We start from the raw sequence: 72,089 nt of genomic DNA, 5'->3' as shown, positions 1-72,089 counted from the left end.
CTAGGTAACTAGAAGCTTTGTCAACATTTTGAGCCTTTGTCTCTCAGTTTAATTTCCACTCATGATTATATAGCCTCAATAGGGGAAAAATTCAGCTAGCCTGAACACATATACTGTATGGACTATGTCCAAAAATGTGATCATTGATTCCTATGGAAGTTTTTTCCCATGTTAATTGAGATCAATCTTGGTACAGAGGATAGAAAAGGGGACCAATATATAGCAAATGTGGGTTCTAGTCATTTTCTGAGGGAAGTCCCTTAAACTCTTGATTTCATCATCAATAATAAAATGAACAAGTTGGACTAAATAATCTCCAAACTTCCTTCCATATCTTATCCCATTTGTGATTATTTCATCTTGTTGGGAAAATAGACTTCATTTTACTATATTTGGCTCCCAATTCCCACCCGCCCCCTTTTAATAGAAACAATCAAGACCTTCAGGTTCTACCAACTTTTTGCAGTTGTTGTTGTTGTTGTTTCAGTCATGTCTGACTCTTCGTGATCCCATTGGGGATTTCCTTTTTTTTTATTCTTGTGAGGCAATGGAGTTGAGTGACTTACCCAAGGTCACAACGTTAGGTAATTATTAAGGGACTAAGACTGCATTTGAACTTAGGTCCTTCTGACTCCAGGGTTGGGTCGCTACTCTATCCACTGAGTCACCTAACTGCCCTTCCATTATGATTTTCTTGACAAAAGACATTGTAGTGGTTTTCCATTTCCTTTTCCAAGGAAAAAAGTAACAGGTTAAGTGACTTGCCCAGAGAGTTTTTGAACTAGTTAGTGTCTGAGGCCAGATTCCAGGGTCCTAAATTCAGGGCTAGGGTCTCTACTATATGATCTAGCTTCCCTACATCCCAAACTAACATTATCTATACTATTGATATATAAAAATCACAAAAAAATGTTTAGATTGATCCATTTGGGAAGTGCTAGGATCCCTTTACCATAGAGTATTATGGGGTGAAAAGAGTAATGAAAGATTGAGTGTGTTAGGAATCGAGCTAGGTGGTATAGCAGATATAGTACTGGCCTTGGAGACAGGAGGGTAGGAGTTCGAATCCAACCTCAGACACTTACCACTTACCAGCTGTCTCCTGTCATCCTGATTCATGTCTGGCCACTGGATCCAGATGACTCCAGAGGAGAAAGTGAGGCTGGTTCACTTAGCACAACCCCCCTCAACTCAAATCCAATTTATATGCTTGTCACGACTTTGCCTCTCTGATGTCATGGTCTTCTTCAAAAATGATGGACAAATTAAAAAAGAAAGTTATATTAGCAAAGTATGATGCTCTTTTCCCTCTGCTTTGGAGTATAAGATCATAGATTTAAAGTTGGAGGGATCTCAGCATCTAGTACAAATCATTGCTTTTACATATGGAGAAACTGAGGACAAGGGAAGTTCAACAACTTACCCAAAGTTAAATTTATGCCCAAAGTTAGTGGCAGATAATAAGCCTCAAAACCAGAATGTGATTCCCAGTTCTCTACCTAGAACTGCTGAGTGCACTTTCCTCTGTACCATGATCCAGAAGAGCACTAGAATAGGCACCAGGGGCCTGTGCTTGAGATTCAGCTGTAACTTTCCAGATGTATCATTTTGAGTGAGTCACTTCATTTCAGTAGTCTCCATTTTCTTATCTAAGTTTGAATACAATGACCTCAAAAGTCCCTGTGCTAGTTCTGAAATGATTGAACTAAAATGTCTTCAAAGCATGACTTTGCCTTGACTTCCCAGTTTTCAAACAATTAGGGTCTCGTGCCACTTTCTGCAAGCCTGACCTTTCTCCCATTATCACACTAGTATGTATGTAACAGTAAACATTTAGTTATCCCTTCCACATAGCAACGTTTCAATATATCACACTTTGGTGTATGAAATTAAATGGGAATTTGAGGAGGAGTTTTGTGAATTCAGAAGTTGAGAAACTCAGAAACATAAAATACATGTTTTGTATTGAATAATCAACATATTTTATCTTTTACTAACATAACAATTTAGATTTCTTCCCTGCTACAAAGGGAGGACCAAAAATTTACATAGATTTTCCAGATTGTGGGGTCTTGGTCCCCTAACACCCACCCCCACCATAATGTGAAAAAGATAACTAGATGGAATCCTTTAAAGTTTACAAAGTGCTTTTCACATAAATGATTTCTTTTGATCCTCACTGATGAAGGTACTATTACTATCACATAGAATCACACACACACACACACACACACACACACACACACACACACACACACACATTTGCCAATAAGAAAACTAAACCTGAGAAAAATGAAGCTATTTTTTCCAGGTTCTCATAGCAGTATTTAAGGAAAGATTCAAATTCAGTCCAACATTATAGCACCAACATTATACCATCACAGAATGGAGTGCCCTCTCTGGGTGGTGCTTCACTCCTGATCAAGTCATTCTATCTTACTTCCATCAAAACTGATCCCTTGTACTTTCCAAACTAATACGTTCAAACCATTAGTTTAGAAGATGATAATCCTTCTAATCCTCAGAGGTTTTCTGCTAACACAGGGGACAGCCTCAGGGATTTTTCACTAATAATCAAAGTTTCAGAACTCACTTAGAACTATGAAAAAAAATATCTGGAAAAACTGAGCTCATAGAAGGAAGCTGGGTGTTATAGTGGATAGAGTGCCTGGAAGTCAAGAGTGGGGGTTAGGAAGGCTCATCTTCCTGAGTTCAAATCTGACCTCAGATATACATTAGCAGTGTGACTGGAGCTAGTCATTTAATCCTGTGTTCCTCTATTTCCTCATCTATAAAATGAGGAGGAGAAAGAATGACAAACCACTTCATTATCTTTGCCAAGAAAAACCCCAAAGTGGAACATAAGAATTTTGAATGAACAGAAACTAGCCTTGAAGTTGGAAAGAAAGAAGAAAAGATGCCAGATCATTCACTACTATATGTATGAGCTCAAAGTGACCATCATGCACCCACAATAAGTCTGTAGAGTGGTTGGTCTTAGTTTTCTCCTCTTTAAAATGAGAGTATCAGATGAAGTGCTCACTAAGGACCCTTTTCAGTTGGAGCATTTTATGACTTTTCATTTTAAAATGTGGTCAGAGAACTTCCATTTAAATTAAACCTACAAGCTGTGCCCACAGAATGAGAAGCATGCAGAGAAGAATCAAATCCTCCAGAATGATTCACAGGCTCTGACAGATAGCCTTTCTAAGTCATTCCAAAAAACTGACTTTAGCTTTTTTTTGGAAACACGGTTTCCAAAGATATTTCATCAATCACTCTTTCCTCTGGGTACATCTTTCCTTTCATACCTGGGAGCATGGTATTCTCTTCTAGGTAAAATGCCTCCCTGTTTCTTCAAGGAAACTACTGGACTTGGTGATTTCAATGGTATGAAGGAACTTTCAGGTGAAAAAATACCCTTTAAAACCAAAACAGGTTAGTGCCTTCTCTGAAATTTAGTTCTAGGGAGTTATCTGGGGACATTTAAAAGTTAAGTGATTTGATCAATGTCATATAGTATGTCTCAGAGGCAAAAAAAGTGGAAACTGAGAGGATGTTCATCAATTATTATCAGAATGCTGCTCCACCATTCTGGAGTCTATTGCTAGCATCAGATTAATAAGGGCTGTTTTCAATATTTACAGAAATATATTCAATTCCTTGAATAAAGGGATAAATGGGATGCTTATAAAATTTGCAAATGATACCTTTCCAATCTGATGTATACTTTAACAGCCTGAATGAGAACCACCAGATAGCAATGTTTTTTATAAAGACAGAATAATTTGTTATTCAGTAATATTTGTGTATTGTTATAAATGCGTTTTGTACCCTCAAATGGATTGTAAAATTCTCACAATCAATGTATTGGCAGCTAGATGGCTCAGTGGATAGAGCACTGGCCTTGGAATCAGGAGTTCCAGAGTTGGAATGCAGCTTGTGACTCCTACTAGCTGTGTGACCTTGGGTAAGTCACTGAACCCTGATTGCCTTGCATCCAGGGACATCTCCAGTCATCTTGATTCCTATCTGGGTACTGGACCCAAATGGTTCTGGAGGAGAAGGCGAGGCTGGTAATTTAGCACAGCCTCCTCCTTCTCACTGAAATCCAGTTCATGTGCTTGTCATGGCATCACCTCCCTGATGTTGTGGTCTTCTTTGAGAATGAAGGACAAAAGCCTTAGTATCTGATGGGTATATAAGTTTGTAACATATGTCTATATTTATTATATTTTGTGCCTAATATGTGTATATGTGCATATGTTTACATACATAAACAAAAAAGAAGTACATGCATTATGTGCATGTTTTTGGTATTCATTGTTGTTTGTCTTTCAGTTTTGAAAAGAATCAGTGAAGTCATGGGCTGATATCTTGACCCTTGTGAGGTAGTTACACAAGTTGCTAGCTTAACTCCCTCTTCTAGAGTCATTAAAGCCTAATGGCAAGACAAAAGAAAAGGTGAATGACAATGGCCCAGATTCAGAGAATTGATCCTAAGGTATTTGATGTCTGACCAGGCTTTCAGCACTCCACTCAACTGTTTTAGTTACCTTCTGTAACATTTGAGCGAATTGTTTTCATATGTCTGTTCTAAAGTCTGCCCAAGTTTGAATAGGCATCCCCAGTAACTCATCAATGAATTTGAAGTCTGCCAGTTACCCCCACTAGGTTAGCCTTTCTACTGAGAGGTTTATTAGAGGTTTATTATCTGCACCTGCTACCGCTTCTTAGCGACACAGGTGAGAGATGAGTGACTGGTGGACATGATGAGCATCCCAGGAAAGAGCTCAGCAAACCCTTGGCTGAACACCCAAATACTTTGAAAGGAGATCTTTAACAAAATATATGAAATGCTTCATTCTCTTCCTAAGTAGATAATACTGAATTTGTTCTACCTTTTTAATTAATTCTCATCTTCATAATAAAAATATCAATTATGTCAGGCTCTAAAAAGCAATTCTAAAAAGCTATCATCTAACATGAACTCCAAATTTGGGGAGAGCAGATTTCAAATGTTTTAGAGGAAGCATAAGTCTGATTCCACAGATTTATTTTGGGAGGAAAGAGAAAAATCTCATGAATGAAGTTCAAAATAAATAGAAAGAAATAATTCTGATGAAAAGGGAAATGGAAATTGTCAGAAGACACTGATTGAATGTGTAGAGAACTCATTAGATATTTTAGCTTTTAAAAGTATTCCTCCAAAATCAGGGTGAAATAACAGAGGATCAATATAAGAGAGTAGCCCAAGTCTCCAGGAAATATCAGAGATGTATCAGAGACTATCAAGGAAACCTATTAACAAGAATGATAATTTGATGGGGGACGGGTTATATGTTTATGCTCTTCTCTCTCTCTCTCTCTCTCTCTCTCTCTCTCTCTCTCTCTCTCTCTCTCTCCTTTTTCTTCCCTCTTCCTTTCTTCCTTCTTTCCCTCCTTCCTTCCTTGTTTCCTTCTTTTTTTTCTCCCTCCCTCCTTCTTCCTTCCTTCCTTCCTTCCTTCCTTCCTTCCTTCCTTCCTTGCTTCCTTCCTTCCTTTCTCCTTTCCTGTCTATCTTTCTTTCTTTTCTTTTTTTTTTGGTTAACTTGGAAAGTCACCAAGAGTTAGAGTTAGGGCTTTTGTTCAAAGTGGATGTGATGATGATGATAACTATTCAAAGACAGGAGGGAGAGCTATTTAGTTCTCATTTTGATTCTCTTTTATCTGTCAAGGAGAAAGATGTTCAAATGAGAAAGGTCAGGAAAAATAGTGAAAAGAGATTTGAACCCCAAGATAAGGAAGTACTGATAAACTAGCAGTGCCCTTGATGACTTTCGGTTTCTATCCTTGGTTCCTGAAAGAACTGGAGAATGGAATTATTGATCCACTGTCAATGAAATTTGAAAGATCATGGATATAGAAGAGGTATCCCAGCCAGGAGAAAGTCAATTGTTCTGATTTTCTTGTTCTTTTTTAAAAGGAGGGGGAGGAAACAGAAATAATTCTGCAAATGATGGGTTACTGACATTGGTTTTGATTAATAACAAAATACTCCAAAATATTATAGAGATCATTCAGGAGATCTAGTGACTCTCTCCCCTTTTTATCAGGTTTACCACATGTGTAGAACATGGAATTTTCATGAGGGTAGCTCACTTAGATTTTAGCAAAATATTTGCTAAAGAATCTCATACTATTCTTATAGGAAACAAAATGGAAGGCTATGAGCTGGATAAATGTACAAATAGGTGGATTTGGAATTGTTTGTTGTTAGTTTGGAAGGATGTCTCCAGTAGAGTGCCCCAGGGCTCTGTACTTGACTCTGACCAATTTTACAGTGTTGAGTAATGGTTTGAATCAAGGCAAAGATGACATATTTATCGTACTTGCAAATGACACAAAACTTGGAAGGGTAATTAGTGTACCAAATGAGAGTATTAGAATGCAAAAAGATCTAAAATGCAAAAAGAAATGAGTAGAGATGCCATAAAGATGGGAGCTCTTAGATGCAGAAAAACCCACAACTGGTCCCAGAGTTGGGAAAATTCAGAATGTTTATTTTACAAACCTGTAAAGTTTAGATTAAACTTTTTTTTTCCTGGAGAGACAATAATTTGCTTGAAGACTGGCTCAAAAAACAAAGGTCTAGGTGAGATTGTGTGAGGGGAAAGAGAGGAAAGGGAAAGAAGTGGCCTGGCTTAGACTCTAGTGAGTCTGGCCTCAAGGGGTGTATGGGTCAAACTTTTATAGTCTTTACCCTCTTCCTGTGCAGGGAGGAGTGTAGGAAAAACAAATAAAAGGGTCCCCACCTCTGTTACATGATTGGGATCAGGTACTCACTTTGGAAGACTAAGAGTTAAGAAGCTGAAAGGGGAGTAGAGGAATGTGCTAAGATTACTCTCATCTTGGCAAATTTACATTTAACTATGAAGTCACATAGAAAAATTAAAGGGAATTTACATCTGATTAGGATCCATGCTCCTGAGGGAGCCTCAGAAAACATCAGACAGGCACAAACAACATTTCCTTAATATTAAAAAACTAGACAGATATCTCTCCTTCAACACATAGCAAAGTGAATAGATAGTGTGGTAGACCTGGATTCAGGAAGATCTGATTTCAAATCTGATTTCAGACATCAGTTGTGACACCCTGGGCAAGTCATTTAACTCTATTTGTCTTATTTTCTTCAAATGCAAAATGATTTGGAGAAGGAAATAGCAACCATTCCAGCATCTTTTGTCAAGAAAATCCCATATGGGGTAATGAAAAGCCAAACAAGACCAAAACCAATGAATAATAATGACAAAAGTTATAATGTAAACATTTGGATTTCCAATAAGTTACATTGGATTTCAAAAGATTGATTTCATATTCACCAAAAGGAGGAGACATATTGAAAAGACAATGAGCCAAAAAAAAAAAAACCCAAAAACAAGAATCTAGGTTTCACCATTACTTTTTGAAGACCATTTGTAGAACCAAAAACCAAAAAAGACCTGAACTCATGCTCTACCTTGACCCAAACTGATTGGGTATCCCTGGGTGAATAATTTAATTTTTTAGATTTCTAGATAACTTTTCTGGGAGTATGAGCTGCAAACAAGAAGATGACCTTATTTTTTTATTATTAATTATTATTATTTTAAATTTCCTTATCTGGGACTTCCTTAATCCTTATACAGTTCTGCACTCTATTTCCATCCTCTATTATTTATGTTGTGTTCTACCCAAACTACTAGCTGCCCTTCAAACTCACCATTGTTATCAAACCACATGTTTGGAAAGCATACCCTTTTCATCCCCACTACTAAGATTCCTTTTTTTCTATTAGGGTTTTGCTCAAGAACCACCTATTTGAGGAGACTCCCTTTGTTTCCCCCTTCCTCCCAAACATTTCTGCTCCCTTCCTCAAATATAAATATTCATTGAGCCCTTTGTCTGATCCCTCCTTTTCCCCCAATCCTTCACTCCCTAAGTTTATTATTCACACTTTTAGATCTCACTTTATTATTCTCCCTTTTGCATCTCAGTTGAATGTAAGTTTCTTAAGAGCAAGGTCCATTTGTATGTCCCCTCCAGGGAGACATATCACAGCCCATATTTAACTGGTAAGTCCTGGACAGTTACCTGTGAAGGACTATAGTAAAGTGATTTGTCTATAGACTCAAAGCTTGGATGCATAATAGTTGAAATTTGAATCTAGGTTTTTCTTAACTTCAAATCTAAAAAAATCTTATCCAATATGCCATGATGTCTTAACAAGTCAACACAACAACAAAAAAGAAAAAAGAAAAGAAAGAAAAGAAGGAAAAAAGGAAAAAAAGAAAAAACAACAGCAACCACAAAAGCTTGGAAATGCATTGTTAGTTAAGAGTTAGAAGCCCTCTATTTATAGCACCATAGGACCTCACTTAGGGGTCCAAAACCCATATGAAAATTCAACAAAACCTACTTGGAAAAGTGTTGCCATCCTGATTTTACTACAATCATTTTTCCCCTGAAAACTTTTCAGCTAATTTTCAGTAGAATAGAAGTAGTTTCCTTGTTGAGCTATAATACCAAATGCCATAAAGGGAGAGCGTTAGCACCCTTGAGTGTTTTTGAATCTCTTATAAACAGAGAGGGATACAAGGTTGTATTTGACATATCTTCTTCCTCAGCAGTAATGATACCAATTAAAATGCAAAAATATTGCATTTCAAGCTCAGTGCTGATGTACCTTCCTATTTCTCTAGAGCAGAGATGCCAGTTAGGTCAGAGGTTGTTGCTTAATTGCACTGTACACAAGCAGAATGGAAGATTATGAGGAGACTTCAGTCAGAGTCAAGCAACACCATGGCTGCTCATCCTGAAATTGCGGAAATTGATGCATCCCTTTTCTTACATTCTTAGCTAAATCTGTAACATTCTCTATAATTAAGCATTGCTGACATTAAAGTCAAACCAAACAGAAATAAAATCCTTAAGTTTCTACAGTGGTTTATAATTTACTTACTTGTTTCTAGCAACATGTATGTGAGAAATAGAAAATGAGCTGGAAAATTAAGAAACATTTGCAGAGATTGATAAAAATGAATAAAAACAGCCTATCATATTGGAGTGGGGGGGAGTATGGTTTGTATCACTTTAAATGAATGCAAAATTATGAGCACTTTTCTCATATTGAAGGACTCTGATTTGCTGAGGGATCAATTATAGTTGTAGTTGGTTAGTTTCTTCCTAACTATCCTATAAATGAACCTAAAACAACTAATAACAAATAAAACTTGCAAAAAATTATGTATTTTTTCAACATAACATGCTCCTTCACTGAAAGAGCTAAAATATCAAACAAAAGTTTTGAGTTCATTTGGGACCATCAAAAAGAATGAGGCATGATTCAAAATCATGACCTCCCTGAAATATTGAACTATTAAAAGCAGCATTAATAATTCATTGTTTTCAAAATAATTGTATTAATCACCAATTAGGGAAAGAAGGGATTTTAAAATACTAGACATTCCATCTCCCTATGTCTTTTCATTGACTCTTCCTCATGTTTGGAAGATTTTTACCCTTTGACTCTGTTGTCTGACTTCCCTAGTTTCCTACAAGTCTCAGATAATATCTTATCTTCTGCAAGGGTCTTTCTAGGTCTCACTAGTGGTTAGCACTTTTCCTTGAGAGTGACACTAGGTCACCCCAAATACATTTTTTTTTAGGTTTTTCAAGGAAATGGGGTTGTGTTGCTTGCCCAAGGCCACACAGCTAGGTAATTATTAAGTGTCTGATGTCAAATTTGAACTCAGGTCCTCCTGACTCCAGGGCTGGTGTTCTATCCATTGCACCACCTAGCTGCCCCACCCCATATACACCTTTTTGTTTTTAAGATTTTGCAAGGCAGTGGGGTTAAGTAGCTTGCCCAAGGCCACAGGGCTAGGTAATTATTAAGTGTCTGAGGCCACATTTGAATTCAAGTACTCCTGACTCCAAGGCCAGTGCTCTATCCACTGCGCCACCTAGCCGCCCCTATACATCTTAATTATATAGAGTTGTTTTTGTCTTTCCTGATAGGTGATAAATTTTCTCTCTTTTTTTTTAAGTTTTTGCAAGGCAGTGGGGTTAAGTGACTTGCCCAAGGTCACACAGAGTGACTTACCCAAGGTAACATAGAATAAACTCTTACTAAATATCTGTTGACTTACTTATGAATTTGGGGGTGGGGAGTAGGAGGTAAGGATGAATGGAATACTTGTGATTTCTTCAGTGAAGGAAATATTGAGGGATGGAAATTCCTCCAATGATTCAGATTTCTCTTAAATTTGTTTTAGAGAATTACCTGGATCACCAAGGAGCTAAGTAATTTTCTTAAGGTTGTAAAGATAGTTATGTATACAGGCTCAAGTTTTGTTTGCAGGATCCTAATTCCAGAAAGGACCTGTCAGCAAAATATAGACTGGAATAAATCTCTGGACCTATGCTGAGTTGCTCAATTTACCATCCTTGGGGATTTATACTCCAGTCTTGAGGAGTCAGCAGTTAAACTGAGGAAGGTATCACAAAGCCCCAGCATTCATTAGGATTTGTTTGATGTTGTTGTTGTGGGTTTTTTTTGATAGTGGTAGGGGAATTGATGAGCACAACTAGTGGCTTCTGCTAGCAATTGCTTGTCAATTAGAGAGTTATATTCACTATAATATTTTATTTCCTTTCAATTTTTTATTCACTTTTTTACCCATTTATTCTCAAGAAAGAAAAAGAATATGATTTTTCATGAATTTATTTCCAAGTATACACTCTGCAAATTACAGATAAGAAATACCTCCTCTCTGTTTCTAAGGGCTCATGGCTGGGTAGCAGCATACTTATTTTGTTCTCAATGAAAAGAAAAGAGGATATCTAAACATAATTTTATATCATATTCTCTGTAGATATTTCAATAATTTTCAACAGTTTCTATAGAAGGTTATGATAAGGTTATAAATATAGTATGTTTTATATCATGAAAAGATTGGTTTTTTAAATTAACTTTTGAACCTTGGTGAGCAATTTATTATATAATGAAAGTTTGAAAATCACCTTGAATTATTTAGGTCAGATTGCTTGATCTTTTCCCCTCTGAAACATTAGAAGATAAGGAAATAACTTCATTACTAGGTTCCTGAAGTTATTTTAACTTCATTATTGAGAGTTTGATAAGGAGGAGAAGGAGGGGGAAGAGGAAACAGAGAAGGGAGGAAAAAAGAGAGGAAAGGAAGAGAAAGGAAAAGGAGGAAACAGAGGGGAAAAAAAGAGAAGAGAAAGAAGGATAAGGAAGGAAAGACAAGGGAGTAGGGAAGAAAATAATAAAGGGAAGGGAGGAGGAGGAGAAAGAACAAAGGTATAGGACAGGATGGAGATAAGGGGAAGAGTGCCCTTCTTTGAGATTAATAGAATTATATGCTTGAAGCTCAGTGTAATTTCAGAGATCATCTGGTCCAACCTTGATGAGTAAATGAAGTCCAGAGAGGTGAAATCACTCGTCCAAGGTCATATACGTATTAAATATCATATTTATTATAGTATTTATTAATAATTATAATAAATATGATATATTTAATATTTAACAATAAAATGAATAAAAATCAGTAAGAGAAAGATCTTAGGAATCAATTTTTCAGGTTTTTTTGCTGATTTGTTTGCTTTTTAGTTTTTTGCAAGGCAATGGGGTTAAGTGGCTTGCCCAAGGCCACACAGCTAGGTAATTATTAAGTGTCTGATGTCGGATTATGAACTCAGGTCCTCCTGACTCCAAGGCTGGTGCTCTATTCACTGCGCCACCTAGCTGTCCCAATTGTTCAGTTCTACAACTGTTCTTTTCTAAGTTGGGCTAAGCAAAGGACTGATACTTAAAGTCTATTAGATTAAATGATGCTCTCTTGAACCTTCCCTTCTTGCTAGAATCCTGCAGAAAAAAACAATTCCTTCCTTTCTCATCTAGATGAAGAGAACCTTGGGTGCCTCACTCTCCTAGCCCCTCTGTGGGATTCCCACCCCTCTCAAGAATGTTAACTCTATCCCCCTCAAACACCCCCCCAGTGGTGTGCTGGTAAATATTCAGCAACCTCCTCTTGGTTGGGGGGGGTGAAGAAAGGAGGAGGAGCAAGGGTAGAGAAACATACCTACAATACCTATTTAAGCACATTATGCATTAATAAATTTTCTCCAAGCTTTCTTAATTAAAGAAATTAATAAAACAACAATGTAAGTCTTGATTGATAGTTGCAGATTTCCAAAGTGTAAATGTTCCCACTGAAAATACCATACTCCAACTCTGCGAAACACACACTCAGCAATGGAGAAAAATTGTGATCCAAGCAGTTTCCCACATGACCTGACCGGATAAACAGACCCATGAAGACTGAGAGTACTGCATTCCTCTCTAGGATTGTAAAAAGGACAATTGTGGTACCACTGTATGCAAACAGAGAAGATTCCTCCTAGACTGTCCCATGTACCCAATTAACTTTGTCAAAAATAACTTCATTCTCAAAGGATTCCCTTATTCAGGGACTGCTGAATCTTCAAAATCAGATATTGTAAAAGTAATTTAGTACCTCTTCTGCATCTGCTATTGAATTCCAAGGAAATGTAGAAAGAATTCCATTGATTCAATAGGAATTTCATTAACTATAGAAGCATGTGAAACAATGGCCATGAAAGCGAAGCCCATTTCACTCTACTTCTAGCCATTTGTTTTTAGATTCTCTCCCCCATCGTGAGTCACAAGAGAACAAGTGGTAAGGGAATGGATCATGAAACCAAAGCAATTTCTCATTCAAATGAGACTTTTCTCTATTTACATGACTGTATGAGGTAGCTCTTTGGTCTACTGGATAGAGACTGGGGGCTGGAATTGGGAAGACCTGAGTTCAAATTTGACTTCAGTCAGTTCTTAGGTATGTGACTCTAGGTAAGTCCCTTAAATTATGTCTGTTTCCCCAATGTGCTGTTATGAGGATCAAATGAGATAATATTTGTAAACCATCTGGCATACAGTAGATTTTATAAAAGTGCTTAAGCTCTTCCCCTTCCCCTGTATGGGAGATATTTATATAGAATTATTTTCCCTGAACAAAAGCAAAACAAACTGAATAATGTGTATATACAAGGACTAAGCTTGACTCAAAAAAGAGATGAGGGTATGAACCATTTTCCTTCTGTGATGTGGAACATTATGGGTGTATAAATTGCCTGTATTGTCAAACTGTTTGAATGTGTTACTTACTTTTCCAAACCTGCTTATTTTAGTGTTTCTTATTTATTACTAGGAATGGTTCACTGGGTAGGAAAAAGTGAAGAAGAATAAATTTGGAAATAAAGACAAAAATTAAAATTAAAAAAATTAAAAAGAAGCAATTTGTCAACCTCTCTGGAAATATATACAAGAAAGTGCACCTGAAAAGGATTTTTGATTTGATAAAAAAAAAAGTCTTGCATTATGCATTTAAGGTAATATGAAGGAATTTTCTGTTTCACTAATGGACCACCATGCAAGAGGTAGAAATAATTTTTTCCCACTTGGGAGGGTATCTATTACCAAGTCCTAAGCATTTCCACATGGTGGACTTTTCCAAAATACCATGATCAAAATTTTGAATAGACTGAGAGAGTCCTAAAACAGGTTGCTATTGGAAACAAGAATGATATTAGCTAAAAATAGCATTTCTGAGATAGTTTAAAAGCTCTCTAACCTAAAGATGGAGAATGGACCTCTAATATGACCTTAGTCATTTTTATTCTCACTGGGTGTGTACTTGTCTATGTTTATATAGATAGTAGAGAGATAAATACAGGTACCAATGCATATATACACATTATTATATGCATATGTGAATATATGGTATACAAGCATACTACATGTGTATATATCTATGTCTATTATACATCTAGGCACAAGTATACATACATACTCATATATGCATACATAGAGACAAACACATGAGAGATCAATAGATTAGGACAACAGGATAGATCATTTATTCATTGACTGTCATCAATGAAAATACTTTTTGATTAGTATTGAACCTATATTGTATACAAGGTAATGTCCAGCAAAAAGGTGTCGTAACTCTGGCAGAATGTAAAATCATACAACTTTACAGATCATCTAATCCATTCTCCTCATTTTGTTTAATGTTAGGGACCTGCAACTCAATGACTTGCCCAAAGTCATGAGTTTTTGAAGAGTTATAATGTAGAAAAATGATGGTCATGGCTGTTTTGCTCAACCCCAAAGGGAAAATGTAGAAGAAATGGGTAGAAATTTCCATGATAACAATTTAGAATTTAAGAAAGGAAACAAACATATTAGATTTTCTTTCAAAGGAGAGAGATCTACCACATTTGATGATTTATTTTTAAAAAAGACTATAGATAGGCATAATTTTTTGTTATTTTTGTTTGTTTGTCATTCTCTAAGAATGACATCAGGGAGATTTTGCCTTGAAAAATAAGTGAATTGGATTTTTGGGGGGGCATGCTAAGTCATCAGCCTCACTTTTTCCTCTGGAGTAACCTGGGTCCTTTGGCCAGATGTGAATCAGAGTAACTGGAGTTGGCCCTGGATGTGAGATAAGCAGGTTTATGTGACTTGCTCAGGGTCCCACAGCAAATAAGTGCCAAATGTCTGAGGCGGAATTTGAACTCAGGTCCTCTGACTCCAGAGTTGATGCCCTATCCAGTAGGACATTAAGCTGCCTCAGACAGGTACAATAGTGCATGTCTATTATCTCTGCTACTGGGAAGGCTAAGATTGATGTATTATTTGAGTTCAGGAGATTCATAATAAAAATTAATATTTATATGGAACTTACTATGCCAGTCATGTTTTAAGCACATTATAAATATCTCACTTGATCCTCATAACACTGGGAACTAGATGGTATTATTATTCCCATTTTACAGATAAGGCAACTAAAGCAAATAGAGATTAAGTGATTTGTCCAGTGTCACATAGTTAGCAAGTCACCGAGGTTGGATTTGAACCCAGGTCTTATGGATTTCAGGTCTAGTTCTATCCACTATATTACCTGAGATCTGAGATAGAATAGGACTAAATCTGTCTTTTCCCAAACTAAGTATGACACCGGTATGATGAAACTCTCGGAGCAAGTGGCCACCAGCCTACCAAAGGAAACTGGAAGTTAGAAATGCGCAGGTTAAACCTTCCATGGCCATCTACAGCAGCCCTGTGAGTGCCCTCTGGCCAAGAAGGTAAGAAGAGGCTAAATCTCTTTAGGAAGAAAGGAGAAGAGGGGGACAACAGCGATATGACATTTGACCAGAATGCTAAGGAAGAGAATTTTTGCTGTCAATGGGTAATACTAAAGGACTTCTGTGATCCCTTCTGACTCTTAGATTCACTGTTTCAATGAATTTTCACAAGTGAAAGGGAGATTTACTTAGTTACCCAGAATATTGGGCACTAAAAACAAAACAAAACAAAAAAAAAAAAACTAAGTGCCATAAATTAACTACCCCAGTATTATAAAAATTGTTATGTTTTGATTCCTAAAATAATTTAGTTGTTAATATCTATATTTGCTTGTATCTATTTATAAGGATTCACGAGTATTTCTTTCCTTTTTTATTTACTGTATTATCTAGAGTTATTCATGGTTGATAGATGAAAACTTATTCTTCATTAAAAGAAAATCTTTTTTCCACATCAAGAGATATTCTGAAAAGAATAAATTGCTAGGGAGAAAATCATTAAAGTGGCAAAATTACTTTCATCTTAATAGGAAGATATTTTTAATGCCATCCCCCACTGCTTATTCTATGACATCTTTACAGATCCCTTACCCAAATCCAATTTTATAGTGGCGTTAAAGTATTAGTAAGATTTGGAACTGATTTCCACTATTTTCTAAAGGATTAGAACATAAAGACAAACTCATATATGCAAACAAATATACATAGACATAAAAATAATTCTACTTTTTTCTCTAAAAATGCCAGTCATTATGCCTTAACACCTGAAGTCAAACAGCATTTAGCGAGGAGATAGCTAGGTTCTAGACCATTTTCTTGGTTCATCCATGAAATTGGAAGACATGGTGTGATAAATGAAATCATTAGTTGAAAATGAGGGAGAAGCATATCAATTAGCAAAATATCAATTTTAATTACCATGTAAGGAAATTAAAAATTGTAGATAGAGTAGTTGTTGGAGCCCTAGACATGTGTGATCCCTTATATTTCACCATAGCACTGGGCAAGTTTCCATTAAAATGTTTAAATTTATGAGGAATGACTATTATATTATCAGCAAGATGAGCATGAACCAACATACTTTCATGTCTTGGCAAGAGTCAGCTTGGCTGGGAATTGAATTCTATTGACACTACTCCAGTTCCTAAAAGTATAATTTCCTATTCCAATGAGGTCTATCCAAAAAAGCACTCATCAGAAAAGACCAGCCTTTGGGTAAGGAAGAAAATTGAGACAATGCTAAGCAAGGTATTTCTAATTCAAACTTCAACCAATTAATAATCATTCATCAAACCCTTATGGGCACCAGACAATGTGACCTACTGAATGAAGAACCTGCCTTGGAGTCAGAAGACCTGAGTTCCAAGTATGCCTCTGATACACTGTGGTTATGTGACCCTGGACATTTAACCTTTCAATGCCTTTACTCAACTTTTTAACTCTCAGTTGCTCAGAAGGAATTGATCTATATGGATGGAGGGATTTTCTTCTCGTGGGAATTCCTTGTACAAAAAATTGTAGGTTCAGAACTTATTCAGTGATGGTTATCAAACATGAATAAAATTCTTGTCCTTAAAGTAAAAGGCTTTAGATTGGGTCCAAGGGAAAAATAACCATGAAATTATGAGGAAACAAGACTTAAAATCTAAAATTAAAATGATTAAATAGTTCAACCAACATTGTGAGGATGACCTTGTGGGCAGGACAAGATGCTTTATCATGATGGAACTATAGTCTGCAGCTTTCAAAGATAGTCACACTTAACCCTCAACTTTTGATTGCATCTCATCAGAAATGCTAGTACCAATTCTTACTCTACTTGGGACAATAAAAATAACACTGATTCATTGGCATCAACTAATTTATCTAATCAGAAAAGTTTACTTTATTTGAAATGGGTTTAATTGTTGAAATAGATTTTAAAACTGTTTTAAGACACTTTCTGTCAAAAAAATACAGGAATGGTCCTAGTTGATAACAATAAAAAGATATTTTAAAAAATTTTCCCCCAAAGAAATATATCTTCACTTGATAGAATTAGAGATTCATGGAATAAGAAAGTATCTTCATATCAGAGATTATCATTTTATCCTCCATTTTGGGGACAAATAACATTTAAGCTATCCTATATTAATAATATTTTTCAGACTTAGGAGAAAAGAATTCCATATTCTTCTTTGTGAACTGCTTGTACATATTATCCCTCATTGTCATCAAATCCTTTCTTTTATTGAAGCCAAAGCTCTGGGAATTTCAAGGTCATATTGTATACCATCAAAGCATCTAAATGAAAAATGAAATATTCAATTATCTAACTATTTTGATCACAGTTATTTAATCAATAACCATTTATTAAGTGCTTATTATTTATCAGGTCCTATGATATTGCCTTCTAGAAGCTTACATTCCAGTGGAGGTGTCTGAAGGTATCCACATTTTCATGTATTTGTAAACATCCAATGATTGAATTGTTGTAAGTTTCAACAAGCTAAGGCATTCTCTAGAGAAAATGTAATTCCATTTCTACTTGTCTTTAGTGGAAAAAGCAAAGGTATTAGAAGAACAATGAAATGAAATTGGAAAATAATTCATTCAGTCTAATATTCTCTTGCTAACAATAGTTCTCAAGTATGATAGAATTATGCTCTCTGAAATCTGTATTAATTGAGGATATTAATTTTATATATCAAAAAGCTATATTTCTAAAATTAAAAGAAATTAATTTGGGAAAATTGTAGTAAGTGTACTGATATCCATAATCACTAAGAAATTGATGCATATCTGTAAAACTCTACATATACAATGGGACAAAGGTCAAAGTATATAAATAGAAAAACACAATAGCTACAATTATATGAAAAATATGAAAATAATAAAGAAATAATTAATGAAGGGGCAGCTAGGTGGCTCAGTGAATAGAGCACTGACCCAGGAGTCAGGAGGACCTGAGTTCAAATCCAGCCTCAGACCCTTACTAAGTGCTGTGTATGACCTTGGACAAGTCACTTAACCCCATGGCCTTGCAAAAACCTAAAAAAAATAATTAATGAAAATGGGGCTGAAGTACAGAAAATTTGGGCAGGTCTGGAATAAAGATAGAAAACAGAATATCATATTTATTTGTATTTGATCCTATTTTGGGAATGGCAAATGGCTAAGTGCATTTTTTTTATTCCATGCTTTCCTTGATAAGTATTAAACTCAAATATAGATGTCATTTAAAATTAAGGATATATTTTATATAAATTGTGAGGTGGGAAGGGAAATGAAGTAAGCATTTATTAAGGCTGCTAGAATTCTTCAGAGACTCTGAGTGGAGACAAACCCTGTAGGTGGAATTTCCTACATCAGGGTTCAGGGCCAGGTTAGCACCTGAGCCCCAATCACCACAGGACATAGAATAATATCAATACCTAGTGCCAAGTTTTCTATGCCTAGACTTTGTGGGAGAAAGTGCCAAACCAATGTCCAAATAATTTGGCCTGTGGAATAATAGACTTGCACCTGACCAGCCTAGTGCCTAGGCATTGAAAGCCAAAACCATAACAGAATCACAAGGCTAAAGGGCTAGGGCAGCAGTTGGGAAGCATGGTGTGTCAGGTAATTATAGAAGGATTGATACCAGTACGGTCAATACCATTTGGTTAATTCTCAGCATCAAATCAAGGGCTGAAAGTAACTATGGGTTTTGGATTGTAGAAGGAAGAGACAGAGAAGGAGCAATGCCATTATTAATGCTTCAAAGAGATCAAAGTGGAAAAAGAAATATGTACCCAAATATTTATAGCAACTCACTTTATTATGCCAAAGTATTAAAAGATAGAGGGCATGCCCATTAACTGAGAATGACTAAAGAAATTATGGTATATGTATATAATAGATACTATTGCATTATAGGAAATGACAAAAGGAATCATTTCAGAGAAACCTGGGAAGACTTCTATGAACAAAATAAAAGAAAGGGAACCAGGAGATTTTATACAATAATAAAATTATAGACAACTTTGAAAGATTTAAGAACTATGACCAATGCAGTGATCCATAATGATTCCAGAGGACTAATTCAGAGGAGTTAAGCATGTTACCCTCTTCCTGAAAAATAAGTGAAAATTAGATATAGATGTTCAAGCATAATCAACGTGGCGATATATTTTGATTGACTAAGCATATTTGTTACAAAAGTTTTCTTTTTGCTTTTTTCATTCTTTCTTCTGAGTTTGAGGTAGAGAAATGGGGATGAAGGAGGTTGCCAAAAACAAAATAAAGAAAATAGATTCATTGCAATATTTTTGTTTTCATTTTTTGCATAAGAACAGCAGGAAGTCCAGAAGGAATCACAGTAAGAGAACAGTTTTAAAAATTGTATATTGAATTTAATGTATACTTAAGAGAAAGCTTTTTGTAAAAAAAAAAAAAAACCACAGTGTTTCTTTCACAATCTTCTATGTTCTATGGTATATACATACATATATATATACATATATATGATATACATATATATATATAAGGAGAGAGAGAGATATATATATACATAAGGAGAGAGAGAGAGAGAGAGAGAGAGAGAGAGATTTTAGTTAGGTTCACATTTTTAAAAGGAAGACACAAGGGTAGATTTTATTTTTTGAATGTTATTTTATTTTTCCAAATATAAGCAAAAATAGTTTTCAGCATTCATCTTTTTGTAAACTTTTGAGTTACACATTTTCTATCATTCTTTCTTCCCTCCTCCTTCCCCTTGACAATGAATAGTCTGATATAAGTTGTACATTATTCATTTCCATGTTACTCATGGAATATTCAGAATTAAAGGGGGGGAAAGACCGTGAGAAAGATCATAAAACAAGTTATAAAAAGTGAACATAATATGCTTTGTTCTGCATTTAGACTCCATAGTTTTTCTGTGGCTATGAATGACATTTTCTATAACAAGTCTTTTAGAATTGTCCTTGATCACTGAACTACTGAAAGAAGGTAAGCCTATCATTTGATCATCACTTAGAATTGCTATTTGTGTTTATAATGTTCTCCAGGTTCTGCTCATTTCACTCAGCATCGGTTCATGCAAGTTTTTCCAGGTTTTTCTTAAGTCTGCCCAGTCATGATTTCTTACAGAACAATAGTACTCCATTTGCTCAGTCATTCCTCAATTGATTGACACCCATCAATTTCCATGTTTTTGCCATTACAAAATGAGTTGCTATAAATGCTTTTGTATATGTGAGTCTTGTAGTTGTTCTTCTTAACATCAGAAAGAAAAGAATTGCGAACAAGTTGATAAACATTGAATGATACACTGGAGCCATCGCAGGAAAGTCAATTGTTAAATTTTCCGTATGAACATTTACAGCTCAGAAGTCAACAAATGCTACAAATTCAAACCTGCTTTATTTTATCTTATTATTTAGATAGAAGTGATTTAGAATTTGTTAATAATAAAGATCAAAATTGAAAGTCGGTTCTGTACACATTAATTTTCACCAGCATATATCTTAAATAGGCATTTTGAAATAATGTCTCTTAAGGAAGAAGATATGCCTTGGAAGCTAGATGGTACAATGAATAGAGCACCAGGCCTGGAGTCAGAAGGTCTCTTCCTGAGTTCAAATCTGATCTTAGATAATTACTGTCTTTGTAACTTATTCCTGTTTGTCTCAGTTCCTCATCTGTAAAATGAGCCAGAGAAAGTAATGGCAAATTACTTCAGTATCTTTGCCAAGAAAACCCCTAGTGGGGTCACGAATAGTTAGACATGACTGAACAACAACAAATGATATATATATTTGTGTAGATAGCTTGTGAAAACATAAAAAAGAAAAATAGGACAGAAATATCTTATTTTTGCTTCAATGGAAACAAGTCATATTGATTTTACATCTCTATTATTAGTGTAACACTAATTAGTCCTTCTATCAAAATTTGGAATGACTGTCTTTCAAAGTGGGACTTAGTCACTGAAGACCCTGGGAATTATATTTCTTCCAAGCTAGGGAAAAGCAGAAGCAAAGCAGTACTGGAGAACAGTTTTCCACCTTAGTAGAAGTTATTGGTGGGTTTTTTTTTTTGTTTTAGTTTATTTTGGAGAGGAGAGAGTCATATCGAAAAACAGAGATAGAGACAGAAGACTTAAAAGGGGCAACACTTTCTATCCCCCTTCACCTTGCTTGTCTTGTTGCATAGCAACAGGTCAGCAATCACAGATTCACTGTCTTTCCCCTCCTCAAATCCATCACTCCTCCCAGGATACTAGAGATGTAAAACTTAAAACTATCAGCTATGATACTAGCATGCTTTCTCTTAGTTACTTGCTCTTGTAACTTGTAGATGCCAAGGAATCGACTGCCTTTATAATCATTCCTTTTCTTAGTGAACATAGGTACAAATAGCCTCATATATATATATATATATATATATATATATATATATATATATATATATATGTATACATATATATTCATGTATATACATATATATGTATATATATGAATGCAGAGAGGGGGGGAGAGAGAGAGAGAGAGAGAGAGAGAGAGAGAGAGAGAGAGAGAGAGAGAGAGAGAGAGAGAGAGATTAGGGTATGCTAAACAGCTGGTAATCTTCATGCCCTTTTATCCATTTAGAGTCAGAGAGTTAAGGGTATTCCTTTGCTTTCAGTAGAGGACTCAGACCACTTAGAATTGCTATATGATCAAGATCTATGACTTTGTGGTAGAACTTATCAGAAAAAGTGGATCATCTTTTCAATTCCTTATTTTTATGAGCTTCATAATATATTATTGAAACTATTTACTATCTGTGTTTTTTGACCCAGATTGCCAAGAAATGATGGCTCATTTAAAAATTATGGAGAAATTGGCAAATAGGAGAATGAAGGTGTTTATCTGTCCATTGCTCATTGATTTATTTAATGGTATGAGAAAAAATATTCACCCATTCATTAATTCATTCAAAGATTCAACAAATATTTATTAAATTCTTAATGTTACAGGGTCTTAAGCATTATTAGAAATACAAAGCTTTTTTAGGAGACATTACGGTGGAATGGAAAGAGCTTTGTACGCAGAATCAAAGAACCTCAGTTCAAATCCTGTCTCTAGAATCTTATAAATAAGCCATAGTTCCTTCAATCAGGGAATTTTCTGTTGAGAAAAGGATATAGGTGATGCTTAAGAACTCCTTTGCATGATATGAATTTAGTTAGTAGTGAGATTCCAGATTGGACTACAAAGTGCCATTAGTTACTTTGTGGGTATTAAAGCTAATAATCACAAATATCAGAAGGGCAAAGAGGAAATCACTTTTTTTCAAATGTGCCAAAAGTAGTTTATGTCTTTTTCCAGGAGAGTTTGAAGGAAAATTGGTAAGCATTACATAATCTGTGGTTTGTACATTTTGTAGTGTTCTTAAAGGTCTAGGTTAGGAGTTCTCAACACATTTGATTGGATCATGAAAGGTTTAGGCAGTGGTCTATAAAATCCTTCTGGGATAATGTTTATAAACTCTGAGGTACTGCCTAACACCTATCACATCATCTGATATAACAGAAAAGAAAAATGAGAAATCTTGATAAACTGGACACTAATGCATTGTTAGTGGAGTTGTGAATTGATCCAACCATTCTGGAGGGTCACTAAAACACGTCTATGTCCTAAAGAGATAATTTAAAAGGGGGAAATACCCACATGTACAAAAATATTCAAAGTAGCTCTTTTTGTGGTGGCAAAATATTTCAAGTTGAATGGATACCCATTAATTTGGGAACGACTGAGTAAACTGGGTTATATGAATATATTGATATATTATTTTTCTATAAGAAATGATGAGCAGGAAGATTTCAGAAAAACCTGGAAAGACTTACACAAACTAATGCCAAGTGAAGTGAACAGAACCAGGAGAACAATATACACAATAACAGCAACACTGTAGAATAATCAACTATGATAGACTTAGCTTTTCTCTGTAATACAGTAATCAAAGACAATTCTAAATGACATGTACATCTGGGGGGGGGCTATACAATTCTGTATGCAGACCAAAATATACCACTTTTACTTTTTTTTTCTTTCTCATGGTTCTTTTGTTCTGATTCTTCTTTCACAGCATAAAAATTATGGAATACGTGTAACATAATTGTACATGTATAACCTATATGACATTGCTTACTATCTTAGGGTAGGGAGAGGGAAGTATGGAAGGGAGAAAACTTCACAAAAATGAATGTTGAAAATTATCCTTACATACAATTAGAAACAATAAAGAAAAATACAAAATAAAAAGGATAATGTTTTTAAATAAATGAAGAAAATACTAAATTTCAGTTAAATGTTAGAGAAAATAAAGCCCCCCAAGACCTTTGAACTAAGGTTAAACAAAACAAAACAAAAACAAAAACCTGTCCTAGATGGAAAAGAAAAAGAAAAAAGTGACTGAGGGAGAGGAGACTATAGAAGACATTACCAAAAATTTTCCCTTTCCAATAACCTCAAGAAGCCAATGTTGGAATCTCAGCATAAGTTCAATGTTTTAAAATTTTAATCATGTAAAAAAAATGTTTCACTTAAATGTCAAACTCCTGAAGTTAGTTTATCTCATTTTAGCTTGAAACAATGAGTAAATGAAAACATTATGAGGAGCCTGAATACACAAAATAAACAGGAATTGCTTCTGGATACTGATATGAGAGAGAGAGAGAGAGAGAGAGAGAGAGAGAGAGAGAGGCAAAGATAGATTGAGAAATAGAGAGATACAAAAAAAAAGAGAGGTGGAGAGAAAAACAGAGTCAGAGGCAAAAAAATATACAGATTTTTGTCACTAATCAATTCATTTCCTAGGCTATTGGGCACAGAGAAGGAACTTTAAAGGTGCTTTACCCCAGCTCCCTTATTTTACAAACTAAAGCCAAGGTCATTTAAGTGATTTGCTCAGTGTCACATAAATCCTAAATGGTATAACTTGGATTAAAATCCATGTCCTCTAACTTTATATCCAGAATTCTTTCTGTGGTATAACATTGCTCTACAGATATCTATATAAGAATACTATGTGGTTTTATTCATATACTCAGAAGTTTTTATGAGTGTCCATTAGTTATTAGTAAATGTAAATAAGATGTAACCACTTTGGAACTAATCGTGATTGCCAGTGGTATATAACTGTATCCAATCCCATCATGTAATGTCAACATTAACAGGATGATTATAAAAATCCTTTAAAATCTCAGTCACCTGGCCTTCTGAAGTTCACAAGTTTTCCTCCAGAAAAGATGAAGACAGAGAAGAGGAGAGAATTAGAAGATAAGGTCCATAGTTGGGACCTGATTAAGGTTTTTCTGTTTCTCCAAATGATTACTTCTCAGGAACTTGACTGAAGAAAATCACTCCATTATGCTGGCAATAGTTTGAACGTTTGAATTCCAAGACAATCAATTATTTTATTCAAACCCCAGAGTATATGGACAAGTCTCCTCAGTCAGTACTAGCATACTTCCTATGGGACATCGTTTCTCTTCACCCAGTGACTTCAGCTCTTTCCAAATTGATAGAAGACTTTTTCTCACTTGGTCTAAAATCTTTGACCGACTAATTGATTTAACAGCGGTATCTAGTCTATGTTTATAGTTAGTTCACACCACGGACTGATTCAAGTGGAAAGTTGAAATCAATAATTATTGAGTCATGGGGCATACTTCTTACATGATCAGGTGAAGTAAAGACCCAGATAAATGTCTGTGAGTATGACGATAGACATGATAAAGACATGATAGATGTCTGTGAGTATTTCAAAGGTTTTGATATGGAAGAGGTATTTGAAATATTCTACTCAGTTCCAAAAGAAAGAATTGGAAATATTTGTTAGATTTTACAGAGATACCAATTAAACTGATATAAGAAAATATTTCTTACTGTTTAAAACTGTCCCAAAGTGGGGGTTACTAAAAATGTTGCAGAAATACTTTATGAGAAAATCATTGACCTGATTCTTGGTCAAATATAAGTTAGACAGGGGGTCTTTTAGGTCCCTTCCAACTCTTTGAAGCTATGACGTCGTCATTGAGTTACTCTACTATGGAAAATTTATGAAGAGGTCTAGATAAAATTTAAGCAAGATAAGAGTTGAAGGAAGATGTGGGTTGATGATAGCATAAATCCATAGAAGAATCAAGGGATTTACAAATCACACATTATGACAATAATAGGCCACATCAAATAATACTTTAAGTATGCAAAGCATTTGTCTTGCAATATCACTATTGGGTGGATAGTAAAAATAATATTGCCAGTTCATAAATGAAGAAACTGGCTCACATAGTGAAGAAGACATGGAGTTAATAAATATCACAGATGGTATTTAAACCCTTTAACAACAACCCTTTTTGTGGTACTAAACAGTATCACTTGATCCAGAGTGAAATGAGAAAAGACTTATCAGTATTAGATCCAGAACAAGCAACACCTTAACAAAATGACATGAGACAAGGGATGGCAGCAAGAGTGTTCCAATTCAGTGAATAAGCTTTCCTGGATAGTTCTTAGAAGGGAATAACTGCTGAGATGGTATTTACTTCCTTGGGAAATCTTGCTTTCTTTTTGTAAAAAATTATTTTATTTTTAATTTATGGAAATACTTTTTAGAAAAAAAATGGAACTCTAAAGGCACTTCTATAAAAGAACTTCATTTGTTTAATTTAAGGTCATTTTCTCATTAGTGGCCCTCATCAAAGAAAAAGAGAATTCAAGAGGATGGAAAGAATTTCAATGGTCATTTAATCCAACACATAAATACAGCAGGGAAAACAAAAATAGGTTATTTTAGGAATCCCAGCCTTAACTGAAAGATCTCCAAGAATAGGGAAGTCATTTGTTTTGATGCATTCCTTTCTACTTTGGGACAATCTTACTTCTTATACTCTTATACAGATTTATACATCACACACACACACACACACACACACAAACACAAACACATAAAACACCCCTCCTAATTTGACTCTTTGGTACTTTTACCTGTTCCTCCATTCTTTTCTCTGGGATTTGATGGAACAAATTTAATCCCTTCTCTCTACCACAGTCCTTCAAAAAATGAAGAGAGCTAGCATGTCCCTACTGAGACTTGTAAACATCACCAGCTCTTTCAATTGATTCTCCTAGACCATGTATTCAAGGCCCTTCACCAGCCTGGCTGCCTCCTCTGGACATTCTGAGGCTTATCAATAGACAATGTATCAACGATACCCAAAAGCCAATACAATACTCCACACAAAGTAAAAGAAGGGCAGAACATAAGGGAGCTATACCCCTCTATTCCTAGAAGCCAAGCCCCTTATAACAACTAATTATCTCAAACTTTTTCATTGATTCCTTCCTACCATTACAGGCATATAATCTAATCTTTGTACCAATACCTGATTCTCTGTCTCAGAAGAAGTCAAATACATAAAAGAACAGTTGAAAAAAAAATTCTAAATATTCTAGGGAGAGAACTCTCAGTGGATGAAGGCCTTAAAGAGTATACAACCTACCTGCAGAATCTGACAGTACCCGATCCTAAATAATGTGCAGGGTCAGATGCCTCCCTGATAATGACTGAAATAAATGCTACTTACCTATTTGGGGACAACTCTGCTTCCAGACTGTCTGCTCCTTATTCCCCCAAGTCCTCTCATCTGAAATAACTGGCGCTTAAAACTTCTAACATAGTGAGCATAGAGCCATCTGAGTTTGTGAAAGATAATTTATATACTGTCCCATGTTTAGACTCTTAATTCTTTCACTTTTTCGGGTATAGTATGATCAATGGTCTAAACAATGACATGAGAAGTGAAAGAATGTATTATCCCCAGGTGTCACTCCTTCTATAAATGGGTATTATGGATATTCTCTTGGAAGTCTAAGCTTCTACTAAACAAACAATTCCCACAAGGATAAACACCTCTGTAAGTTGGATTGTTGCTATTAGTACGTTTCAGTGTATTGGGGATTCACAGCCTAAACTGAGACTGTGGCATTTCTATCATTTTCTTTGTTTTTGAGTCATAGAGTTTACCTTGTTGATATTAATTAATCAAAAATAAGTAGATCTTTTTGAGACAATTTTTAAAATATGTTCCTGAACCAACCTATTCCTGAAGAGAATAAATGGAAAACAAATGCTCTCAATTCAAAATTATATTAGCACAAGGTAATCCCCTTGAGAAAGTCCTGGAAAATAGAAGGACTGCCTAAATTAGCAGGCTATTTTTTTTCAGTTGCTTGTCTTCTAATGAAACTAAATCACCAATCACCAAGCTGATAGGTGTCCATTAAAAATATTTCTTACTATTTATTTTTAACAGCAAAGAAGCATGATCAAGGTAAATCTTGCTTTTCAGCAGACATCTTGTACTATCTCTTTCCTTCCTAGCACAAATGGAAGAAACAAGTTCATCCTAGTGAAAACTATGACTGTATTGCTTTTACTTTTGTGTAATATTGCCTTTGTATGAGGCAGATGTTCTAGATTCAGTTGTTTAAATAAAAAATAGTCAAAGGATAAAAATCTTGGGCTTAAAAAAAGTTGTATAGAATAGAATTCTTTTTTTTTTTGAGTTTTTGCAAGGAGTTAAGTGGCTTGCCCAAGACCATATAGCTAGGAAATTATTAAGTGTCTGAAGCTGGATTTGAACTCAGGTATTTCTAACTCCAGGGCTGGTGCTCTATTGCACCACCTAGCCACCCCTATATAGAGTATAATTCATGAGTCAGTCTGGAATTTTCTAATCCCTATATCTCTAACAAATATATGTGTATTCATGCATATTTAAATATACTCTATATGTATTTCTACATGTAATGATAATATTTATGTAGTATTTACTATTTCCAAGGTACTATGCAAAATGCTTAATTATATATTGATATTTGTATATGTATTTATATGTGTGTTTACACATGTCTATTTATATGTAAAATGTGTGCCTTGAGATGAATTATTACTAATTACCAATTATGAGAGATACAGGCTTTTTCCCTTAGTTATTTTTATGTTCAAGGTATAGCCTTTGAAGGACTTAAATATATCCCACCTAGATAATCTTATCTAAAGTGAATTACTGCCCTTTGTGTTCCATTCAAGCATGTTTGGGTGGAGGTAAATCCTTTATCTAGATTGCCCAAGGTTGGGGGGTGCCTCTTTGTCCACTCTCAGTTTCTCCTTTAGAGTGATCCCATTTCTCATTGTAATAATCATCATGGCATTACTTGCTAACCAATCAGAGTAGATTGCTACATCCATTCTTCCAAGGCATTTAAACTATGAGCCCACTGCCATGAGGGATCTTTGCCATTCAAGAATACCACTGACCTCTTTTATTAATAAAAATGCAAGTATTATTAATTAAATAAGTAATCACCCAGAAAAAGTTCTCTTGAACTTTGTGTGTGTTTGTGTGTGTGTGTGTGAATTAAAATCCTTTGCCTTTGCACTCTGAGTCTCTTGGTCATAACCTAATCTTAATTTTGAAAATGAGAACAGAAGTGGATTTTCCCTATAGGATTTCAATAATAGGATTTGCATTGCTCTAGCCACATTTGCTAACCTAGCTTCTTAGAGACCACTAGCAAATGTTTAAGAAGGAGCTAGCTGGAGTTAAAATGAGTTCAGGTAATGGAAATGGTTCCCACAGTTCTCATGAGTAGGGAGAGTAGAAAGTCACCATCATCAAGGGCCATTACAATAGAATGTTACCAGGTCAAGGGGAAAAGGGGGAAAAAATTCCCCCATTAATCTACCACTCTTTGTCATACATCTACTTCCATTTTTTCTTTAATAGACCCTGTGAATTCACTGGGATATGGAAATCACAATGAGGACATCATAGGCAGAATGTGTCAAGGTAGACCTTGAACACAGATTTTTATAACTCCAAGGCTGGCTCTGATACTGGCCTTTCTTGCCTTCCTATAAAAGCCAGTCAATCTCTATCAACTATAGTGGGAAGGGATCTCTGGGATCATGGAAATCAGTTGGTACAGACTCAAGGATCAACTCAACATTTCAACACTGGCCCCCAAAGGGGGTAGAGTTTCTGTGTGAAACCCCCCAGGAAGGAAGCTCCTAGCACTACCTCAACAGGCATCCAGTTTCCTTAGAGCTCCAGGGCTTGCAAAGTTCTTCCTTCTAGCAGATTCAGATCTGCCTTTTCTTGACTTCCATCCCCACCTTGCTGGCTCTGTTCTCTGAGCTCAGGGGAAGCATTTCCCATCCATATAAGCATTAAATCCTTCAATTGGAAGGACTGAAGTCATTCCTTGTATTTTTTCTTCTCCAAACTATACATTGAGCTCCAATTGTTCAATCCTCATTATGAGATGAGATAAGGTAAGCTATATGGCTGCAATGGATAGGGCTCTAGATCTGGGGTCAGGAAAGAGCTGAATTAAAATCCAATCTCAAATCACATTTACTAGCTTTGTGACTATCAGGAAGTCACCTTACCTCTATCAGTCTCCATTTCCTAATCTTCAAAATAAGGATAGGTTTTGAGAGGATCAAATGAGGAATATTTAGAAAGCTCTTTGCAAACCTTAAAACCCATATACATTATAATTGTTTTTGTTATTATTTTTAAGATCCTTCCACCTTCTGTGTCAGCTTTGCAGTAATATTCTCTCGACCAGCTTACCATTTCCAAATTCCCCTTTCACTTCTGTCCCTCATTTAAAATGAGTTTCTAGCTCTATCTGAAGTTCTAAGACATTTCATATTTCCATCCAAAATATAGTACCTGTTATTCCAGTTTTTGTTGCCTTCTGCTTAGGAGATATTCTATTTATTTCCAATTAAACCTCATTATGCAAAACCCAAGAAAACTCTAATTAAATGTAGATGTGATGGCTTAAATTGGGGCTTGCAAAAGAATTTGTATTCACAGTGCAACTCAAAGCCAAATGAGAAACATTTCACTAGGATGACTTATTGAAGTGACTGTTCCCTAAGCCTTGGAGGGCTTAGGTTCAAATCTCATCTGATATTCATTCACAAGTGTTTTCTCCTTTCTTGCCTCAATTCCTTTATCTATAAAAATGAATGTGTTGGACTGGAAAGTATCTGAAATGCTCTCAGCACTAGAAATATATTCCTATGTCCTAGAATTGTTACACAACTGAACCATAGCTTACATGTGTGACACTGGGCAAGTCAGTTCATTTGTTTTAGCCTCTGTTTCCTCATCTGTAAAAGAATGCATTTGGAATCAGAGGGCCTCTTGCAATTCTTAAGTCTTTATAATACTAACACAAGATAGCAACATATACTTCTTTTTTCTTTACTTCAAGTAAAGATCATATTTGGGGTGATCTTAAAGGGTCTTTGGTATATTCAATTTGAATTGTGAATGATGACTATCAAAGAAAATATACTGAAAACAACAAATTCTGAACATTATTTTCATCAAGATTTATTTTTAAAAGAAGTAAATAAAGACGGTGGATAATTGTGTGGGCACACTGCCACCTGGTGGAGGTTTTGATAATACTTAGAGCAATTTTCAGTGGTTCAGTTGTGAACATAATTCATAAAGTCTAAAGTGGCCTGAGGTTTTATGATAAATAAAGTTTCATCTCCCTCTGATATTAGCAAAAGTCATTTTTAATTAGTCCCTTATCCCTTCCACCCCAAGCTACATTACTGCTTTTTAAGTTCTTATCCTATCTAAGGCATAAGGTTGAGAGATCTAATTAAATTCTAAACTTAGCGGACAATTGCTTTCACATTTTTCAGGGTTTTTTTCCGATTAAGGTTTGAAAGAATTGGGCCTTCTAGGCTTGGACTTAAAGTTATAGTGAGTTTCATTTCATAATGAGTGTGAAGAAGGTGGGAGTTAAAAAGGGAAAAAAGTTAGTGGCAAATTTGAGAAAAAATTCTTAGATTAATTATGATATAGAAATAGAACTAATTTAAAGTGTTTATAAAATTATAAATAAATGTCATTTACAAAGAGGATAATTTATTAGTGATGTTTTCAAGGGAATATTTTTTCAGATATTCATTAGACTTGATAACTTTTTTTTTTAGATTTTTTTTTCAAGGCAATGGGGTTAAGTGCTTTGCCCAAGGCCACACGGCTAGGTAATTATTAAGTGTCTGAGGTCACATTTGAACCCAGGTACTCCTGGCTCCAAGGCAGGTGCTCTATTCACTGTGCCACCTAGCTGCCCCCTAGACTTGATAACTTTTGAGGTCCCTTCTAATTCTGATATTCTGGGATTCTATGGTCATTTTTGCAAGGTAGGGTGTGTTTGTGTGTGTGTGTGTGTGTGTGTGTGTGTGTGTGTGTGTGTGTTTGTATTTTTTATCTTTCTTCAAATATAATTTTTATAAATTGACAAGTGACAGAATTATTAGATTGAGGGGATTAGAGATCCCAAATGCAAACAAAACCTCAGAATCTCAGGAGAGATAGCATAGGCCACCTCATCTAGCCTGTACTATACCAAGAATTTCCTCAATAATATAATGTGTGGTATTAGAAATGTTAGCATCAGCAATTAGAGAAGAAAAAGAAACTAAAGGAATTAGAATTGGGAAGGAAGAGGCAAAACTCTCACTATTTGCAGATGACATGATGGTCTACCTAGAGAATCCCAAGAAATCATCTAAAAAACTACTGGAAACAATTAGCAATTTTAGCAAAGTTGCAGGTTATAAAATAAACCCCCATAAATCCTCAACTTTCCTATATATGACTAGCAAGAAACAGCAGGAAGAGCTAGAAAGAGAAATTCCATTCAAAGTAACCTCAGACAGTGTAAAATACTTGGGAGTCTATTTGCCAAGACAGACTCAGAATCTTTTTGAAAACAATTATAAAACACTTCTCACACAAATTAAATCAGATTTGAATAACTGGGCAAATATCAACTGCTCATGGATAGGTAGAGCTAATATAATAAAAATGACAATTCTACCAAAACTAAACTATCTGTTTAGTGCCCTACCAACCAAAATTCCAAAAAATTACTTTAATGAGCTAGAAAAAATTGTAAGTAAATTCATATGGAGAAATAAAAAGTCAAGAATTGCCAGGAGCTTAATGAAAAAAATGAGCAAACGAAGGTGGCTTAGCACTACCCTATCTAAAATTATATTATAAAGCATCAGTCATCAAAACTGTTTGGTATTGGCTAAGAAATAGAGTGGTGGACCAGTGGAATAGACTAGGTGTAAAAGCAGGAGAAGATTATAGTAATCTGCTGTTTGATAAACCCAAAGAGTCCCGCCACTGGGATTAAAAACTCCCTCTTTGATAAAAACTGCTGGGATAATTGGAAGTTAGTATGGAAGAAACTTAGATTAGACCAACACCTCACACCCTTTACCAAGATAAGATCCAAATGGTTACAGGGCATAGACATAAAAAACAATACTATAAGCAAATTAGAAGATCAAGGACTAGTCTACCTGTCAGATATATGGAAAGGGGAGCAGTTTATGACTAAGGAAGAGTTGGAGAACATCACTAAAAACCAATTAGATGACTTCGATTACATTAAATTAAAAAGTTTTTGCACAGATAAAACCAATGTAATCAAGATCAAAAGAAAAGTAGTAAATTGGGAAACAATCTTTACAACCAATGATTCTGACAAAGGACTCATTTCTAAAATATACAGAGAAGTGAGTCATATTTTTAAAACAAAAAAGCCATTCCCCAATTGACAAATGGTCAAAGGATATGCAAAGGCAATTTACAGATCAGGAGATCAAAGCAATCCATAGCCATATGAAAATTGCTCTAAATCATTAATTATTAGAGAAATGCAAATTAAAGCTTCGCTGAGGTACCACCTCACACCTCTCAGATTGGCCAGTATGACCAGGAAGGATAATGATCATTGTTGGAAGGGATGTGGGAAATCTGGGACACTATTACACTGTTGGTGGAGTTGTGACCTCATCCAACCCTTCTGGAGTGCTATTTGGAACTATGCCCAAAGGGCAACAAAAATGTGCATACCCTTTGACCCAGCAATACCACTACTGGGTCTATACCCTGAAGAGATGAGGAAAAAGGGTAAAAACATTACTTGTACAAAAATATTTATAGCAGCCCTGTTTGTGGTGGCAAAGAATTGGAAATCCAGTAAATGTCCTTCAATTGGGGAATGGTTTAGCAAACTGTGGTATATGTATGTCATGGAACACTATTGTTCTATTAGAAACCAGGAGGGATGGGATTTCAGGGAAACCTGGAGGGATTTGCATGAACTGATGCTGAGTGAGATGAGCAGAACCAGAAGAACACTGTACACCCTAACAGCAACATGAGAGTGATGTTCAACCTTGAAGGACTTGCTCATTCCATCAGCACAAGAATTGGGAACAATTTTTGGCTGTTTGTAAAGAGAGTGCCATCTGTATCCAGATAAGAAGCTGTGGAGTTTGAACAAAGTACAAGGACTACTCCCTTTAATTCGGAAAAAAAAAAAAAACCCAGATGTCTTATGGTTTGGTCTGGTTACCTCTGAGAATTCTGTTCTCTTTAAGGATATGATTTCTCTCTCATCACACCCAATTTGGATCGAGGTACAACATGGAAACAAAGTAAAGACTGACGGAGTGCTATCTGTGGGGTGGGGGTGGGGGGAGGGAAGCAAGATTGGGGGAAAACTGTAAAACTCAAATAATATCTTTAATAAAAATTTTTAAAAAAAAACAAAAAATAATATAATGTGTGATCATTAAATGTTTTCTTAAAGACCTGTAACAATGAATTCACAAATTCTACAAGGAATCCTATTCCACATTGGGGCAGTTCCAATTGTTTGGAAGTTTCCCTTTTTGTGAAATTTAAATCTCCCTCCCTGTGTCTTCCATCAATTGTTCCCTGTTTTCTGAGACCAAGCAGGAAAATTCTTTTTTAAAAAATTCACCTAAAATTCGTTTAGGTACTTGAAGTGGTGAATAATATTGAGTATTTGAATTGCATATTAAAATGTACTATCAAGTTTGTTCAAATTTTCTCTTCTCCTAACTCCTGTTCCTTCAACTGATCCATATATAGTATACATTTGAGGTCCACCATCACCCCCCTAAATGTTCTTCTCCACTGACTGTCAATATGGCACCTAAAACAGAGTGTGATATTATAAATGTGGTCTGACCAGGCTAGTGCAAAAGAAATCTCCACTCCATAATGCTGGAAATTATGCCTCACAATGAAGCCTGAGACTGCATTGGACTTTTTGGCTAATATATCATAATCTTGACTCAAAGTAAGTTCAAAATCCACTAAAATCACAATAAATATTTTAATCAAACTGTCATCTAGCTCGGGTGTCCCTATCTTCTTGTGGCTTTTTGAATCACTGAGTGATTTTATTTTCTTCCTAAATATGATGCTAATTTCTCTTAGTTTGTCTTCACAAATATTTGTTTATCTAATTTGTTTATCTAATTAGATAAACCTTAAAAGAGAACAAAGGGGCTGGCTAGGAGGTGCAGTGGATAGAGCACCAACCCTGGAGTCAGGAGTACCTGAGTTCAAATCCACTCTCAGACATGTAATAATTCCCTAGCTTGAGAAAGTCACTTAACCCCCCTTTCTTGAAAAAAAAATAGAGAGAACAAAGGGCTATATAATGATAATGAAGACTAGCATTTATATATTGTTCATTTGCCAAACTTTTTGCAAGTATCTCATTTGATCCTTATAGCAACTGTTTGAGGTAGGTGCTGTTATTTCCCCCAATTTACAGATGGGGAAACTGAGGCAAATAGCAGTTCATCTTTTTTTACATTCAGAAAGAAATAAATTTAATTCATCTTAGAACAGATGTAGAGAATTATGTGTTGTTGGACTTACTTCATAGATTGAAGGCAAAATTAGAATATGATCTTTCTATGTTTGAATTTCCAGAGGAACAGTTAAGGGGGAGAAAGAAGAGGGAGGATAGCCAATCTATGTTGTATTTGGCTCATCAAGAGATCATCTACTTAGTATGTGAAGGTCTTTGCAAGGTCTAGTCCAAGTCCTGCATCTAAGGAAAATGCAAACCAGAGAGATGGCATAATTTGATCACTATTATACATGAAGCAGATGACAGATTTAAGGCAAGATTCTTTGCCTCTAAATCTAGCATCCTTTCTAGAGGATATGTAATATCTTATAAAATAAATTACATTTAATATTAAATATATATTTAATATGATATTACATATTCATATATGTAAATTAATATAAAACATTTCTATAGAAATGAGTTGCCCAATTATTGACTTCTAGTTACCAAAATTTCTTTTTTCTTTATCTTCTCTACAAATTGTGCCACCCATCTCCTCTCAGCAGAAGGTCTGCTAGTGTAGAAATGTATGTGTTTGTTTGTGTGTGTGAATACACACAGATATAATTATAAGCTGAATTGATACCTTGTGGCATCCTAAAAAACATCAAATTAAGGCTGTCTCCGCAGATGTAACACCTCCATTGGACTCATTTAATTAAAAAAAAATTGCCACCATCTGCCCAAAATAAAGCAGAGACCTCCTTAAATCATTCTTTTCTGCATGCGAACAAACAGCAAGTTAAACTATGTCACACAATGAAAGCAATAAAGACTATTTTTGTTTATTCTTCATTGATTTCTGGAGAAAATTTATGTTGGTGTGCATTGGTTTTATTTGTAAGAAAATTATTTACATTCTCTGGAAAGATTTAAATTGGCTGCCCCAAGATCCTTGAACCTATGTGGTACATAGTCAAATACATAGATTTTCTGAAGAGATTTGAGTACTTGAACAAAGATTCCACCATTGTTACATCAATTGTTGGAATGAAGCAATTTGGAGCATGGAAAGAGCAATGGGTTCAAATCTCAAGTTTGACATTTATGACCTGTCTGATCTTGGGCACATTATTGAACATCCCTAGGTCTCAGTTTTCCCATCTGTAAAATGAGAAGGTTGAGCTAGGTGACCTTTATGATCCCTTTCAACTCCCATTCTCTGATCCTATAGGTAGGAGTTGGGGAGCATCTTAGTCTATGTAAGAATCGGTTAATCAGCCATTCCTCAAATCTGAAGAGCATTAGAAGTCAACCAAAACCATTCTGAATGTTGAAGTGGCCCTGGATGTGATCTGTTAAACAGAGAAATATAAAGCAGCACCTAATAACTAGCCCTATGAGAAATAAAGAAAGCAATAAAACTTCAGAGATTTTTACGATTTGCAAACGTGATCAGTTAGAAGTTTTGCTGAATTAGGGATACGGAGGAAAATAAAAGAATGAATTCTCAAGTGGGCTAGGGTTTTACCTCTTGAGCATCGAAGCTAGAATGATTTGTCCTTATTGTTTTAAATATTCCAAATATTTCTCGAGCTTTAGGCAGCTCTAAACAGCAGATTTGCAGATGGAGTCTCTTGAATTTAATCTAATTGAGTTTTTGGTTCGGGCAATCTGGAGAACAATTTACAACTATGTCCCATAAAGTGACTAAATTACAAATGAATTTTGATCCAATACTACTACTACTACTACTACTACTACTACTAGGGCTATAGTCCAAGAAGATAAAAGGAAGAAGAAAAGAAGAAAATTAAGTTATGGTAGCTCTTTGTGTAAATCATTACCACCACTACCACTACCACCAAAAAAAGTCCTTGTAAGTTAGGGAGTCTCTATAAGTTAAGGAATTGCTGAACAAATTATGGCCTATGAATATAGAAAATAATACTGTAGCAAAAGAATGAAGAATTGGATGCTCTCATTTTCTTTCTTTTTTTTGGCAAGGTAATTGGAGTTAAGTGACTTGACCAAGATCACTTGGTCAAGCTAGAAATGGAGGGTCTCAGAGGAAAAAATAAAACAAAAACCTAAGAAGACCTAAATGTACTGATGCAGAATGAATTGAGTAGAACTAGAACTACAATTTATAATAATAACAAAATGATTATAAAGATAAACAACTTTGAAGGATTTGAACAATGACTAACACGATTCCAAAATGCTAAATAAAAACCATATTCTCATTACTTCACAGAGAATTGACAAGGCAAAGTAGAAATTAGCTTTGATTGAGTAGCTATATTTACTCTGAGTATTTATTTATTTTTATTTTTGAATGATGGAAGGCAAAGCAAATGTTTATAAATATAAAATATGATTAAATTAAATTAAAAAGAAATTCATTTTTTAGCAATACTTTGAGAGAAATAGCTAACTGAATTGCTGAAAATATGGCTAGTGGGCCAACATATGTTAGATATTCTTTCAACACAGACTCTGTGGACCTAAAACTGATTTTTAAAAACAGGTACTCCTCCTTCACCTTTGATTTTTATTCTCTTGGAAAATCTTATATTAAACAAGAATTAGAGAAGATAATAAATAACACATTAAAAAGGACTATAGGAATACAGTATTATCTACCGTATCACTACAAGTTGATGTTTTTAGACCATCAATATTTTGTCCTCCACTTCAACAGTATTAAGTTGCTTCAAATATCGGGGCATTTTCACAGTACTCAATTATCTGATGAATTTAAGAAAATGTTAATAATCTACAGCCTCATGTCTAGCAATTTAAGTACTGGGCCTGCAGGCAGGGGGAACCCTTTGACCATATTTTCTTGGAAATATTTTTTATTTCTCTAACTCATTATGTAGAAGGAAGAACAGTTGGGTTCCTAAATATTGGATTTGTAATATTGTTTTGGTCTGATATTGGAAAGCTCCCTTTATCAATGGGGATCAATGTATCTGAGTTATAATTGGAACCAGCTCTGTCAGACTCCATCTGGCTTTCAATTCATAACCAGATCATGTTGCCTCCCCTAATCAGTGATATGTAATTCAATACAACTCCATGAACATTTAAGTGCAAAATAATGCCCTGGTCACTGGGGGATACAATCAAAAATACAATCCCTATCTTCAAGAAGTTTACTTTTACTAAAGTGGGGGGTTGTGAAGAAGGGCAACAAAAGGACATGAGTTAGATCCTATGGGCTTATGTAAACAAATGAGAAAATTTTAAATCACTTACAGATAGGGAAAGGCATCATGAAGGAGGAAGTGCCTAGGCTAAACTATGAAGAATAGGGAGCATGTTTCAGGTATGCTGGATTCCTGGGGCCCAATGAAGCATCCTTTTCAGATAGATTCATATAAACTTGGCTATAACTGTGTGACCCTGGGCATGTCACTGAACCTTTCTCTCACTCAGTTTCTTCAAAATGTGTGTGTGTGTGTGTGTGTGTGTGTGTGTGTGTGTACTTATGTGTATGTTTATGCGGTAGAGACAGAGGAGTAGATTTGGTGACTTCTAAGTTTTCTTCCAGCTCCAGACCTATGATACTCTGATCTGTTCCAAGGTTCCTGAGTAATGTGCATATCTTTTTCTTTTTCTTAAAAAGGCTACACTATCAGGTGCCAAGGTCCATACCATTATTCAGAAGCAAACCAATTTTCTTTTTTTAGAGGAAAATCTTTTTCATCTCAATGGGATTTCTGAGTAGAAAAGAAGAGAGAAGAGCTAGAGGTTTAGTGAAAAAACAAGTTTAGCACTACTACTGTGTTATATGACACTAAAATGGAGAATTATTGGGATTTGTGAAGTTATCTACTGACTTATTCTAAGAACTAATACATTTTTCGCTTTTCCTTTTCACCATCTCTTTAAGATGTGCCTGTAATAAAGCAATTACAATTACAAAAAAAATTAAAGTAAGTTCTATTTTACACTAATGAGATACTTTCAACATCCAATATGACTTTGAGCAAGTGGTTAAACCTCTCTGAACCCCATATTCCTCCTCTATAAAATTAGGAGGTTGGGCTAAATGAGATCTAAAGTCTGATAAATCCTCCTTCCTCTACATATTCATAAAGGTATTCTACCTCCATATTTAGATCACATTCCTTTGCCATCTAAGTGCACTGAAACACTTATTTTCTTTAATTTGCTTTTAAGTTTAGCTCATGACGTCTTTCCTGATTCCCTCCCCCATTTCAAAGTGTTTACTCCTTCCTCAAATTTTCCGAAAGGGCTTTGCCCAGATTCCTTCTTTTTTCTTTGTTTTTTTCATATTTTTTTTACATGCCATATCAGTTCTATTGGATAGCAAGCTCCCTGAAGGGTAGGAATTGCGTCCCGGTACTTAGCAAAGTACAATTAGCAAAGTGTATAATAAATGCTTGTTGACTCTATGGAGCCATAGGGAAATTGTTGATTGCCATAGACTTTCCAGAAATGGTAGGGTTGATTTAATAAATATTCCCAAAGTTAGAATTATGGAGAAGAAAAGTTCACAGAAAAGTAAATTAATAAATGTATAGCATAAAGATGACTAAAGAAAAGCAAATGGCAAGTCCACTGAACTTTATTTTTAGGTATGGAGGCCATTCATTTAGGCTCATCGGATAGTTGTTCCTTAATCTTCTAACAAGAAATTTATGGTATCTTGGAAACTCTGGGCCACTACCAAGATAGTCTCCTTCTTAGGAATCAGGAGGTATCTTGGTTCCCCAGGGAATGATTGATGAGGTTCTCACTCATGCTTAGGACTCTGAGAACCTCATCAATCATCCCTTGTAGAACCAAGATACCTTCTGATTGCTAAAAATGAGGCTATCTTGGTAGTGGTCCAGGGTTTCCTTGTTAGAAGATTAAGGATCAACTATCCAATGGTCCTAACCAAGCCATCCAATGTGGGAATTTCATCTACTATCAGTACTCAGGATGAACCAAATAGGTCTGAATTGTCAGTGGATAGGACAGAGGAGATAGAGTTAAATCCAGAGCTTAGAAAAGAGGAAAGTTCCTTAGAGTTCTATGCTGATGTACTTTTGATTCTGATTTTGATGCGTTTTCTTCATGGTTCTGCTTCTCACAAATAAGTGAAGTCCTTGTAGAGAGCAGTAGTTTTCTTTTTTCTGGACAATGAAAACAGAGATGAATGACAATCATGTGACCTGTTCCACCAGTCTTGTCCCCTGAGAACTGGATCCAACTTCAAAAATCCAACTGGGATGAGCAACAAAAGTTCTTTGCCCTCAAACAGACCTGCCTGGTGTTTGGGGTTAACCTGGAACAAACGAGGTCTTTCTGACTTTTCTTTAATGATGAAACCTATACCAATGGGAAGCTGGTTGTTACTAGACAAGAAAGTCAGTGAAGTTTTTCAGCAGTAGAACCTCATTTTTAAAGATCAGGACTCCAATGAAAATACTTCTAGAAGGTTCTTCATCCAACATCTCAAGCTTCCTTCTTCAGGGTCCTACCAAGAAGAAAACATTATAAAAAGGTGGATGTCTCTACTTGGTTTAGCTACTAGAATGAATCTGGACCAGAGGAAGAGTAATATAAACACCATAAGGCCATTTCTTTTTTGTTTCTTTTTTTTTGCAAGGCAATGGGGTTAAGTGACTAGCCCAAGGTCACACAGCTAGGTAGTTATTAAGTATCTGAGGCCTCATTTGAACTCAGGTACTCCTGACTCCAGGGCCGGTGCTCTATCCACTGTGCCACCTAGCTGCCCCCAAGGCCATTTCTTTTAAGGACATTAATGTATCAACCTTGGGGTAGGTCTTGCCCTTCCTGTTATGCTATTACATCTTTGGCATGATATGACATGATGTATGTTAGTACAGTCTGTAGTAGGTGAGCAAGAGGCATTGACAGTACAGGAGAGAGGGGGAAATCCTCAGAGATCCAGCAAAAAAAAAAAAATCTTTCAATGACTCTAGAAGAGCAAAAGGAATTTTAATGCCATATGCGGTTCCTTGTCGACAAAGATATGGTTTGGATAGACTGGAGTAATTTGAGGAGAAGACAATTCAAATGTGGAGAGTGATGAGAATTTTGCTGAACTATGTGACATGCAGACGAATCACTGGCTACTCCCAGGGCATGTCAGACCTGAAGACTCTCAATCTTGACTGAGGTTCTAGATCAGAAACCTTTTTGTGCTTCCTACATAAATTTGGTCGGTTCTCCTTAGGATGAGGATATGAAGAAGCTACTTTGCCTTTATGAGCTATTTTGGCTGTCACACCAGGGATTTTACCAGTTTCTTTGGGAAAATATGGTCTATTGCAGAAGCCCTGTGCATATGGGAAACCTAACAGGCTCATTACTACACCCACTTCCACCATTTCATATGGGTGACTATTGTGGTGATCTACAATGATGGTGTCATTGAATAACAGTTGGCCACTGACCAGATGGTTCTATGCTTTGGATATCTGGCCATGTACATGAATAGGGGACTCATACTCAGGAAGATGAAGAGTTTGCTATATTAGTGTTGCCTCTTACTCCAGATCTCTTGTAGTCTTCATGATCTCTGTAAACACTCTGGGAAAGGCATGTGGGAATCACTTGTGGAGTATACCAGGCCCCCGTCTGAATCTGAATGGTGGGACAGTAGAAACACCTTCTCCAAAACTCTGCCAGTGAAAGCAAGAAGGGCCCAAAGACATTAGAAGGCTTCAACCTCTATACAAGGATCAATTCATAGAACTGAAGAGGGATTGGATGGAATGTTTTCAGGGGAAACTTCATTAAGGGACATCAGATTTAGACAGGCAAAACTGCCATTGAAAGAATGGAGAATAAACTTTTCCTTTTTATGGCAGCATCAGAAAGCAATAGAAATAGACTGATGAGACCACCCACCCAAAGAAAATTCAGCTTTATGACAAAATGATGAAACCTAATTGGAATTTCATTCCTAGGGTAGCAGAGTCCCTGGCCTTTTCTTATGGCCTGCTTGCCTATTTGAAATAAGGAGTAATTTTCTGGGATAATCCCCATCCATCTTCATCATTAGCCCAGACTTATTAGCAACCAACTTCTAATATCTAAGGATAGGTATATTGGGAAAGTCATCCAATTTCTGCATTCAGAGCTGAATTAAGAATAGTCTCCAGGTGAAATCTTCAAGCTATATCCTCAAAGTATCTCTCTCTTTCTCTCTCTCTCTCTCTCTCTCTCTCTCTCTCTCTCTCTCTCTCTCTCTCTCTCTCTCTCTCTCTCTCTCTCTCTCTCTCCTATTAACTTGGGAAGCTATATGACTTCCACTCAGAGCCATAGAGCTATCACTCAAAATAGCCCAGTTGATTTGAGAGTCCTTGGACAAGGTGGCATAGGATTTGGGGAATTTGAGACTTTTCACATAGATACTATAGGTTTTTTATCTACCCTCATATGTGAAAGAAATTACCTCCTCTTGAGCCTAAACAATAGACTTTCTGAAGAAAAATATCATTTACCTCACTTGGCTGTCTCCTTGGAAGATAAAGGTTTTTTCTATATCAGAGTATCCTGCCAGGCTCATGGCTCACACCCATCAAGTACAGTAATCAAAAGGAATTTGGATGGGTTAAAAAAATTACAAAAGAATTAGCTTAAAGAATAGTTCCTTAATGAAATATACAAGTAGGAAAAAAAAGTAGAGTATTTCTACAACATTACCAGAGCATGCTCTCCTACAAACACAGGTCTCCCAAAAATTTTAATGTAGTTTTAAACTTTAATGCTTAAATATTTTAATAGCTTAAATACTGCACAAATAGCTTAAAGGAATTCTAATACTTTTGTAGGATACTATAATACCCTAAGTTTATGGGAGAAAGAGTCTATTGCTTCTTTTCTAACTATGCTATTTCACTAATGATTATTCTTTAAACTAATTGTGTCCTCTGGCTGACTGGTAAAAGGAACACATAAGTGAGGGTTTATAACCTATATTTTTCTGAATGTATGCAAATTAATTAAGAGCACTTTGAACCAGGGGGCCCAACCTCTCAGAAAGAGACGCCTCAAGTGCCCACACACACATTCATAGTGCCGTTCTTTATGGGTTTAAAGTCATGTTTGATTCTTCATAATTCCTCTAATAATTTTCTGGGCAAAGATATTAGAATGATTTACCCTTTCCTTCTCTCATTTCTCAGACAGGTAACTGAAGTCATACAGCTAGCAAGGGTCTGAGGTCAAATTTGAACTCAGGTCTTCCTGCCTCTACTGGCCCAGCACTCTATACCCTGGTTCACTTAACTGCATACTCACCTATATGCCCATACACACACACACACACACACACACACACACACACACACACACACACACGTGTATATATATATATATATATATACACACACACACATAAAATATATGTAGATGACAAGTGTATAGTATATATTAAAACTACTTGACACGTGAATTATATATATATATAAATAGACACAAAATTGAATATATGAGTAGATCTAGAAAAACAAAATGTATATTTATATATAATATATATATATATATATATATAGTATATTAATAAATCCAAGGAGAAAAAACTAAGTGAAAACTTAATTGGAAAAAAAAAAATGTCCTAACAGTTCTAGTTCCTTAAATTCTGAGTGGGTTACCCAGAGAGCTGTGAAAAGATTCTGGAAGACTTTAAAAATAGCATGAATTTTCATCTGCCTTGGAATGATATGGGATTAGGCCTGCCTGAGGCTGCTGTGAGAAATTCAGTCAATCTCCAGTTTGCCGGCTTGAGTCCAAATTCTAGGTTTGGCTTATTCTATCATAGAATTAACCCTTCTACTCCCTAGATTGGATCCCACGTTTTTATCCTCAGAGTGTCTTCTCCTGATTGCTGTCCCTTGCATGTTCTGTGCCCCTGTATTATCCAGACTGTCTTTTCTTTCTCTAGTCCTAAGCCACTATTCTCAAGGTCTTATTGTAATTTCCAATATACACAGGAGCCTGAAGAGAAGGAAAGATGTTGCTGATTTGCAAGTAAAGAAGCTTCCCTTCCATCCTGTACAAGTCTAATATCTTTAATGAGTCTTGAGCTAAAAGTCACGGATGATAAAGCGACTCAAATGAAACTGGGATTGATTTAGGTAATGCTCTGCATTCAGACCAGGTTTCCCGACTCCTTGAGCTCTAACACCAGAGTGCTAAGCCACTGGAAGGCATAGCTCTCAGACAGATGGGCAATGGACTGGTAAAATACCAGTCAAGTAATTTTCATCTTTCACACTACTTAATTCAATCAGACCATCTCTGAGCTGTGAAGGAAGAAATAGGTGCTTTAGGAAATGCAGAATTAAATGAGACAAGGGGAAAGTAAAACTTGGAAGAGTCAAACCCAGAGGCTTCTTGAACATTTATCTCCTCTCCTACCTCCCCTTAATATTACCAGTTGGAAGGAGATGGTACCAGTTCATTTTATTCATATTATCTTTCTTTATTGATAATTTTTCTTATCTCCCAAATTGAATTCCATAGAACCTTGATAGTCTGTATGATGAGGACTTGGAAAGGGGAGTGGGTGGGGAATGCAGTGCTGGAGACAGTTTGATCTCTGAAATCAAAGCATGCATGTTTTTTTTACAAATAATTGGGAGAATGGAAATATCTTAAACATGATTTATTCTTTTATAAACTATATTAGATTACTCACTGGGGAGGGGAAGGGAATGAAGAAAGAAAGGTACAAAGATGTAGAAATAAACTTACCAAAAGATAAATACTGAAAGTTGTTTTTGTATGTAATTTAAAAAATAAAAATGACATTAAAATAATTGGGAGGCAGTATGTTATAGTGGCTGATCTCATTCAAATCCCAACAAAATCAAATACTTCCCCTTTTTTGGGTACCCTATTTCTTACTGCCTTTTCCCCTTTCAACTAAGAAATCAGTGACCAGCTGCCAATATGTAATGTTAGAGAGAATGTCTTTTACAGAATTTTTCTATACAAATGAAATAAGAATTCTGACTACTCTCCCCAACCCCTAATTTCCCTACCCCCCAAATCCCAAACAGCATTTAATTTTTTTTCTAGAATTAAGAAAAAAATTTCATTTATTTTGTACTCCCCGGGGTGGGAAAATATCTCTATTCAGAAGCACAGAATTTTCTCTTTCTGGGTTCAGTCACTGAGGAGATAAGCAATCTTGGGCAAGATTAATATACAAACACTCACATGGACAGGGTTGATCCTTATCATTTTTTGTTAAAATCTTTCATGTAATATGTCTACAATCCATATATATACATATACATATATATATATATATGAATATAATATCTTTAATAATTCGAGCTAAAATTCATGGATGATAAAGTACCTCGAATGAGATTGTTTTACTTATGTAATACATATGCACAAAGATACCCATACAGACATGTGTGTTCTTATATCTCTGTACATACATACTCACACATGCATGTATGCATATGTGTATATGGTTCCTGAGCCCTACAAAGATAAGGAGATGCTAGATAGCACATACTTTTGATTAAGATAAGTGATAACTGGCAACTAAGAAGCCAGAGGGAGAGAGTGAACAAGCCTGGGGAGGATGAGGGAAGGGCAATGAGGCTTTAACTATGACATCAAAGTGTAAACAGATGTCTTTTGAGCAAAGCCAAGAGTCCACAGAGGTAACACATCCAGAGGCCTGGAGAAAGCATCAAGATCAGACAATTTTATGAAAGGAGATCCACATGGTGTGCCTATAAAGCATGTTTGTGGAAGGGGCCAGTAAAGGGAGGTTCAGAAATGGGAGATGAAGTAAGCAACATTCAGAATTGACAAACGATTGTCTCCTGCATAGGACGCAGTATCCTTTCCCATCAGTGATATGATCTCCATGGCCACTCCTCATTTGTCTTGAGACTATGCCTTTTTTGCCCTGGGACATAAAAAAAAAAGTTGGAAACGAGACATATACTCTGGTTGTGCCTTGTCAAACATTTGTGTATCTCAAGATCCTAGAAGAGTCTTACCATATTGGAGAAGTCCTATCTTTGGGTTAGGAGTACAAGGAATCAGGGTTAATTTGCTTTTCTGGACCAATGTAAAGGGAAAAAAGAACATGGCTGTACAAATTCTTTACTCTTTCAAAAACTGGTGACCTTAGCAATACAGGTAATCCCTCTACTAGCCACATCACAAACTCTCACTGAGGTGCATGACCCAGTCAGTTCATCACTTGGTTGGGAACTCTCTGATCACCAGAGATATGATTTCCTACTTCCTTTTCTGTGTTGTCTTCCACTTAGAATGCAATTTCCTTTAGGGCAATAAAATCCTTTATCTTATTTGTCTTCCCGGAGTTTAAGAAAGTGCTCAGAATATGGCAGGTACTTAATAAATGGTTTTTGAATTGAGCTGAAAAGGGAATGCATATGTATATATTTATATATCTATGTAGATGCATATATATGTATAAATATGTGCATGGTATGTGTTTGTATGTGTGAGTGTATGAGAGAGAGAATATAGTAATACAGTATTTCAGTTTTAACTTTTAGGACATTATGGATGTGTGTGTGTGAATACAAATGCATGCACACATATACATATGGATATATGAATGTATGTATATAAACATACAAGTGAATAAAAGTAAAGATCATCAAACTGTCAGACCAAGTTTTCTTGGACTTTATTTCTGTAATAAAGTGCTCACCAGTGAAGTTTTCTAGCCCCTACACTTTACTGACCTACTTCAGTCTCCAACAACCACAAACACAATGTTGCGCCTGTTTGTTTTTTTACTTGTTTGCTTCCATTTTTTGTTTTTGAGCTATTTTCTTTTTTTCTTTGAAGAGGCAATAGGAGTCAAGGTCACACAGCTAACTGTTAGTAGAAATATCTACTACATCATCTAGCCATCCTAGAGCTATGCTTTATATGGTAGATTATGTCCTGTCAGTATTATTCTCCAATATTTTATCTATGGAGACAAATCAAATATTCTCTTTTTTTTTGTTCCTCTGAGCTTCATCTTAGTGATCCAAGAGTTAGACATCACATCTTCATTTACCAATAAATTGAGTCTTTAGGTCAATCTATCAACCAAGTTTCTAAAGAATGTCTATGGAAGAAAATGAACTTGACATAGGCTCTGCTGAATTCCAACATAGTGCCAGTCCCCTATATATTGTGCTGTTTTATGATGTTTCTAAGACCAATTTTGGTCCCTTTTCCCTTTTCTTAGACGTAAAAAAAAACTATGGTTTCTTAAATTTTTTCTCTAAGAAAATTTCTCTACATGGGCCAGAATGCTCATTCTCAATTGTGCCATCTAAAAATTCCTTTGTTTCTACCCCTACAGTGTTCCATTGAAACACCATTATATTTTTCAAGTAACCTCATCCCTGTACAAAACCACAATAGTAATTGTAGTGACAGTACAGTACAGTGAGATCAAATCAGGTACCCTCTGCTAGTATGTAGATCACAGTTTTAATCCGTAGTTTAAATTTCCTAATTATCTCCCAACTTTACAATCACATCAAGTCAAAAGTATTTCAAAATAGCTTAAATTGGGAGAATTGTTTTTCCCCTCAGAGCAAATGCAGTCATGACTGTAATAGCAACAAAGATGCAGGCATACTACTATATTAAAAACATTGTGTTGAGATTCTCCATGTTTCTAGAGTTTATAAGAAAATTTATATTTCCAGAAAATGGTGGTAAGGAAGATCTTAATATACTTTGACTTCAATAGAAATGCAAATTATCAAACAAAGTTTGGATTGATATTTCTAGAGAGTACAATGTATCCTTTGGAAAAATAAAACAAAACAAAGCAGTGATTACTCATATTATTCTGAGAGAGAGGGGGTGATCAACCTTGAGCCAAGATCAGGGGCCAAGTGAACTAGATGAGCTGCATCTATCCTCGCCACCATTGCAGGTTTGTTGAATCCAACCCAACTGGGCTCAACCTAGCCCTTTAATCATGCCATCTGGTTTCAAGAAAGCCTTTAGGCTCTGTATCCACATAAGTGCATCCAAAATATAGAATATATTTGTCAATATAATATATTGGAAAAAGGATAAGACCTGGAGTGAAAAGATCTGGGTTTGAATCTTAGTCCTTTGACTTAGTAGCTATGTAACCATTGGCAAGTCATATAACATCTCGTAGTATTAGGTTTCTCATCAGTAAAATAGAAATAACAATAGTTTCGTAATTTACCTTAGGGTTGTTGTGTGAATCTAATTGGCTCTATGAACCCCTTATTATTTTACACCAAAAACCAATTGCTTTTCTTGTACATATCACACTCAAGGGATCAACCCTATCAAGTGGTGTTTCAGAGAAAAGAAAGAATTAAGAAACTGAGAAAAACAAGTCTATGATGATACGAGAGAAATATATGAAAGAAAAGTGTCCCTCAATAAGCATTCATTAAACAAGAGTTATCCTGCTAATCAAAAGTTAGTGAAAATAAGAATTATCTATCAACAAACATTGATAGTACTTCCTATTCAAAAGACATACTATCATCTGGCAGGAACTGAGGATACAAAGGAAAAAAATACAATTGAGGTGATACTTCATTGTGATTTTAATTTGCACTTCTCTAATCAATAATGATTTGGAGCATTTTTTCATATGATTTTTATATATACATACACACATATATAGCTTTAATTTCTTCATTTGAAAACTGTCTATTCAATATCCTCAACTGTAAAATGACTTGTAAACTTATAAATTTGATGCAATTCTCTGTATATTTTAGAAATGAGACCTTCATCAGAACTCAGAGTTGTGAAGACTGTTTCCCAGCTTTCTGCTTTCCTTCTAATTTTGGCATCAAAACCTTTCTAAGTCAGTAGTCAAAATCATTCATTTTGCAGTTTATTATGTTCTCTAATTCTTGTTTGGTCATAAAAAATAATACAATTGAATATTTGCTCTGAAAAGATTTGGAAAAGATCAATAGAAGGAGAATAATTGGAGGATTAAAATAGATTGAATACCAATGACTAAGTAAATCAGGAAGATCTCTGAGTATGGTGACAACTACAATTGGAGAAAGATTAGCCTATTCCAAATCTCAGGGTACTACTTAGAATATAGGTTTGCCTTTACCAGATAAGTGAAGAATGAATTGGAAGTGACCTTCAAGGAAGTATTAAATAATATTAGTGGAACTGAGGTGCAGAAAGAAAAGAATGAACAGGAATCAAACTTTATGGGTAAAAAAGTCTTAGTTTGAGTAGGGACTGAATTAGTTGGCTTTGCCACAAATATGAAATTTCTATAAATTTTGCTTTATAAGAAGAAATAATACTGTAAGGAAGTTACTTTTTGCTAAATGGCTGCTATTAATAGTCAAATAGTAGGATTTTTAAATTATATATTTTGTTTTCCAATTATTTATAATAGTAGTTTCTACCAATCATTTTTTGCAAGATTTTGAATTTTACAATTTTCCCCTCTCCCTCCGTTCCTCCCCTCCCCCAACAGAAGGCAATTTGATATAGTCTTTACATTCTACAATATGCATAGATCAAACTTGAATGTGTTGAGTGAAGAAACATATCCATAAGGAAGAAAGAAAATATTAGAGAGATAGCAAAATTATGTAATACATAAGACAACTTTTTAAAAATTGAAGGTAACAATCTTTGGTATTCGTTTAAACTCCATAGTTCCTTCTCTGGATTCAGATGGTATTCTCTATCACAAACCCCCTAAAATTGTCCACGATCATTGCACTGATGGAGTAAGCATGTCCATCAAGGTTAATCATCTCCCCATGCTGTTGTTAAGGTGTACAATGTTCTTCTGGTTCTGCTCCTCTCACTCAATGGTCAAATATTAAGAAAGGTAAATAGCAATAACTATTTTCTTCAATATTGGCAAAATCTTCTGCCCTCCACAGAGGGATGAGATTGGAGGCAAGGATGGGGAGTTTTCAAAATCAAGATGGGAGGAGCACAGTGGACATTTGGAACTGAGCTAGAAGCAGATTGACCTATTAAAGAAATGAATGTCCCTACAATGGATCACATTTGGAGTTTTGTGAATAAAGGATGTCTGAAGTAAGGAAACGCTACCAGAATGATCGACACCAGCAGAACTGGATTGGAATTCCTTAGGAGGTCATCAGTTCCCCTTCAGTGGAGGTGACCAAGTAGAAGGATGATTACTTGTCTGGTAGGTTATAAAAGTAATTTCTGATTCAGTTCTTAGATTTCACTGTATTCTATTAGTTAAGCCTAAACACCTACAGATTTGCACTAGATTAACAATGTCAACCTGTTTCTGTACCTTCAGTCCAACTGATCCCCCAAATTCTATGGTCTGAAGGAAAGGTAGCCTGCAGATCAGAGAACATGAGGCATCCCTAGCTTGGAGAAGGCACCCAAAGTAGCCTGCAAAAAAATAAGATTAAATACAAAGTCAAACACCAGGAAGCAGAGAATAAAAAATAATAACACGTGATCTGTTGAACATTGTTTACATCTTAGGGTTTGAAAAGGAAGGCTATACAATATAAAATTCAAAAGGAAAACTGTCAGCAAAGGTATCGAGACATATATGCTTCTAATCTGTTCAGAAAAGAGCTAGGAAAGGGTTAGTAATGGATAGGGAGAATTAAGATTAAGAGAACAAAATAAAGAATATTAGAGAAACTTTGAGAAGCTTTTTAATGGTAAGCTTAAGAATTTCATTATGAAGATAATTTGAAATCCAAAAGACTTTTTGAATTAAGAGAGTGATAATATGATAAAAAATGTTAATTTCTCTAGAGTTTATCCAAACATCTGTCACAGCATCTCCCACAAATAGAATGTAATCTTCTAAATATTTATTGATTGAGTGAGTGCAAGGACTATTGATTGTTTTTTATAAATCCTAATGCCTAGAGCTTGGCAGGCAGAAATTGATAGATAAATTCATGCTGAATTGAATTGAATTAGGAAAATGACAGTGAGGAGAAAAGTCATATGAATGTCCCAAAGAGGATTTGATTGTCTCTTATTTCTCATCAGTGGAATTTACTTTTTTATATGAAACCAGAATATTACTCTAAGATGAATAGAGTTCTTCATAACATACCCTTTAGCATTTATTCCCATGGAAAACACAACATATTAGGATTATATGTTGAAGACTTTGGAGAAAAAGTTCAAGACATAAAAGCATATTTTTAAATGACTGCTTTGGAAGATCAAGAGTCCAAAGAAACCTGAAACATCATTTCATAACTCATTTCCTAGGTGAGGAAACTGAGTTCTGGGAAGTTTCAGGGAATTACTCAATTATATTCCTGGTGAGAGAGTGCCAGGTTTGAATCTCCATTGAGATCTGAACTCAGTGGAAACAGCATTGGCCTTGGAGTCAGAGATCTTGAGTTCATGGTTTCACTTCAAAAACTATTTATTTGTTGCTGGGGCAAGTCATTAATTTTTTTTGAGATTCAGTTTGCCCTTGTGTAAAATGAAGAGGTTGAATTAGATTCTTTTCAGATTTGTGATCCCATAATAGATTGTTCATATGTGTGTGTGATAGTCACCAACAGTACCCCCCCACACACACACACATCCTATGCTCTTTTTGTGACCAACCCTTTCCAAGTTCTTCTTTTGTCTCTCTTTTTGTTTATTTCTGGGAAATGATTTGATTGTTTAAGCTGCTGAAGAATAATAACCATGTAGCTACTCTCCAAAGGCATTTCCAGGTACACTGCCTCCTGCCCATAACCATACTGCCATCGTTCAGAGAAAGTATAAAATTTTTCATTCCCTATAAGACCCTTATTCATTCTCCTAAAGAAGATGGATAAGTAACGCAACCCTCTCTCACTGTTGTTCTTTGGAGCAGCAGCTAGTGAACTCGACTTACTATTCTCTATGAGGAGCATTTATGAAAGGGAGTAGAGTTTTACTTCAAATGCTATTTTCCAGCATTGATTTGATTCAATTTGATTCATTACCTTGACATACCCCGAGCATGCCATTTCATAATGATAGAACTACCCTAGTTCCTTACTTTGGGAGGCTCCCAAAGTCTTTTCTACCCTCACCCTTATTTCTTTTTTATGCAAAATAGCTCAGTTCTATTCTTTCTAGCCAGAGTGCTCTTTTCTAGGGAAAAATCAGGTGGCCTTCCTCTTCTAGAAACATGAAGGCAAGGCCAACTGGCCACCTCCCAGGCCTTTGGGGCCAGCCAGTTGGCCTGTGATCCACCTTCCTGCAGCTGCAGGGGAGCCACATCTGGGTTTGGACCATCTCATTGTGGAGAGCCTGCTCTGATCGGCATGGTGGGTCATTGTCATTTGGCAGAAAATCACAGAACTGGGGCTTTGGCACTAGATCCAGGAACTTATTTAGATTCAGATGGATAATAATCTAGCCCATCCTAAAACATTTCTAGGATCATAACCAAAACAAATAGAGCCCTCTTGAGTCAGAACAGAAAGCATAGAGATTGCTGTCAGTGAAAGCACAAATATCTGGTGGAAACTAGAGTCAATGAGGTAGCCTGTTTGTCTCCAAAGGTAATCACTTAGTGAGGGAAATCTGACTCTAGAGTAACATGACAGGTTTTAAAACAAATATACTGGCACTCTCACGTCCAGATGATCACTTCCCTGTGAGGGGTCCCCTCAGAGGCCACACATTTATTCCATACAGATGTCATTGCTCAGAACACTTCTGAAACCCTGTTCCAGGATGGGCCCTTGGAGTCTAAGAGACCATCTTTCGAACATTAACTTTCCTTCCTGCCTTTAAATATTACAATCGCACAGCCTGGTCCCAAATGTTCAAGAGGCTTTCTTTTCCTACCTCTACCTCTTTGAATCCCAGTTTCTTTCAAAATGATATCAAAAGTGCCACCTTCCTACATGAGAGTGTTTCAATGCACTTATTATGTCTGAACCATTAGATGGTGCAGTGAATAGAGTGACAGGTCTGAAGTCAGGAGCTCATCTTCTTGAATTCAAATCCATCCTCAGATACGTCCTAGTTGTGTGACCTTGGGTAAATCATTTAACTCTGTTTGCCTCAGTTTTCTTATCTGTTAAAATGAGTTGAATACTACTTCAGTTTCTTTGCCAAGAAAACCCTAAAAAGGCCACAGGAAGTTGGAGATTGAAACAACTGAGTAACAATAGGAATGTGTCTATCACATTCTATATTCCCAGAAAAAGAAGATACTTAAGAAATGTTTATTGTTTGGTTGATTTCCTCCTAAAATTACTTTGCCTTAGGACTCATCTGTACATGGTGTATTCTTCTAGTGGAATAAATGTAAGATCTTTGAGTATTTCAGGGACTGTCTCATTTTTGTTGTTTGTATTTCTAGAAGCTAGTAGTATAATCCTTGGTCCATATGGAGCATTCATTCTCATGAAACTGTTTCTTAAAAATGAATTAATTTAAATATGGGAACTTTTAGGAATAATTCAATATATGCTGACCAGACTGAAGAGAAGGTTACAGCATCTCTTGTCAAGATCAAGGTTTCAACTCTCTTTTGTACCGACTCTGAACAATTTCACTTCCATTTTTGCAAACACCAAGTGCTTGCTACGATCAGGGCTTTATGCCAATGATAAATAAATGAACATTTATATTAATTATATATGTATATACATATATAATTAAATCCAAAATAATTTCAGGAAATCCAAGTAGATGGGCAGGGTGAGATAACAAAAAGCTTTATAAAAGAAGTTATTTAGAAAATGAGCCTTAAAGAAAGGTGTGGACTATGAAGAAGTAAAGCTATCTAAGAGGAAAGCATGCCTGACATGAGGGAATGGGGGCCTAGGAAAAAACAGAAAGGTAGAAAAAAGTGGTGGCTCCAGAGAAGGGTTGCACCCTTGGATTAGGAATAGCAGCATTATAAAAATAAGTGAGGGGGCTATAGAGGTGAACACTTTGAAGAGGGAAATATTGCTTTGGATATCTGTGTCCTAGATCTGATTGATAAAAAGCAAAACACTTAAAATCTTTTGTATGGTCTCCTGTTCAATTTCACCCACCAATACTGATCACTGCCCTTCCACACTCCAATAAATATGCTTCCTCAGTTGTTTTCCTTAAAAAAATCATTCACTAGCAGCCAAATGGTAAGGAACATCTCTAACTTTCATTGGGCTAACCTTTGGACATCACTGGCATGGCCAGAAAATATTAACAGGACACAAGAATGAGTTGTGTTCATAGGGCTTTGGAGGAAGTGTTTCTAGGACTCATGGTTTTATATATGTTATTATATAGGAAAAAAGGACTAGACTAATTATTTCTTTTGTACATGATATATCTCATGAGAAAATTCCCTCTAAAAATGTCATTCTTTGAAATTTATTTTGGAATTTCTGAAACTTAGATATGGTTAGTTGTCTAAAACAGGGGTGTCAAACTGAAATAGAAATGGGATCTCTGTGGTCCTCATATTGACTCAGAAAACCAAAAAATAGCATTAAGTTATGCTGTATTGCATTTTTATTTATTTTGTTAAACATATCCAAAATGATTCCTGGATTTTGCTGTGCTTCATGAATTTGACTATTTGACAGCCAGCATTTGTCAAGAAAGACAAGAACCCTCATCTTGTAGTTCTGAAGTCTGATCTCTCTCTACCATACATATACATAAAATGCCTTGCAAACTTTTAAATGAAACATAAATATGAACCATTATTTAGCTCTTGATTTTTTTCTTTGAAAAAATACGTACAAAATACTAGTTGAAGAACAGCTAAATGGGTCAGTGGATAAAGCAGAAACTCTGAATCAGGAGGACCTGAGTTCAAGTTGCCTATAATCATCATCATCATCATTATCATCATAGCTAAAATAATAATAATAGATGAATTATTGTATTTTGAATAAGATAGATTTGAAGATTATTTGTATAACTGTGTGACTCCTAGCAAATTGTTATTTCTGAATCTTAGTTTTCAAAGCTCAAAATAGATCTAGGAATGCATGCAACATGCAACTATGAAGTAACTAGAGCCAGAAAGATATCAGTTTCAATATTATCTCTGAAGTAATACATCCTGGCAGGGTGACTGGATAAGACACTTCTCATTATCCCTGAGCCACTAAGACCCTAAATTGCCAGTTACTCATCTGAATGAAAGCAGTGAGATTCTAGTGATTCCAAGTGAATAGGCACAGACCTATCTATACCTGTGGTATCCAGCTTCTCGGGTTGTCTGAGATTCAAGCAGGATCTTAAGCTAGTTTAAGTTCATTAATTATTTTAGATAAAAAAGGAAATAAAATAGTATGCAAAAATTAACTCTATTCAAATGCTTAATGAATGATCTAAGATGCGGCTCATTATTTATTGCAGGCATCTTGCTATTCATCATGTCTTTTAAAGCCCGCTTATCCAAAGACCCCTTACTTTTTCTGCTCAAAAGAGGCCTTCCCCTCTATTCTCACTTCCTTTGACACATTATCATAGGATTACAAGTTTGGAATTTTCATCCATTAATAATTTGCTAAAATATAAACTTTAGAACTATATCAGAATCCTTGACTATCCCTTCCTTTTATTTGGATAACAGGTGCAAATTAAGTAGAAGGGGAGGGTTTGTTTGTGCTTTTTTGTTGTTTCAAATAAAATGGTACCATCTGTTTCCTAGATTACAGCAATTGGCCATTATATTGAGTTTTTTTGACATTGTCTGAAACTTTTCCTTTTTTATGAGCTACTTCTAGAGGTTTTTAGAACTTAGAGATTCAGCTAATTTGGTGAGAATTGCCAAGTCTTGTAAATCAATAGACATCAGAGAAAAGCAAGCAATTAAACCATTAAATGAGAATTGGAGCTCTTTAGTAAATGGGCTTTCCATGCTCATACATGGGTATAGACTCGTAACATTCAAAAGGAGAAAGAGACATCATTAACTTTAAGTGGCCAGAGAACAGTATGTCCCCAAATCATTTCAGTGCATTTACGTTAGAATCATCATGGAGGGAATCTTTGCTCTCTTGTTTCCTATGATTAATCTAGGAGAGATGGTACTTTGGGTGGTCCTTCCATCACATGGTGTTTAGTCTCAGAACAACAAAGTGTAAATGATGGGTGGAATGCCAATGCTTCATCTACCTTAGATGAGTACTCATATTAAACCCTTTGAAGTCACTTTTTTAATGTATTTATCTGTTCAATGTTCTTGAATAGGAAATGAAAACACACACTCACACATATGGGCACACACACTCAGAATGTTGAAATCAGGAGTGTATATATATATAGAGAGAGAGAGATAGATAGATAGATATAGATATAGATATAGATATAGATATAGATATAGATATAGATATAGATATAGATATAGATATAGATATAGATATAGATATAGATATAGATATAGATATAGATATAGATATAGATATAGATATAGATATAGATAGATATAGATATCTTGGTTCTGGAAGAAACAATCAAAATTTATGTCTTGTCCCAAGGTCACACAGCAAGTAAATGGCAAAACTAGGATTCACAGTTCTATTGACTCCAAATCTAGTCATCTTTCTTTTTCTTTTGGTTCAATATTACTTCTTTTATTTAAATTTTATTTATTTTCTTTTTAGTTTGAAAAAATAAGCACTTCATGACAGTATAATAAAAAAAGATTGTGTATGAATCTGCAAATATATTATGTACAGCTTACTATTCTTTTAAAATATATAATAAAATTATATAAATTTCTCCCCCCCACCAGAGATGACTACTACTAGATAGAAATGTGTATGGATATATGGATATATATATATATATATATATATATATATATATATATATATATATACTATTCTATACATCTATTTATCAATTCTTCCTCTGGATGCAAATAATGTCTTCCTTCATGTCCTTTGCTATTAATTTGGGCATTTATAAGAGTCAAAATAACTTAGTCACTCAAAGTTACTATTAAAAATGTTGCTCTTATTGAATGTATTCTCTTGGTTTGCTCATTTTCTCTTCATTATTTTGTGCAAATCTATCCACATTTTTCCAAGATCTTTGAACTTATCAACTTGTTCAGCCATTCTCCAATTGATGGGACCCACAAGAAAATTTGGAAAACATAAAATGTATTATTTATCAGACATATGGATAGGTGAACATTTTGTGAATAAATAAGAGATAGAGAGCAGAATGAAGTGTAAATGGATAATTTTGATTACATTAAATTAAAAAGGTTTTATACAAATAAAACAAATGTAACCAAGATCAATATTATTTCTTAATGAGTTATTCAAAAATGGTAATATCTATATTAGCTCCTTTTCTTTCTCTCTCCTTTCTGAAAAGGTAATTGAGAGGAATTTATTTTATCACTATGTTTTCATTAGACATACCTAAACACACATATGCATACATATATATGAATATACATATATATATGACTATATGCATATATGAGAAATATAGCTCTTGAAAATCTAGTGATATTATTGGGAACTCGAGATTTTTGCTACATCTTTAATCTTCACCTAATTATGTAGAGTAATAGCTCATTTTCTTTTCAGATAACTTCTCTTTTATAATTATAATAAAAAGGGTCGACTTCATGCATTTATATGCTTATTCCTGCATTTATCAAATTACAATTAATCACCTATTGGGTACAAAGCAGAGAATTAGCATGCTTGGAAGATCTGTATTCTAGTACCAACCTGCCTACAAAAGCTATGCAAGCTAAATTGGATTGTTTCATTTCTCAGTGCCCAAGACAGTTCTGTAATTGTGGATACACATTAGTGGAGTAGATGGAATCATAAAACTGGATTTTCTCCACTCCTCCCCTTCTCAAAAGAAGAAAGAAAACATCGAAGAAGATAGCTTTCCTAGGTACTCAAAGGAATAGAGGTCAATGATATAATGGAAAGAATGCTAGACCTAAAGTCAATTTTAAGAAGCTTGGGTTGAACTTTTGATCCTTATTAGCAACATGGCTACTGCCAAGTCACTTGATCTGCCAAATTTTCCTTTTTCTAATTATTAAAATGATAGTTATTCTGAAGAAAATGAATTGTGAAAATTCTAAGCATAGGATTTTAATTTTTATTAAACAAATATATATTCTTTTTCTTTTATGTCAGTTAAAGAAGTGATGTTAAAGTCCAGTACCTTGCTGAGAACATTAAAGGGAAGGGAAACTTTCTTTTAAAGGAGGGAGGGAGAATACACATCTTAATAGGAACCCCAATATTGTGCAATAACCTATTTAAAGACAATTTTTGGTATAACAGCTGAGGATTTGAAATTGATGAAGGTTGTTAGAGATCCTCAAGTTCAAGAATTCTTCGCCCTTCTCTCTCTGGCTCCCTTGGGCAGTCTAGCCACTCTCCTTCCAGCTGTGTTTCTAACTTTATAGACATCAGAACCTCAGATACAGGCTTATCCTGGAATTTCCATTAGTACTAGGACCTCCTGAAACAGCCATCTGTCCTTCCCTGAAATTTCCTTACCTTGCAAAATACCTCTGTCATGTTGCTCTCTTCTCCCATTGGTGAGTTCCTCCATTTTGGCAAAGCCAACCTAGCCACTGTGTTAGCTTTCTGGATTTCAACATTAAGTCCTATGTGGCTATCTTCCCTCTTCTCTCTTTTTTAGATTCCTTTTTGTGTTGTTGTAAACTCCTTGATGACAAAGACTTGTTTTGGTTTGGTTTGGTTTGGTTTGGTTTGGTTCTTTTTTTTTTTGCTTGAATCTGCATCTCCAAGGTTTAACACAAAGTTCTAACACAAAGTAAGCACTAATAGTCTTTTGTCTGCTTGCTTATTGCCTGTCTGGTTATTACTTCTTAGAATACTTTTAAATGCATGAAATAAAACATAGGATTGCAAAGGAAATCAATTATATTAAAATTCAGTTTCAAATTCACATATACCAGAATAAGATCAAATTTTCCCTTTTTTTTTCATGGACAAGGAAATTGAGGCCCAGAGAGATTAAATTGTTTTATTCAAGTTCATACATATATAAGCATCTCAATAAGACCCACCAAAAAAAGCACAGTCTAATTTTCTATTAACTCTTTGGATTCTTTGAAAATAAGCCCCATGAGTGAAGCCTTATCAATTACTTCCTCCATTTTACCGAGAAGGAAATTGAGTCTCAGGGAGGTTAAGTAATTTGCCCATGGTTATTTCCATAGCTAGGTAAACCCCACAGACACTTTCACACTACATTGATCTAATATTCTTTCTTCTATACCCAGTCTTAAATCCTGCAAACTGGAACTTACAGGAAGGTTCAAAAATAGCTCCCATACCTACCTACTAGGCAGATTAAAAGTCTTTTAGCACTCATAAATAATGTGAAACAATGATCTTCCACCAATTTGGAAATGAATATAGAGATTAATTGGAAACTGTTTTTGTATATTAAAACAAGAATTGACTTGAACAGAGAAGCTTTCACACATGGTAAACTAGATAAATGATATTAAGACAAAATGGCATATTATATGGGTCACATTATTTCCTATTTTATTTTTTTTATTTTTGCAAGGCAATGGGGTTAAGTGACTTGCCCAAGGTCACACAGGTTAATTATTAAGTGTTCTGAGATCAAATTTGAACTTAGGTCCTCCAAGGCTTATACTCTATCCAATGTACCATCTAGCTGCCCCTATTTTCTCTTTTAAATCAAAGGTATGTAGGTGAAGAATTATAAAGGTAGCATCTAGCTCAATAATCTATGAATATGAGTTCAAGGGGGCTATAGAATGGGGAAGACAGAAATGAAATTAAAGGAGAAAATCTGACAAAACTTTTCAAAATCCTTAAAATATTACCTGGTAAATAATGTGTTTTTGCCATACCTAGTAGCTTAGTATTATTGAATAACACTTGAATATTGAATGGTTGTAATAATATTCAATGTTATAGGATGAATAACATTTTCAGAATAAAATAATAGTGGAAATTTATGTTGTCATATTATATCCATAAATCATTTGGCCTTGGATTTCATCATGGGAGAGAGTTTAAATAATATTATTTTCATTTTATGGAGGAGAAAAAGGAGACAGAGAGATTAAGTTCCTTTCTGATGAACACCCTAAAGTCAAAGGTATAATTGGAATTGTTACCTAAACAGTCAAAAAAAAGTTATGGTCTTTTAAAGAATTTCTATTGATCATGGGAATTAGATTTTATGTATATGAAGGATGTGCATTTTTTTCTCAACTTTATGGTACTCTTGAACTTCTTTGAAGTCACATGAAAAAGATGTTTGCTATTTTATCTTTTCTTTATTTTATTATTCCTTCCTTCTTATTTTACTTCCTTCATTTTTCCCTCTCTTCCTTCCTTTTTTCCTCCCTTCCTTCTTCCTCCCTCCCTCCCTCCCTCCCTCCCTCCTTTCTTTCCATCCTTCCTCCCTTCCTTCCTTCCTTCCCTCCTTCTTTCTTCCTTCCTTCCTTCCTTCCTTCCTTCCTTCCTTCCTTCCTTCCCTCCTTTCCTTTCCTCCTTCCTCCTTCCTTCCCTCCTTCTTTCTTCCTTCCTTCCTTCCTTCCTTCCTTCCTTCCTTCCTTCCTTCCCTCCTTTTCTTTTTTCTTTTAAACAAATATGCTTTTTTTTCCATTCAGATTCTGAATATTAACTCCAAACTTGAGACTTAAATCATGCAATGGAGTAAAGCTAGCAGAACCAAGAAACTAATAATACATAATGACTAGAATAACAATATAAATGAAGAAGCAATGAAGCAAAAGCCATTGCTATGCAATTATAATGACCAATCTTGACCCAGAGAAAGATCAGCAAACTTATCCTTTTTTATATTGATGGGGGGGCTTAGGAGTGTGGAATGATGCTTATGTCAATAGGCCAGGATGCTACTATATTTGAGTTTGTCTTCCTTGGTTTGATAGGGTATTTGTGCTTTTCCAGGGAGGTGCTACAAAGAACAGAATCTAGAGTCAGGAAAAATGGGATTCAGGTTCTGCTAAAGATACTCTCCAGCTATGTGACAAGTCATTTGATCCTTCTCAACCTTAGGGTCAGGGCAGCTAAGTGGTGCAGCAGAGAGATAGACTCATTTTCCTGAGGTCAAATTTGGACTCAGATACTTATTAGCCATGTATCTATGGGCAAAGCATTTAACTCTTTTGCCTCATTTTCCTCATCTGTAAAATAAACTCGAGAAGGAAATGACAAACCATTCTATTATCTTTGCCCAGAAAATCTCCAATGGGGACATGAAGAGTCAGACATGATTGAAAAATCACTGAACAACAACACCAAAAGCCTCAGTTTCCTAACAAAAATATAGAGTTACTAATAGTACCTACCTCACTGGATGACCATGAGGAACAAATGACATGATATAAAGTACTTTACAAATCTTAAATTCCTATAAAAATTCTAGCTCATATCACTATCATTGTCATTGTATTACTTCCTTAAAGGGAATAGAAATGTCTATGATATAAAAATAAAAGACTTTAATAAATTTTAATTTTTGTTTAAAGTCAGTGCAGCAAAGAACCAAAAAGACATCAGAAAGATGGGGGTGAGTTGAAAATAATTAGAATTTATTAAATATCAATTATTTCAGGTACCCTAAGTTCTTTTCATTATTTTCATTATGTCACAACTTACACTATAGTGACACTTAACTCCCTAATGCAGTATCAAAAATTTATATGGAGACATCTATTAAAGATTATAGAAATGAACTTGGTGTTCTTCTCAATCTTATTTTGCTTGATCTTTCCAATTCCACCTCTACCCCTACCCCCAACATTCATTGACTGATGAATAAGTAAGGCAGTGGCCCCCAAATTTTCTGATTAACTCAAGGTTACTCAGAGATTTCATAAATTTTGTTGCTGTTATTTCTAAATTATTCTAATTATGAAATACTTCATAGATATTTAATAATAGTTTATCAACATAAATATCATAATAGTAATAATAGCTAGAATGGATGTTGCACTTTACATATATTATCTTGTTTTCTCCTGAACAACCCTGGAAGGTTGGTGCTATGATCATCCTTCATTTTATATGTGATTGAGATAAGATAAGGGTCTTGGCTAAGGTTGTACAAGGGCAACCAGAACACTTAGTGTCAATGAGTCTACTAATTGATTATGACATTAATGTACAGATTGCTTTTGATTGATGATTAAATGGAGAGGCCTGGAGTTTCTGTGATTACATTAATGTATCTTACATTCTTCCCCCCCCCACTCCCATTAAATATTTTTGTCCTCAGTACATCAAGGAAAATTCTTTTGACACAGGTCCAAATCCTGGAATTCTTTCTAGGGATTTAGGAAGTTGTGGGAAGTTTCAATCATTTTCCTCTTCCTTGGAAAGGAAGTACCTTATCCTTAAGTGGCTCAGGATAAGTCCATACGGCACAGTTGAGAAATTATTAGGGAATTTAGATTCTTTCACACTTCCAAATATATGATAGTAGAATGTAACAAACATATCGCTTTATAAAATTCTCAAAACCTACCTGTCTTAGGACTTAGAACAGTTTCTGTGCTTTGGTTTCAAAACAGCTTAGAAACCACCTGTAATTTATTCAGTCTTTGAGAGTTATCTAGGGCACTGGAGTTAGGTGACCTGACCCTAGTCACACAGTTAGTTTGTGAGTGAAACAAGATCTAAGAGCCTAGATCTTCCTGAATGGAAAATCCTCCACATTTCATGGGTCTCTTACTGTCAATAGTCAAAATTTATTCAATATTTTTCTTCTTTGGAGGTCAAAATGACACTGATTTAATGGCTTTACCTTGAATAATTAATGAGCTAGAAATGCCTCATAATGACTTCTGACAGCAAAAAATCTAGAGGCTTGCCTTAGAATCCTGTGTTCTGGCACTTTTCTATTCTAAACACTGATGTTTCTATCATGTTTATTAGGCAGTAAAACATGCTTTATGCTCAAAGTTTTGTGTGACCTTTACTTTTATTCCATATAATGATGGCTGAGTTTGGCACTTCATATTAATTATTTTACTGTTGTATATTAGAACTCTAACCTGCAAATCTCAGCTACATGTTTATTTAATAGGTAATGTATGTGTGACCATATGGACTATGTTTAAAGAAGAAACAGGGCCATAAGTTGTAGTTCTATCTAGGTCAGATTTTTAATTATTGGTCTGAACTTGGAAAAGTGAAAACATAATTAATTCCAAGATGGAAAAGCCCTTTAAGGTGGTTTAGTACAATCCCTTTATTGTAGAGATAAGAAAATCGAGTTCCAAAGATGTTAAACAACAGAAATGAAGTAAGATTCAAGCCCAGGTTTTCTGACGCCAATATTTTTGTGCCTCAGTTTATACCTATGTAAAAATTTCTGAGGACTCTTATGGATCCATGATTCTCCAACATTGGAAAAAGAGAATAAAGAATCAACAACTTATTTAGGGGTGTATGATGGGCCAGCAGTGTTGTAGATACTAGGCAGCCGAAGTCCAAAGGTAATTTTCCTTAAGACTTGAGTATATGCATGTATGCATATTACGCAAAAGTGCATCATGTAATGCACATGTGTTTGATTTGGTCTGCATGTGTGTATAGGGTATATAACTATATATATTCCTGTGATATACATGCAAAAACATATGTATGTATTGAATGAGATATATACTATAAATATGTGCACATGTGTAGGATATTTGTGATAAATATATTGTGAATATATGCATGCATGTGCATACTTGTATAATTGCATATTTATGATATGTGTGCATATGAATCTATGTATGCATATGCACACATTTGTATTTATGCATATGTGATATTTGTTATGCATGTATATATGAATATATGAATTTATATCTATATATTCATACCATCAGTCTTCAAATTCCAACCTTTAACTTTTATGAATTCAAGATTTCTTTTTCCTTTAAAGGACTTAATCTGGCTGATCTGGCATTGTTGCTACTGTTGTTATTGAGCTGTTTCAATCGTGTCTGATTCTTTGTGACCCCATCTGGGGTTTTCTTGGCAAAGAGACTGGAATGGGCTGCCATGTCCTTCTCCAGGTCATTTCACATATGAGGAAACTGAATCAAGCAAGGTCACACAGCTAATAAGTGTCTGAGGTCAGATTTAAAGTCAGGAAGACGAGTCTTTCTAAATCCAGACCAGATACTCTGATTTTTATTAGTACAGTGATTTTATTAATAGCCCCATTTTCTCTTTCAATTTTTCATCCTTGAAAATTTGAGGCTCTGCCTAGTAAAGAAAACAAAATTAAGATGCCTGACATGTCCAGATTTATGGAGTGGCTGGTATCCTTCCAGAAGTTTCACTAGTTTTGTTCATTCTTCTATTGTGAAGCACTCCCTCTGTATTTGTTGCATGTTTCCATGGTTTGCCAAAAACCATCATCAGTTGCACCATCAAGTTTAAACATGAACTGGCCTCTGCTCTGCTGCCATACTCTGAGACCTCTGAGGATCTCAAATGGGGCTTGAGGTAGAAGTAGCTGACGATTTCAAACTCACCTCTCCTCCATGATTTCCAATTGACGGTGATGTTTTAATCTCACTGGGTCTTGGTCTTTTCAACAGCAGTCCCAGTACGTTCTGCCTTGGTTTTCTGAGGCATGATCAAGGTAGAGAGGCTTATCACAATATAGCTAACTGTGATCCAATATAGTAGAAATTAATATTTAAGTTAAAAAAGCTTTAGTTTTAAGAATTTTATTTTCTGAAGAATGTTTATAGTAATGGAGATTTCATGTCTCATGAAAACCAAATACTGTCTGAAATTAATTTAATTGGGAAATTGGCACACAAAGTCACAGAATTCTAGGGGATTACTAGTGAGAAAAATGTTTTTCATGTCACCAGTTTTATTTTGTGTATTGAATTTAATATGTTATTACATATTTACTGTTAGAAAAAGGATATATTACCAGACATGATTAAACAACTGAAAAACTATGTTTTGGTATAAAAATTTGCATGCAGAAAAATGCATTTTTAACAATATCTAGTGAAAGATTACAGAGTAACTAATGTCCCATTTCCCATAGGTTCAATATATCAATAGCTGCATTTTTACACAATTTTCTAGGAAAGCTATCCTGTGAAAATTGAGGATTGACTATATACATGTACACATATGAAATACAAATATACATTATTCTTAAATTTCCAAGGGTATTGATCACATTGTTTTCCTTCCTATATGTATGTAGAAATAGAACTCTTTATACATTTAATAAGAGTATTGAAAGATTTTTTGATGATAGCAGAAATAAAGATGAATGAAGGGAACTATATAAACAGCACTGAATTGAGGGTCAGGGGCCTTTATTTGTGATTGATGGAAAGTTCAACTACTTGCTGCATGTGTGATCTCAACTAAATCCCTAATCTTCTCACCAAATTAGGTATATTTCTGCAAAATTAGAGTATTGGACTAGCTGTGAAATTGTGGTCCAAGATTCCCTTTAAACAGTGTATTATATTATATTAAATTGGCCACTAGGTGGCAGAAGAATGTAAAAAATGGTTAGACTCAGGGTTTAGAAGGTAGATTATGTCTCAAATAGGAATTGTGACTGTGTCTGTGTGTGTGTGTGTGTGTGTGTGTGTGTGTGTGTGTGTGTGTGTGTGTGTGTGTGTGTGTATCTCCATCCATCCATCCATCTATCCATTCATCCATCCAACCAACCATCCACCCATCCATCCATCCACTCCTCTATCCTTCCCTTTTGAATAACATGAATGGATAAAGTGAAAAATTCAAGTCAAATCCCATCATTTTTTAAAAACTGGAATTATTTAATCAATTCAGAATAAAATCAGCAGTCTGATGAGGTGGTAGAAATTGCTCTCAATGACTGAAATTCTATAAAGGGCAACCAATCAAAAGCGTGGGCTTCACAGTGAATTCATTTTGCGGGGGGAAATCAGATATGTAAGTTATCACAATTGCTTCTCTGTATTACTTACAAATAAAAAATGAGAAATGACGAAGCGTAAGAATAAATTATCATAATAGCTGATGAAGCTAGAATATTTAACTAGGCACAGATGAGTGTTTAAGCTATCGGGGGACCTGGATGTGGGTTTTGTAAGATCAAAAATGGAAGACATTTACCAATTCATTGGTTCCCAGGTCCATAATCAAACCCAAGATTCTTCAAGTCCATAGTCTTCCCACCATACTAAGTATATAGAGTCACCTTTATCTCATTATATAGGAGTCAAACATTTCCACTCTAGGAATTAATTGTTTCTGCCTCCTGGAAATGAGTTATATGAGGTAGTTAGGTAGAGTGGTGGATAGAATGTCAGATTTAAGAAAACACCAGAAAACCTGAGTTTGAATCTTAACTCAATTAATAATCTATTACCTGGGACTATCACTGAGCCTTTTAATCTCAGTTTCTTCATTTGAAAAAAAAAAAGAATTTCCTAAGATTTCCCTCATAGGGATGTTATGAGGGAATTGGGTAAAGCAGTGGATGGAGTTGGACTTCAGAGAGGAAGAGAACTACAGTTCCTAGCTGGGTGACCCTGGGCAAATTTAACTTCTCCAGATTCAATTTCCTTATCTATAAAATGGGAATAAAAATTGCACCTACTTCTCAAGATTATTGTGAGAATCAAAAAAAATTTAAAATAATATTTATAAAATACTTTGAAAACTTTAAAGTAGTATACAAAATTGATTATTACTATTATTGCTACTGTTGATATTATTACTAGGGTCAAGTATCTCTCCTGAAGGTAGAGGTCCTAGACAATGTTCATACAACATAACAAGGACCAGTATAGTACTGAAGGAAGGAGGGAGAAGGGGATTTATATTCAGGCAACCAGACATGGTCCCCTTACTTACAAGGGCCCCAACAGACCTTTCTAATATAAATTAATGCTTTGGGGGCAGAACTAGCATGTGAAGCTACAAATGATGAAGAAGGAAAGAGACTACCCAAGTTAAATAATTTTTTCACTCAGAATCACAAATTGCTTAGGTGGACTATTGTTAGTAGCTCCATACCAGTAGTCAAGTAATGTGCATTAAGGATAATACTATGCTTCAATTTTTCAAGAGGCTATGGTGTATCACTGTGAATATCTCCTCTAGTAACATAGAAGTCAAACTTCATGTAACTTCCAAGATAACCTTCAAGAATTATTTGATTTCTTCACTCTATATACATTCATGTATGTCTTTCTATTTTTTTAATTCATCTATTTCCTCATTTTCTAAAACACAATAGTATTCCATTATATCCCTATACCATAACTTATTCAGCCATTACTTTGTTGTTGGGAATCCCTTTATCCTCCGTAACAGTGAGGGAGAAATTATTTTTTCAGGACCATTTTATTTTTAAGCTTCAAGTTTTTACCACCACAAAAAGGGGTACTATAAACATTTTTTGTATTTTTCCTCTTTCTTTTTTCTCTTTTGGATATTGGACTGATAGTGATAGAGTTGAGTCAAAGGACACTTACTGTTTGGTAACAGTTTGTATATGATTTCCATGTTTGCTAAAATGATTCCACCAAATCAGAGGCTGACCAACTACAATTTAACACTCCTCTTTTCATATAGCTTCTCTAAAATTTAGTATTTTCCTTTTAGGGAGTCTTTGCCATTCTGAAATCTATAAGATTGAATCTCAGAAGTGCTTTAATTTGTATTTCTCTAACTGATAATGATTTGGATCATTTTTTTTCAAAGATTATCTAGATAGCTTGAGTTTCTCTCTTTGAGAACAATCTATTCATATATTTGTACTATTTGTCATTGGGGAATGATTATAAAAGTTTCTTATAGTGATTGAAAATTAGAAATTTATCAAAGAAATTTGCTGAAAATAGTTTTTCTCAGTTAATTAATTTCCATTTAATCTTAACTTTATTAGATTTGTTTAGCAACAACTCTTAAATTTGTGTAAAACAAATTATTCATTTTAACTTTTGGTCTCTATTCATTTCTTTTTCATAAATTCTCCTATTCGAAAACCCAATAGATATTTTTTTCTAGGTTTTTCTTATTTGTTTATAATGTATTCTTTTTATCCAGGCAACATATATATTTGGAGCTCATCTTTGTACTTCAGGAGGATAGGAGTTCAAATCCAACCTTACTATCTGTGCGACCTTGGGCAAGTCACTTGCCCCTGTCTTACATCCAGGGCCATCTCCAGTCATCCTGATTCATATCTGGTCACCGGACCCAGATGATCTGGAGGAGAAAGGAGACTGGTGACCTAGCACAGCCCCCCCCCCCCCCCATCCAATTCACGTGCTTGTCCTGGCATCACTTCCCTGATGTCGTGAGCCTCCTCGAAAATGAAGGACAAACATTATCTTTGTGTTAGTGAAAGGTGTTGGTCGGCGTCTAATTTCTGTTCAGTTTCCCCAACAATTTTTGTCACATAATGAGGTCATATCATAGTAGCTGAACAAAATGAATGTGTATTATAAGATCAATAGTATAAAAATGCACAAGTTTGAGGACTTTTATAAATGGATAAAGAATGAAATGAGGGGTGACTAGGTGGTGCAGTGAATAGAACACTGGCTCTGGCATCAGGAGGACCTGAGTTCAAATTCAGCCTCAGACACTTAACAATTACCTAGCCATGTGGCCTTGGGCAAGCCACTTAACCCCATTGCCTTGCAAAAACCTAAAAAAAATCAAATGAGCAGAACCAATTTATAGAACAATTTATACAGTAACAACATTACTATAAAGACAAATAACCTTGAAAACTGTTAGAACTATGAGCAATGTAAAGAATAATCTCAAAGAATCCCATAATTAGTTCTTTGGGATTATGAATGGCCTTTACATTGCATATTTGTATATATACATATTTTATACAATCATGGAGGAAATTTACTTAGCTTAAGTATGCATAACTTTTGCAAGGACTTTATTTTGATTTTTTTTCCCATTGGAGTAGAGGGGTAAAAAAGGAGAAAAAGATACATTCCTGTTAATTAAAATAAGAGTATGGGATGTTACAGATGTGAAATATTACATGCACTTTCAGATGAGATCATGGTATCAATAATTTTATTGTACTATTTTACTTTGTCATAACAGACCTCTCACAAAGTAGAAGTGATCTATAAATGTAATACAAAAGTAAAACATCAATAAAATTTTTTTTTAAAAGACTTTTTTGGACAGAAAAAAATGTATCACTCCATAGCCAGCTAGGCAATTGGCTTCTCCCAACTTGTCTAGGATGGTTTTCAAAAAACAGATCAAGAGTGAACTCTTGGGGCAGCTAGGTGGTGCAGTGCATAAAGCACCGGCCCTGGAGTCAGGAGTACTGGGTTCAAATCTGATCTCAGATACTTAATAATTTCCTAGTCCTGTGGTCTTGGGCAAGCCACTTAACCCCGTTTGCCTCGCAAAAAAACCTAAAAAAAAGAGTGAACTCTTGGTCTAGATTAAGAGGAAAAAAAGGTTTAGTTACCTTTGTAGTTCCCCTAGCTTCTAGAATAATACCTTTAATATAATAGATGCTCCCCTCTTTTTTGTCTCTCTTTGTCTCTGTCTCTTTGTTTCTCTCCCTCTCCCTTTTCTTATTTCTTTTTCTTTCTTCCTTTTCTTCCTTCATTCCTCCCTCCCCCTTCCTGTCTCTCTGTATAAATACACATAAACATACATTATATTTTATTATGCATGTATACACATATATCCCTTATATATTTCCATACAGACATGTATCTATCTAAACATATATGCATATATATGTATACACAGCATTAAATGAAAAGATTAAATGAAGAGACATGTTTGGGCACAGGACATTTCCCAGATTTATTATTTCTTAGGTAGAACAAATCTCCCACAAGGAAATCCTCTCTCCACAGTATTGACAATAAAGAATCTAAGGCCCCAAGTTTAGTTCCCTGACTAAGTCACTTGGAGGGTAGATAATGGATTTGAAGGTAGAGAAGGATTTGAAACCAGTTCTTCTGGTTCTGAAGACCTTGATGTTCTTTCCTCTGGGCATCCTCTCTCTGGGGAGTTGTTGCACCTTCCACAGTATGAGTGTCAGAGTTACTTGGGTCTCCAAAGTTGTGGCCAGTATGGGACTGCAATAGAATTTAAATGTACGTCTTCAGGATCCTAAAGTAAGTCTTCTATCCTCTGCGTCATTTTGCCTCTTTCAATAAACGTCTCCCATATTCAGCTCTCCTCTGCTGTTGCCTCAGATCTTCCAAAGGTTTTTACTGACCACGTCCATGTTTCAAGCTACACTTTAGGGTGCTGTATATTCACTTTCTACCAGATTATTTCTGACTTCTTTCTTGATTTTCAACATCCCAAGTTCCAACAGCATAACTAAAACTGTTCACTATTTCTCTCTGCCAAAAAAATTGTACAATATCTACTCAGAGAGAGACTGCACAAAGCTCTTCAGAACCAGAAAAATTGGTATCAAATCCACCTCTACTATTAACCCTCCACCTGCTCTTAGTCAAAGCACTTAACTCTGGGTCTTGGGTTCTTTATTGGTAAAAGAAGGGGATAGGATTATGTGACCCTTCCACTCAAAATCCTAGTCTTGAAGGCACACCCATCTCTGCTCTTTACATGGTCTGAAATAGCATTGTTTTATTCATGGCATGTCCTTGAGCCCCTGTTATGTTCAATGCAAAAGCCAACCCCTTCAGCCTAACATGCAAGACACTATTGAGTCCAATCCTCTCATTTTAAAGAGGAGGAAAGAGAGATACAGATAGGGGATTGGGTTCCCCAAGGTGATACCTGCCCAGTGTGAATTATGCCATCTCTTGGTATTTGAACTTGTTCATTTGAACATTCTCATAAAAGATTTAAAGATATATATATATATATATATATGTATATGAAATTAGCAAATAACAAATATTGGTTAGCAATTTCTAAAGATACCCTTGACAATAAGAATTATGGGTTGAATTTAATCTAATGAAATTTAAGTGGGATGAATGCAAAGTTTGATGTTTGATCCAAAAAAATCAACATTATACTTGGAAAATTCACACAATGTCAATGGCAATTTAGTCCAACCATCTTATCTTACAGATTAGGAAACTGATCCAGGGGGATTAAACAGATTACAATGTCCAATGTATGGTGTCCTAGGTAAAAGAAAGACACCATCTATAGAATACAATATTAGAAAAAACGATATCAGGGTCAGCTGGGTGGTGCAGTGGATAGAGCACCGGCCCTGGAGTCAGAAGGACCTGAGTTAAAATCCGACCTCAGACACTTAATTACCTAGTTGTGTGACCTTGGACACGGCATTTAACCCCATTGCCTTGCAAAGGGAAAAAAAAAAAACAAGGAAAAGATATGAACCACTATTTTAATGGGAGTAAGAGCTGATGAATGGATAGCAAAAGTGTTACACACACACACACACACACACACACACACACACACACACACACAAACACCATGAAATATTAAAAGAGAGGGAGAAATTTCTAACAGGTTGCTCATTCTTCTTTGGAAGTTTGTTTGGGTTTTTTTTATGTTTGTTTTTTGTTTGTTTGTTTAGGTTTTCGGAAGGCAGTGGGGTTAAGTGGCTTGCCCAAGGCCACACAGCTGGGTAATTATTAAGTGTCTGGGGCCAGATTTCAACCCAGGTACTCCTTACTCCAGGGCCCGTGCTTTATCCACTGTGCCACCTAGCTGCCCCTTTCTTTGGAAGTTTTAATGAAAGACATGAACAAGAATTTCACAGGATGAGAAGGGACATGGGCCATAAATTGCATGGTTTTACATGCATGGGCTATCATCTGTTAATCTTCACACAGTTGAGATTATAGATACACTAAATTATTAATGACATTTAATTTTTATTTATGTATATGTTGCTTCCATAAATCAATGATGAGTCTGAAAGACATGAATCAGAACATTTTCCCTTATTGTATCCATGTATTAGACTTGGAATCAGGAAAATTTCTGGATCAAATTCCATCTATGAGACTTGGTAGATGTAAGACTGTGCAGAAATCACTCGACATCTCTCATCATCAGCTTCTTTGTCTTAAAAATAAGGATAAAAATGCCAATATGGAGTTTTTGTCTAGTTCAAATGACAAAAAGCTTTGTAAGTGTTCCT

General features: G+C 35.3%; 2 pseudogenes; both read left to right on the top strand.

Annotated features, from left to right (window-relative positions):
* Positions 1–15,099: 15,099 nt before the first annotated feature.
* Positions 15,100–40,623, top strand: LOC141492124 (TBC1 domain family member 16-like; annotated as a pseudogene).
* Positions 40,624–40,758: 135 nt separating this feature from the next.
* LOC141492123 (TBC1 domain family member 16 pseudogene) lies at positions 40,759–41,712 on the top strand (annotated as a pseudogene).
* The last annotated feature ends 30,377 nt before the right edge of the window (positions 41,713–72,089 follow it).

The sequence above is a fragment of the Macrotis lagotis genome, chromosome 6, assembly GCF_037893015.1.
Source record: "Macrotis lagotis isolate mMagLag1 chromosome 6, bilby.v1.9.chrom.fasta, whole genome shotgun sequence".
NCBI classification, from domain to species: domain Eukaryota; kingdom Metazoa; phylum Chordata; class Mammalia; order Peramelemorphia; family Peramelidae; genus Macrotis; species Macrotis lagotis.
This window is presented reverse-complemented; position numbering and strand designations above follow the sequence as displayed.